This window comes from Podarcis melisellensis (genome assembly GCF_964234715.1).
Source record: "Podarcis melisellensis genome assembly, chromosome: 6".
Lineage (NCBI taxonomy): Eukaryota > Metazoa > Chordata > Lepidosauria > Squamata > Lacertidae > Podarcis > Podarcis melisellensis.
The window spans coordinates 40,399,073-40,471,161 of record NC_138538.1 but is presented as its reverse complement, the minus strand read 5'-3'; the positions used below and the strand labels follow the sequence as shown (position 1 = coordinate 40,471,161).

The 72,089-nt window shown below is 44.1% G+C and overlaps 2 protein-coding genes across 2 annotated transcripts in view; both read right to left on the bottom strand.

The window, feature by feature from the left end:
- Positions 1-9,062, bottom strand: part of NUAK2 (NUAK family kinase 2) — a 17,689-nt gene extending 8,627 nt beyond the window's left edge. Inside the window, exons 1-2 of the mRNA XM_081916345.1 lie at positions 8,756-9,062; positions 797-917 (exon numbers count right to left, since the gene is read on the bottom strand). Coding sequence (XP_081772471.1) covers positions 797-917; positions 8,756-8,965 — 331 coding nt within the window. The 5' untranslated portion in view covers positions 8,966-9,062. The remainder of the gene's footprint in view (positions 1-796; positions 918-8,755) is intronic.
- A 40,739-nt stretch (positions 9,063-49,801) lies between these two features.
- Positions 49,802-58,810, bottom strand: KLHDC8A (kelch domain containing 8A). The gene is made up of 5 exons (XM_081916446.1): positions 58,399-58,810; positions 56,856-57,020; positions 52,840-53,055; positions 51,787-51,888; positions 49,802-51,113 (listed from the first exon to the last, which is right to left on the bottom strand). The coding sequence occupies exons 1-5, from the start codon at positions 58,775-58,777 to the stop codon at positions 50,920-50,922; spliced, it is 1,056 nt and encodes a 351-aa protein (XP_081772572.1). The 5' UTR covers positions 58,778-58,810; the 3' UTR covers positions 49,802-50,919.
- Between the last annotated feature and the right edge of the window lie 13,279 nt (positions 58,811-72,089).

Sequence of the window (72,089 nt, the reverse complement as noted above, 5' to 3'; positions counted from 1 at the left end):
TGCTATATTTAGCAACACGGTGCCTTAAGAACTCTCACCGTTACCAGTATTTACAATACTGCACGTATCTGCCATATGCCAACAATAAATGTGCAATACCTGGAGCCAGGCTCCAGGTTAGAACACACACCTTACGTGGCATTTCACAGAGTTCTAATAACAATTTTGCAGGAATCCTTACTCTCAAAGCTGGAAATAATAGGAGCTGGCTGATATTGCTTTTAAAAAAAAAATAGAGACTGTGCCGCCACTACAAGTTGTTTTGTACACAAAAACAAGGAAGAAAGTACGAAAGGGTGTAGGAGGGGAACTTTTACCCTCTAGATCTGTGTGCTGCTGCTGCTACTACTGAGTCATCCATTTGTGCCTCCGGTAGAAGCCATAGAGAGTTTCAACCCTTGCAACATTGTGGAGTTGACGAAAAATGGCATTGACTTGTACATTAGAACGGGAAACAGAAGAAACAGCAACCAGTACTGCTGAGTGAAAAGAGCTTTGTGCCCCCCCCCCAATTAGTTTTGCAGACAGCCTCCTAAAAATTACAGAAACATTTTAGCACACTTTTGATACCTATAGTAAATGGAAATCATGCCCTATGCATATCATTTAACAACACCAGAATTGATTATATATGGGTCTCTCCATGTATATCTGGTGGGAGCTACAACTTCTTGAGTTCAGTCTGACCCCTTTCTGAAAAGTCAGACATCTGAAAAATAATGAAAAGGAGGCTGGCGCCAATATTATACGGATATACAGTGGTACCTGTACCTGAAGAGGGGCAGTGTGTTCTTACCTTCATGGACAGCAATGATGTGGGGGTGATTGAGAGACGACATTATTTCAATCTCTCTCCGGATATGGACAAGATCCTGCTCATCCTTTATTTTGTCTTTCCGGATAGATTTGATGGCAACCTGGAAAACAGGGAGTTTGAAAAATGGTTAGCCAATAAGTCATCTCCTTCCTTGCTGATGGAAATACAACATACCAGTGTGTTCGTGATTGGAAATAGACCAGCTACAAGCTCTGTGTCACAGGGGTAATATCTATTTAAAATGATCCATATTGGTGGACATGAGGCATCGACACAACAAAATGATGGGTTACAAATTCTCACTTGCTAATATAATAAAAATCCAGTAAATGTGCATGACAGCATCAGCTACTAAGAATCTGAAGCTTTAAAGTACCATATGGAGTTAAGAATTGGCTCAGTATTTGGAAGCTCACATAGTTATACTGACAACTGAAGAAATGCATGATGGGAAGCATGCAATCTGATTGGCTAACTAAAGAGACACTCTTGGGGAACACTGACTCTAGAAACACTTTGGTTCAAGGCTAGTGATTAAGACAATCCTATTCTATTTGAATCAAAGTTGCACTGAAGTTTATCATGTTCTTTTCAACATAGACCTGCTTTGTTCTTTTTAAAGGCATGGGCTATACACAGGCATCATATGTTTCAGGCTAAGAGCTTCTGCAGTTAGGATACATCACTGTATGGAATGTGACCAGTGAACATGACTTAATAGCAATAGCTTTACTTGATGCCCTTAAGAACAGTTCTCTGTTATATTAGACTGAGAATAAGTCGCTCAAATTTATAAAGAAAGAAAGAAATGGAAGAGAAGCCATGGGTTCCGGGTAATGTTCTCTTTTGTGGAAAAGAAGTACTAGTAAACACAGAACTCCGCCCACCCACCCCCACCCCCCAGCAATACAACCAGCAATCCAAAATGGTGGAAATTTGAACCGGCAGGAGGAAACCTTCCAAAGTTTGCTCAGATTTCTTTATTATGAAAATTCCTCCACAAGGAAATGAAGGGGAGGAGAGAGGGAAAGTGAGAGGACCAGAGAATAGATGCAGCTAATCCTCTTTCAAAGGGATTGTGAAGACAATGGACTCCTTGGGTTGAATTTACAAGGGAATCCAGCACAACCTCCTTTCTTCTATCAGACAAGAATGCGGAACAGCATTAATCCTGTAAAAGGATCCTGGAGGACACATAATACTAAGCCTCCCAGCAACAACAAGGAAAAGGAGGCCTGGCCTTGCATCCCAAAAGCAGTGAAGTGTTAGAGCTCTCTCCCATGCAACCACCATCAATGCACAATTCACTATTACCACTAACAGATAGAGGGCGGCACTGTGCATTTAAGTCAGGGGTCAGCAACCTTTTTTAAGCCGTGGGCCGTCCCTCAGACCATGTGGTGGGCCAGACTACATTTTGGAGGGGGGAAAAGGAACACATTCCTATGCCCCACAAATAACTCAGAGGTGCATTTTAAATAAAAGCACACATTCTACTCATGTAAAAAACACGCCGATTCCCGGACCAACGGTGGGGCAGATTGAGAAGGCGATTGGGCCGGATCTGGCCCATGGCCCTTAGGTTGCCTACCCCTGATTTAAGTAGTTCAATTAACCCCTGATTAAGTAGTTCAAAGGATGGGGTACCAAGCTATCCCGTTTGCTTCGGCAGCAAACAGGCCTTGGAGGCCTGAGTAAGGGCAACAGAATCAAGAGATGGTCCAGTTGCTAGTTAGAAAGTTAGCTTGGGATCCAAGAAATCAGATTCATAAGCACTTCCTATTCAAAAAAATCCCATGATTTTAGCAGTCATATACAATTCTAAACGAAAGTTAGCTTGGGATCCAAGAAATCAGATTCATAAGCACTTCCTATTCAAAAAAATCCCATGATTTTAGCAGTCATATACAATTCTAAACGGTTTGTTCTCAAGCTTCAAATTAGCTCCAAAGCGAGCCAAACAAGAATCCAAGATGGTGGCCTTTCCCACTGCACTTTTAGGAAAATAAAAGTAGCCCTCAATCACAGTGTAATAATCACAAAAACTATCCAAACAAGAATATTTTCAGAGAAATGTAAGTTGTGCATGCAAGTCCCAGAATTTGTTAACCCAATATTTACCCACCAATGCTGACTGCTCTCCATATATAGGGTCACTGGGCAATATTTCCACAGCAGTGTGTTGTTTAGCAATACCTATTTCATCACCACCTCTCCACTTATGAGTTTGTTGCAGCTTTTTGAAGTTAAGGAATTGTATCCCCAAAAGATAAACCAATTATGTGAGCTCAACCAGGCACATCATGAATCATTTCTTGCAAAAATGATCAGGGAAGTTCAAAGCAGGTTCTTCTGTGCAAGAGAGATGTATAGATCAATCAATGGCATAAAAGAAAAATGAATAATATAGGGAGAGGTGCCTGGAGGCAGGGGGTAGCCTACAGTTTTCTCGCAATAGGAATTACTTAATCCAGAGTTGTCACAGAGGTCAACATCCAACCTACACTTGGCATTACAGTTACAAGTAGGGAGCATCACGCCCACATCCAGTTAAGACTTATCTGCTAAATGCATTGACTGCCAACCAGCAAGGTTGAATGGGGGAACCAAATAAATGGGAGATGTAAATAATGTTGGAAGCAATACAGATGGTGTGTTTGAGCTCAAGTCACTTTCCCTAAGTGGCCTTGGTTCAGGGGGTTAATCTTTAACCCTTTCGGCCTCAGTGCCTTATCACCTGGCCTCCCTTCTGGAATGTGCACAACTGTTGGACAACGCAAAGCCCTTTTTTGGTAAACAGACAAAGATGCAGCCTACTGATTTTACAAGGGTACTCATCCATTCCACCCCCTCCCCTCAGGAACCCCCCACTATTGAGAATCCCCATTGCTCCATTATTCACTGACCCAGAGGCATGTGCCCAGAAAGCCTGGCATCTAGTCTGGTCTGAACTGCCCTAAGGATTTGGGCACAGCTACCCAAGAGCAGCCTGCCTTGCCTTCCCAGAAATTAAGAGTGCTGCCTGACAATTAAAGGACCACAGCTTGGAGGCCAGACTGAGCTCATTTGGGAAGAGAAGAGCCAGCCTTTTAATAGCCCCACTTTGGGACCAGTGTATGGCAAAAAGTGATATAAAAGTACTATAAATTAATAAAGGGCAACAGCCACACAAATCAAAGTGTGCTCAGATGTGTTAGCACATGCAGGTCTTTGTGCGCCTGCCTGGCTGCCCTTCAAGCACACAGACTCAAGTGTGAGAAGGTGCTACATTTTCCTCAGTGACCCCGCAGTGACTGGATTAGCAAATTAATTTTAGCTGGTTTCTGAAGTGATTAAAGCTGCAACTAACACACTCAATGTGTGATGTATGAATGTTGATAATCCGGTCCCAAATTAGTATCAACAATCATCCAGGCTTGTATTATTGATTTTCTGAAACTTTTCATCCTAGAGATCCCTGAAGGGACATATTAGAAGCTGAAATTGTGTGAAAGCTCCTAATTTTGCTAAAAAAGAGTAACCGGATCTGTGCTTTCTGTGGCTACCCATGGCCTTCAGCCTGGTCCTGTGTTAGAAATGTATCATTTCTGTAGAAACTCACACACATAACTGACAATAAAGTGTACAAATTGAAGGGATGCAAAAAATAGCAACTTTTTATCCATCTCACTGATTTTTCTTCTTCACCGAGGATGACATTTGATGGGGGGTCAGGAGCTGAGCAGGATTCTTATTAGATGGCAGCAATGAAGATCAGAGCATGATTCTAGGCCCATAAGAAATTCCCCTGCCCCTGTTCATAATGCACTCGGAAAGTAAGTGTCTATGACCCACAAGAGACTTTGAGAAAGTCTCCATTAGACTACTAGCCTCACACCCTTTCAGAGACCAGTTAGACTAGGCACATCTTTTGCGAGGCTTAACCACTGTATATAGTGCACTATGATTGTAGGCAGACCACGTATATCCCCAGTCAGTTCTGCTTGATTGTTATAATTTGGCTTTAAAGCCCATTTCAAATCCGGTTTTAATTATGGTTTTGGAGAGGAAGAGGTCTCCTGACAGGTAATGAAAGTCTGTCAGGTGGTTCCAAAACCAGTTCCAGATTCTGCTCACTGCCCTAGTCCCAGAAAGCAATGAATTATATCCTACTGGCAGAGAGTGAGGGTCAAAAGTGCCACAAGCTCTCTGTTTTTGCCGCCACAGACCAGTAGACTAACAGCTACCCCACAATATTCCCAAGATACTGGGGGTGTGGGGTGGGGAGAGAGAGAGAGAGAGAGACTTTCCATTTTTAGGCACACCACCCTCCCCCTTTGTCTGCACAGCACAGGACTAGGAGTCCATGTATCACATTTTGCTAGCAAAGTCTATAGAAACAGCAGGCTTCCTGTTTGATTTGGCGGAAAGCCAAAAGCTAAAAGCTACTCTCCAGCATTTAGGCAGACGCAGAATGGCAAACAGGTGTAGAAACCAATTCAGCTCATCACTTTCATCTGGTCTGCAGTTTCACATGAAGCTCCAGATAGAAAAGAAGGCTGCTCATAATCTCTGTGTAAGCAAATAAACCAGTAATTTCATAAGGCCTGATATGAGCTTTGTTTGCAAATAAATATATTAAGTACCCGGTGGGGTACTTACATAGAAAGGTGCCTGCATTAAAAGTTCATTGGTTTCTTCAGTCACAGTACATCTGACACAATATCAGTTCATTTAAAATGTGCACTCCTCTACAGCTGACTCAGGATTAACTTCCTTTGATCCACAACATCACAGAGCAAGATTTGCTTGGATGCATTTGAAGCCTAAGCAGGCCTAGATGTCAGCAAAAGCAGGTGATTCCCTGAGATATGGTGACTCTTGTGTCTTCTACACAGAGGCACCGGTTATCACATACATCTCAATTTTCATTCATGTGGAAATGGAATAAACAGAATGAAATTGGGGTTTTACATTGAAATTAGGAGAGGAGCTGCACCGTTTGATATTAGTAGCATCTGAAGAGCAATGCTGGTATTGCCCAAGAAGACAGTGCCAGACATACTTACAGAAAAATACAATCACAGAACTGTAGAGTTGCAAGGGATCCCAAAGGTCATCTAGTCCAATGCAATGGAAGAGTCGCAACTAAACAGTTCTTGGTTTTAATAGCACATCTTCCTTTGCAATGTCCCTGCACAGTTGCTCCATGGTTAACTCAGCCTTGGAAATGAAATCCCCACCACATTGGGCAAAAGATTCCTGTACTAGACTAGGACTAGATGACCCTTGTGGTTCAACACTACAATTCCATGATTGATCTGTAGTTTGTAATTTGCAAACCACCTTCAAAAGGAGTGGGGGTGGGATAGGCACAATTCATTAGATTAGGCTGGATATGATGCGAAACAAAAGAGGCATCGGGTTGCGCCAGACTACCTGCAATTTTTGTTTGCATGTTTGAGCAACTCAGCACTGCAGAAAAAGGCCAAGCCCACTACTGCAGTAATATTTATTCTTTCCTTCTACAATACCCAAAAGTCAACATGCAAATTCCCCTTTCACAAGGAAACAAAACTGCCACTTCAGTCAGCATGACTGGGAGCTGTTTATCCACCACCCACATCAACACTGCTCACTAATGGGCCAAGATGATCATGCCACCAGATTAATTTATTCCCAAAATCCAGGGCTTTGCCAAGGCCTGCATAGACACGCCTTCTCCTACAGGGGTTTTGTAGAGAGGATTTTGTCATTGTGCAGTAGGTTTCTAACAGGCTAGCTGCTTAGGTGCCCATGTTCAGAACCTGGAAGTGCTGCTATTAAGAACACAGTCCCTAACAGCCTTTGGGCTAATTTTAATTGTGTTCACACAGACACTGATGCACTTTCCCCAGAAATACTAATTTACGCCAGCACATTAAGGTCAAATTGGGAGAGAGAGACCCTCAGAGCTTTGGGTCCCTTCCTAGATTCTGCAGATTCCCTCCCTGCCTGCCTGCCTACAAACTCCAGCCAATGAAAGTCGACTTTCCCCATTTCAAATGAGGCCAGCCACAAAGGCAAACAGTGGCAGTGACAGGCAATTCATGTCAGATCAATAACAGCAGAGGAGAGAGGAGAACTAAATATAGCAGCAGAGGATTGGCTAGCTTTGTCCTCTACTTTTAAGGGGGGGGGAGTGTGTCATTGCCAAAAGGGGCCCCCAAACCACTTGCCCTCCCATTTTACAAGGGCATTTTGGCTACCACCAAAGCTCAGCCTTGCGAGGAAACTGCTGCTATAAATGCCTTGCCATTGTCACCGCAAAAGAAAGCTACTTAAGGCAGTCTTGCAGAAGAGGTGAAATTTTCACCACCCTGGCTCAGTAGGATGTAATTGCCCTTAATCCTACCACTCTGTTCCTCACCAGCCAGAATGATTCACACCAGGAAAGCGAAGTTTTGCAAGGCCACCATTAACTTGCACAGGCCTGTTCCACAGCTTGCCAATTTAGTTTATTAACTCAGATTAGGATTAATTCACTTTACCTTCACTGTTTGCATCACTAATTTGGAACCAGGAGGCCTTTGCCACAAGGGGGGGGGGAGAATCCCTGTCTCACACAGCCACCCAACCAACCTCTTTTGACTTTGCACACCTCCCCTTCCCTGCAACTTCAGATTTGTGAAGGCTGCCAACCCATGCGCCATTAGCTTAGAGTAAGTCCCATTAAAAAACAGTCAAATTTATTTTTGAGTAAATCTGCATAGACTCAGATTGCAGAGCTAGTTACAAGGCTCATCTGAATTGCAGATTTATTTTTTAAAAAAGATAACTGACATTCATTATGCAATCTATTTCTATGTTGGGGGTGGGTGGGTGAGAGAAAGAGAATGTGCACATTTTCCCCAAGGATCTCAAAGCTGCCCCGGGCACCAGCAAACCCTGCAGGCTGTGCAACCGCGATTCACGCGCCCCCTCGTCCCCCCCCCCGCTCTTGGAAAGCGCTTTCCTGCAGCACCAATCGCCCCTCAGCCTTTGCTGTCCGCAGCAGGCAACCCTGCGCTGTAGAGGATGAAGACTTCTGTGATCTCCCTGGGAGAATCTGCCAACCTTTATGGCATCAGATGCGCAAATACCATAGAGCCGCTGCCAGGCATCTCGCCATACAGAGAGGCAAAGGGGGTCCCAGTTGCCGGCTTAAAACCTGGAGGACAAGAACCCCGCGCTTGCTGCAGAGGCAGCCAGTGGGAGAAAGGGCTTTGAGGCAGGAGAATTTGGCCGAGGGAGTCCTGCCGCTGCCAGCCACCTCGCTGCTAAAGTGAAAAGGAACAGCAGTGCTGATGGTGGCACAAACAGCGGGAAGATTCAAGGGAGATCTTCCCGGGGAATCCTTCTAGGAAGAAAAAAACTGCGGCACCGCGGGGGGTGAGGGAGGATTCTATTCAGACAAGCAAAGGAACTTGTTCGGGGCAACCCTGTCCTGACACCTTGCAAAGGAGGAGACCTATCAACAGCGCGATCCTATACAGGACTAGGAGCAAGCAAGGCGTTCAAGGGGCCTGACTTCCGTGTAAGCGCCTTCGGGTTTGCAGCAGCTCCAACCACGGGTGCCAACCTGAATAAAATATTTGACGGGGGGCAGATAAGCCCCACCCCACATAATCGATCACCAGATGTGGCGCGCGCGCACCCTATTTGAATGTCAGTGCCAAATCAACTTTGGGGGTGCCTGGCCCCTTCAAATATTTTATGGGGGGCTGCTGGGACCTCCGCCCCAAGGAGTTGGCACAGGGTCAGAATCCTGCCTGGCACTCCTAGAACCAATAACTGGCCGATGATAGCCGAGAAGCTTTGGCGGAAATGTGCACGCAGTGCAATAGGCACCTTAGCCTGAAAGGTCCCGGCATACAGGCATAAAGCGGATCCGCACACTCACACATGCACACGCACACGCTTCCCCCTCTCTCTCCTTACCAGCTTGCCGGATCTCTCCCGCGCCTTCTTCACCTTGCCGTAGGTGCCTTTGCCCAGGGTCTCCAGGAACTCGTAGCGATGCCGGAGGTTGTGCTTGTGGTAGTGCCGCTTCACCGCCTGCTTCTTCGCCGGGGGCTTGGGCGACGGCAGGAGCCCGTCCCTTAGCGCGGCGGAGGCCGCCGGGGGATCGGAGGGCCAGGCGCGATCCATCGCCCCCTCCGGCGCAGGTGACAAACGAAAGCAGGCGGAGAGAGCGAGGGAGACGGAGAGAGAGCGATCGGCAGACTGCAAGCGCCGCTGGAGCCGGCCGGCCAGCGCCGAGCCAATAAATGCTACAAACCTGCCCGCTGCCGGCCCGCCCCCTTGCAGCCATTGGCTGCGGCGGCCCACGTGGCCAACCTATTTCGCAAGGTGTCCATGGCGGTGGGGGAGAGAAAGCGGGGGGGGGGAGCAGGGCGGGGGGACAAGAAGCCTTGTGTTGTCAGAGAAATCTCAAGGATGCTTCGCCAGGCGCATCTGCGTGGGAGCAGAGCTATATGGACCTCCGTTGGCGCTGACTTCCGAGGAAGGACGTGCATCCTGTGGTCGGGCTTTGTCTTCCAAGACAAAGAAAGCCAAGAAGACGCGATCGGTTCTATGGAGACAAGTTAAAATGACAGAAACTGAGCCACACGGCGGGGGTTGGGTCTCTGAAAAGCCAGCCTTAGCATAGCTGTTTGAAAGCGCGTTTCCAGCAGCAAGCGAGAGGCGGGAATCTTGAAAATAACTGCATCCTACAAAATCATTACTAGACTCTCAGCACTCCACAAACATCCTCGTTTTAGCACCTCGGGTCCACTTCAGGAAAAAGATGCGTTTTATTTGTTGCCTTTTTATCAAAAAGCATAGATGTTGCCTCTCCCATCATCCTCACACCAGCTCTGTGGGGTAGGACATATATACTTATTTCCCCATCAACAGTGAATGTCTTACATCGGTCCCTTGCAGACTTCTTTTCATCCCAATTTGCTTACACAAAAAAAGCGTTAAGGTCACTCCCAGACTGTCCCTGCTTTCAAGTGGGATTCAATCGCATACTTGCAAATTCACGTTGTGTAATTATAGGTGATTGGGAGTTCTTGAGAAACAAACGAGATCAATAGCAACTTTCTGTGATAAGGAAAGTGAAGGAGAATACACTGGGAAGTGCGATAACACTTCCTTTGATGCAACATCATCTAACCGCCCTGCAAACAAATCAGAATGAACGCTCAATAAACAGGTTGTTTGAAAGCCCCCTTCCTCACTAGGACACTATTCCCAATGAGCGCAGTAAATAGTTATTTCCAAGGAAACAATGTTTAAAACTTGTAGCCCTCAGGATGATTTGGGATTATATGTCCTATCATTCCTCACCATTAGCCATGCTGGTGGGGGCTGATGGGAACCGGAGTCCACAACAACATTTGGAGGGCCAAAGGCTCCCCCCACTTCTCTAAGACTTCCAGTGTATTTAGAACAATAACCAGAAGACATATGCTAAGGAAATGAAGCGAAAGCAAATGGTGAATATATTTGTTGCTACAAAAACCCTAAAGCAAAATTAATGGGAAACATCCTGTTTTATTCTGCAATCTATATATACAGCCAATCCTATGCATACCTACTCAGAAGTAAGTCCAGGCTTACTTGAAGATAAGTGTGCATAGGATGTGATTCAATAAAAACCTGCTGGGCTATACATATTATGCAAAATTAATACACAACCTCTATTTTGACTCAACTGTGGGGGGTTTTGATTTTGAAAAAATAGTATTTGCTGGTATGTAGAAAGGTTGCTGCAGGTCTTGTTGTAATTCTTTGTAGCACTCCCCTTGCTGTATTTTCTTATTTGTATTAGCAATCATCTATGCCTTAAAAACAAAACAAAACAAAACCCCCTCTGAATATACACTCAGAAGCTACTGGGCATGGGGTACATTTTTAGAAAATCTAAATAATAAATACTCTTACAGAGTTGTTTTTGCATCTGAAAAAAACAACCCTCATATAGGTTGAAATACCCCCCTCCACTTTTTATGGAACTTAATAATAGTTGGAATGACTGCCACATTGTGGTTTCAGATCTTAGAGAGGAAAGTTCCAACAGCAGTCAAAACAAAAGCTTCAGCCTGACTTTGGCATGTGAGGTCATCACATTGATTGAAGAAAAAGATAACTACAGAGTTACTCATACAGACCTGGATTTTCCCAGAACTTCAAAGCGCTTGGGCAGCAATGACACATACCAGGGAAACACACTAATACAATCAAGGCAGATCACAGCTGAATATAAGATTAATTCAATCAATTCAGTGTCTAGTGTGGTTTGAATAAGGTCACTTGTAGCATTACAGGAATAATAATAATAATAATAATAATAATAATAATAATAATAAATTCAGTATTGAGTTGGCATCATTGCAATTCTTACATGACAAATGTTTTGTAAATGCAGACAACAATATAATCATCATCGACAACTACTTGCATATAATATTCGGAGCCCACTAAGACTTGCAAATGTTTAGTTATCTAAAAATCCCTATGAGAAAGAGAGAAAAGCAGCTTCATTTTTATTTTTTAAAAATGTCGAGGCTCTCCAATATCTCGTTGGCAGATTACTCCTACATAACTCCATTATGTTGAAGCAATCCACCCAGCACCAAGAAATCAACAGAAATTTGAAGACACGTGGTGCATGTATTTTTTCTGCAACAGAAAAAAACTACATCTTCCATATTGTTTTATTTTCTGCCCTCTCTCAGGGCCTCCAAAGCTGAAAGAGAACCTTACCATAACCATATCTCATTTTATCCTCATGATAACCCTGTCAACTAGGTTAGACCGAGAAATATTAATTAATTAAATTTCCATACAGCCCTTCATCTGAAGATCACAGGGAAATTTATTTCTCTCCTGAGGCCAGCTATTGAGCTTTGCTTATAAGAACCTATGTTTGAACAAACCACGGTAATTTGTGTGTGTACTGTACTTGAGTCCATGAGGTTCCATGCTGGCAAGCAAAACTTGTGCCTCTGAAATTCAATCTCAGCACACATTGGATGCCTAATCTTCTCCACTATAGCCAGTCTTTGCTCATGGGAGGGAAGCAGAAAGGTAGCAGCTTGCTATCCTGAACATCTAAGAAGTAACAAGATGATCAAGCATATCTTAGGTTTAATGATGTGCATGCTTTGCAATGCTCATTTAAAAAAATCCCACTTGAATACCTTAAGAATACTTGAAGCAACATAAAAGCCCAAATCCAGTGAATCTGGAGATAAAGATCAGTGACCACAATTGTTGGAGTCTTTGTGCATTCCTTGTCAATGACTCTCCCATTAAGGCTGCTTCCAGATGACATGCTTATTCATTTGTTTACAGAAAGGTTAAGCCACAACAGCTATTTTTTAGCATTCATGTTGATACATTTGTGGGTAGGTCAGACAACAGTGTGTCAAGCAAGTGCTATTCAACACTTTCCAGTGAATTTTCTCGTCATTTTCCACATTGCAAAAAGTCTGATATTTTCGGGAAGCGAGTTTGCTGCACAAGACTGACAAATAAACTTTAATGGGGCAGCCTGATTTCTCTGGTATGTGCAGAGGTGGACTTTGGTAATATGGCGCCCTGAGTGAAAAACAAATTTGGTCGTCCCCCCCCCCCCGATATTTCTTATTCTCACAATAATTCTTTTTGATACAGTTGCTTTTTTGTGGATCATCTCTGTAGGTACCCATATAAATAGAGATATCACCACCACCACCATCATGTGCCCCCTTGGCTCTGCGCCCTAAATCTGGTGTTGGTATGTGATTGAATGCCACTTGAAAATAGTGGCAGTCTGGATGGAAGCATCTCTGGACTGAATGCTTAAAAACACACACAGAGAGAACTAACTCAAGGAGCCATTTGCTTGAAAAGGCATAATAATAGGGAACAAGGCTGCAGATTAGATGCTGAGTTCCACAGTGCAGAGCATAACCCAAATTGGCTGGGAAGAGTGGTTACATTGTTAATCATCCAAGTTGCAAATATTCACATACACACACCATACAGTCAGTGGCGTAGCGTGGGTTGTCAGCACCCGGGGCAAGGCAAGTAATTTGCACCCCCTAACCCGTGGATTTGCGCCCCCTAACCCTAACCCCCAGATGTTGCGCCCGGTGCGGCCGGCCCCCCTGCACCCCCCATGCTATGCCATTGGATACAGTAGCTATATTATCATAGAACTGTAGAGCTGGAAAGGACCATGAAGGTCATCTAATCCAATCCCCGGAAATGCAGAAATCTTTTGCCCAACATAGGGCTTGAACCCATGACCCTGATATTAAGAGTCTCATGCTCTACCGACTGCATTCTCTCTCTCTCTCTCTCTCTCTCTCTCTCTCTCTCTCTCTCTCTCTCTCTCTCTCTCTCTTTCTTTCTGCTGCTATTACCAAACAGGACAGTTTTGAGATAGTCATACAGTATATATACAGGAAGAGGTCAATAGCGTGTCTTATCCAAGATTCCATGGCAGAACCCAACTACTCCTTTTGTGCTTGCAATGCTGCCATTCACAGCTCAGTGCATGCCTTACTTGTTTACCCAAATGAGGGCATGCAGTTATCCAGCTACCTAATTGTGCCTAGCGACTCAGAAAGCTGAATGCCATGTCCCTATCCTTATCTGAACCCGCAAATACTAGAGCCTCATTCACGGAGAGGCCACGTTTCCAAAGGAGGCTGTAGAGTTACTAAACTGATGCAGAGCCAGGAAGCCAGGCCATTGCTGCTTCCACTTCAGTTTGCCAAGCAAAAATAATTTATTTGTAAATCAGATACAACTAATATTGAGGACAGGGGACATTTATTGGAAGAAGCTGGTGTTCGGATTTGCCCTCTGAGTACATGGCAGGAATATCCAAAATGATGGCTGCTTAATGTGCCAAATTTGTGGAGGAAGAATTTTTTGCTGCTGCTGCTGCTGCTGCTGCTGCGTATACAGACATCACAGGATGAACCAGTGACCATCAACCATGTAGCTGGGGTCACTCAAGGACTAATGAGTTCATGGAAGACTGAAGACTAATACACTCAGAGGAGACCATTTTATCAGGGATTACTGTGGGAATCCAGTATCACACTTAGATGTGTCCAATTGATGGCAGTCGATGGAACCTTATGGTGAAGGATGGGTAATAAATTGATGGATTGATGGATTGATAAATGTTTCTTCCTTTTCCAGGTACGTTTCTCACACACCTAAAACACTTGCTGACCTTTTAGGGCCCATGGGCAAATTTGCAAGCTGAAGAAGTTGTTGTGGCACCGCAGAGCACACTGTGGCCAAGCACACACTGCAACCAGTTCCATTAGCCTAATTTCACTCCTTGGGCACCACACTCTAGCCACATATACACCTATGAATGCCACATTGGTGGTCCCTGGCCTAAAGGAACACCTCTTGCTCCTGTATGCACTTACACCATGCCCTGGGGTCTTTAATGAAGGCCCATCTTCAAACCCCCTGAAACTTGACATTCAGCTTTTTTAGCAGTGCCCCCCCCCCCATCTGCAGAATGCTCCTCTCTAAAGACTTTCCTGGCACTTACTTTTCTGTCTTCTTGGTCCAAGGCTTTTTTGGTCCCCAAGCCTCTTAACATCTTTCAATATTATTTAACATGGCCAGTACTATTTTAATATCTGCAGAATTATGGCAATCTGGCTAGCTTTATCTTTTGCAGTGGGGCTGAGTTTTGTTTTTGTGCTAAATGGATTGATTGCTGGGATTTAATTTGTGCCTATCGATTTTTATGGTTGGCTTTTGTTGTTGTACTGCTGCTGGGTTGGTTTTATTGATTTGTGGCTTTCCAATCAAACTGTACGTTATGTTTCAGTTTTGTCTGTTTTACTATGGACGTCACTTGCTTTGCTTTAGGCAACTCATACACTAAATAAATAAATGCCTTCAATAAATTCAACTCAGAAGATGGAAGGGCTCCTAGGGGCTGACAGGTACTGCCTACCAAAGAGCTGAACCCATCGTAGGATGATCTCATTAGCCTTGTAAAGGTAAAGGGACCCCTGACCATTAGGTCCAGTCGTGACCGACTCTGGGGTTGAGGTGCTCATCTTGCTTTACAGGCCGAGGGAGCCGGCATACAGCTTCCGGGTCATGTGGCCAGCATGACTAAGCCGCTTCTGGTGAACCAGAGCAGTGCACGGAAACACCGTTTACCTTCCTGCCGGAGTGGTACCTATTTATCTACTTGCACTTTGATGTGCTTTCGAACTGCTAGGTTGGCAGGAGCAGGGACCAAGCAACAGGAGCTCACCCCATCGCGTGGATTTGAACCGTCGAGCTTCTGATCGGCAAGTCCTAGGCTCTGTGGTTTAACCAACAGTCCCACATTAGCCTTGTAGTTGGGGTCAAATGAGGAAGACTAATCAATTCATGGAACAACATACTATCAGTAGGGATTACTGCAGGTATGCATCTCTGCACTTTGATGTTTCCAATTAATGGCAACTTCCTGTGTTGCCAGTTGAGTCCTCTCACTCTGAGATCCCAACTGAGATCATAGCATGACTCCTAAGGGCTGATGATGGGGATTGTCTACTGAACAGTGGATTCCAGGTCTCCAGCATTAAGCACCAGATGCTGAGGACACACCACATGGGATAGCTGTTGCCATTATATTCCTTGTGTGTGAGCATCTTCCTTCTAGAGGCATCTTGTTGGCTGTGGATGGAAGCATAACCTTGGGGTCCACAGATCTTTGGTCTGATGCAGCAGGCAACCTCTTATCATTATCATGTTGCTCCTCAGAAACACTGGGCTCAGTCTGCACACACACACACAGGCACACACTGTTGAGTTATTGCTGTGTAATACTCAAGTTATGAAATTTTAACGTCTCACCTTTTGCTGAGTGTTTTTATGCTTCATGGCCAATGTACCATGATGGGCTCCTAAGCCTCCGACACAACTTTTTAATTATTCCCTTTGATGTGGTCACAAGACATTCCATGTCACATTCTATGGTTGCCGTTTGCATTTGATCTTTTGCAGGAAGCCGTTTGATAAGAAAGATCAAGCACGGAAATATAAAACAGAAGGGCATGAGATGGAATAAGAAACCAAAGGTTTAGGTTTTCCTCCCTCTGGGCAGCTGCTTTCCCCTCCACCCACCCACCCTGCCTTTGAGGGGGACGACTAATGTGCCTATAGACCACTCCATTATCAAGAACTATTTGCTTTCACCACCAAGGAAACAGAATCCTCAGGATCTACTTCAAATTCACAAAATGATGGGAAATGTCAGACAGTAACTAACACTTCATCTTGCTCTATGGTCCTTGATGCTTATCAAGAGCAATTGGGGGGCTTTATAATAGTGAGGGGGGTCACTGGCTGAGGGAATGCAAGGAATCAAGAAGAGTGCTCTCTGTTTTAACTCTTAATATGCCCTGATCATCTAATTTTGTGTCATTCCTTCTCCTTCCCTGTGTAATGGCCTCCCCACCCCCAACCTGCTTTATTTAGTCTTGCCTTCATATAATCTGCAGTGAGTTTTACACATACTAGCTACTAGTTCTGCATGAAAGGCACCTTGTTTATCTCAACTTGTTAATGAGTATCAGCTCTTAACACATTTCCTTGTGAAAGGTGTGTGGGGGGGAAACCTCTCATGATTCCAAAAATGAGTATCAGATTACAGGGCAATCCTAACCAGGTCTACTCAGAAGTAAGCATTTTCAGATTCAGTGGGAGCTTACTCCCAGGTAAGTGGGGTTAGTGTTGCAGCCTTAGTATGTAAAATGCCCTAGGTTTGTAAGCCACCTCTTTCCCTTTCCTTATTTGTTAGCTTGCTTTTATATGTGAATAAATAATCTTCTCAACTATTCAGAAGGCAATAGATGCTAAGTAGATATTAGCAGTAAACTGTGAGAAGGAGGATTGTTATTTCCTCAAGGCCATGTACTCATCAATAGAGACTAGGTTCCCAGTGACAGATCTACTATGAAACGAATGAACCTTAAGATTCAGGACCCTTAATCCCGGAGAGACCCCAGAGGAACTTTACATTGCTTACAAATTAAAAGCAATTAAAATTTAAAAAAATAAAAGCTTAAAAAATAGTCGACCCAATTTGAGTCACACAAGAAGCTTGAGAGTCAGTAGAACAGAAGATGTAAAAATGGAGTGTCACGGTACAGCACTTTTAAGCAAAAGCTGGAATGTAGTGGTTAATTTTTATTTTTTAATGGTATGATCTGTTAGGGAACAACTCCATGGAAGAAGATAACAGTGGTTACTCAGGCCAAATTGCTAGTTGCAAAGGAGCCCCCATAACAGCTCAAACTTAAGGGCCCCCCAAAATGTAGGTTTGCCACTGTAAGTCCCTAGTGGGGAACCACCAGAAGTGCCACATCAGAGGACCTCAGTGGTGGTGGTGGAATATAAGGAATCGGATGCCCCTTAAGGGACTTTGTGCCCATTAAAAAAAAATAATTAGGGCTTTGTGAATTGACACAAGTACCTTGAACCTGGCCTCACAGCAAAGCAGCCACAAGTGCAGAAGAAGGAGCTGCTAGCCAGTAGCCAGAAGAGATTGGTTGAAAGCCAGCTGAATAGAAAGCATTGGAGGGGTCATGTATGCATCATTCTTCTTCCTTTATTAAAACGGGGTTTCCTGTCTCAGAAGATGCAGCCAGGCAAACACAGGGGCAGATTCTATGATCATTTTATAAACACTTCACACTCATCAAACTTCCCCAAAACATTTGCAGCTCCCTGTCAACATGATGCAATCGTCTAGCTTAGCCTTGGGGGGAAAAACATCCCAAGAATGTTGTAGCCAAGCAGAGCATCTATTTGCCAGGCTTTATCTGGGTGATAAATAGAGGAAGAATGGAATAGTTTGCAAGGATAGAGGGGACAGCTAGGCAGGGGGTGGTGTCTCAGTTTCCGGTTGTGTAAGACATTCCAAGGTCCCTCAACATTTCTGAACGCAGGAAGCTAAAAGTAAACAGAGCTGCATTGTGTCTTCTCTGTCCTTAGAAGTATTTATTGTTGCCCATTGTTGGGAGACATAGCTAAATGGCCTTGACTCACCATGGGAATTACTGCCAGCTCCAATACATTGCTTTAGGTGTCATTCCTATATATTCATAGTTGTGCCTCCAGGTGATCTCAGCCCTACAGGGCAATAGTGGTATCTGAGGACAGATGCCAGCACACGCTGGCATAGGAGAAAAATACTGAAGGGGGAAATGACCACTCTTACCATGAATTTCAAGGAGGAAACTAGTATGCTTGACATTACATTAAATGCAGCCTCTGCACCCAGCCTAAAAGGTTGTTGTTTGTTTGTTTTGTGGTGTGATTAGTATCAGCTGAGAGGACTGATAATAAAATCAGAGCAGCCATGGGGGAGGAATTTAACCCCCTTTTCTCCCCTGCTGTGTTTCTGAAGCTATTATTTGCTTGGAGGGGGAGGGGGGATTCCCCATTGGTGCTAATGGGTTTTCTGCTGAAGCAAGTCCTAGCACCAGAAGAGGGGTTTTCCTCAGCACCACAGTAGGGGAGAAAAGAGTTGCATTCCTCCTCCAGGCCTACAGGGGTTGGCACCCTGCTTTTAATGCATTTCAGATGTAAACACCTACCACTGTAGTTTGGCCCAAGATAAGATGTCTAAATATATACAGAAATGTGGAAACGGATGAGGTCACTGTTAATTTTATCTCTTTCCTTTTAGAAAACAAACCAAGGATTCTTTTGCAACATGAAGTGTTGCAACTGGGATATAGCAAGGGGAAATGGTAAACTCAAAGCAGGAGGAACAGTCTGTGACACTTCTGTGTAAAGCTCAAATGCACACTAGATTAATACAGTGACCATGGGACAAAGAGGTTAGCAGTAAATGAACATTCATCTGACATTAAAAGATGGCAATGGTCAAAAAACAGTGGAAGAACATCCTGGTCTCATAGCTGCTGACCTGAATGGCACCAATCAAGGAAGATCTCTGTGTAAAATTGCTGAACTAGAATTTATCAGCATATTTGATTGTATGAATTGGCAGACCAATCCAAACTCCAGCTGAGCAGTGACAAGGCGCGATGGAGTTGCGGCCACATCTTTAGCCCTGTTGCTCATACTGGATGGGGGTGGAGGGGGGGTTTAGCACCTCCCCAGAAACTCTGTTTTGGGATGACAGTTCCCCTTTTCTGGGGAACTGCATTGCGGGAGGGGCTTTAGGACCTTGTGGTGACCCAGCAGTGGGCAGAAGGATGCTGCTCACATCACTAGGGCACCCAGCCATGTCGTGCCCCCTGGCCGACCAATTGGGTTGGCTGGGGGGTATGGCCACTGGCTGTTTAAACTGTGGTGACTGTGGGGCCCAGGGCCTCACCTCGCAACGCTGTGCTAGCAGAATGGCAGATTGGAGAAGCATTGAATTGCGTCATTAGGAGTCAATAGTGATAATTCCAAAATCCGTATCAGGGCAATCTTTTTATAAGGCCAACCAAAATGTTACAGATGTACACCTTCTATTCCAGCATCTATAACTTTGCTAAAAACTCTTTTATGCACCAGCTTTATTCAGGTAATCTTTCTATAATAGTTAGCTGGTGGTCTCTGATTTTAATTTTTACCTTGCAGGAAGGTAAACAGCATTTACATGCACTCTGGCTTCCATCACGGTGTTCTGTTGCACCAGAAGCGGTTTAGTCATGACCTGGAAAGCTGTCTCCAGATAAACACTGGCTCTCTCGGCCTGAAGCGAGATGAGCACCACACCCCATCATCGCCTTTGACTGGACTTAACCGTCTGGGGTCCTTTACCTTACCTTTTACCTTTACAGTACCTATCTTTTATGCATAAATAAATGTATAATGCCTGTGGTGCCTTACACACTCTCTTCCACAACATTTAAAAGCTGTGATCCATTCCACACCTATCTAGGAATAAGCCCCTCTGAACACAGCTGGACTTGCTTCGGCATAAAGATGCAAAGGGTTGGCTGTACATCTGCAGAGCATCATGGGCCTTGTTCCATCTGATAAAGTGTACTCCAGTCCACAAAAGTTGATGCCATAATACATTTGTTAGCCTTTAAAGTGCCCCAAGACTCTTTCATCTTTTTCATTTTGCGGGGAGATTAGCATCTGGGCACTTTCCTTGCTGGCTCACTAATCTTTCTGCTTCTGGATCAGCTTTTTCATAGCTCAGCAATGATAAAATATTGTATTTACATACATTTCCACTTAACAGCTCTGGTTAGGCTGAGAGATTGCAGGCCTCTATCCCACTTAACTGGGATAGGAAGCTTAACTGAACTCTGAGACTTCTGAGAAGGCATGTAGAGGACTGCCCTGCAAATTTATCTCTGCCTGCCTATGTGCAGTGGTGGTGATAGCAATAGCTATTGTTTGGAAGCCACTTCAGGATTCATTTGAATGAAAAGAGGCATAAAAATGCATTTGATCCCTCTATCTCTATGCATTGCTAGTTCTCACTGTCCTGGCCCACAGCAGCAGTGTCACAGGTGTCAGAAAGTCAGCCCTGCAGTATTGCTGCACCACACCAGCCTACCTTGGTTGTTGTTAGCTGAGAGGTTCCTCGGTCTTTACCTTTTGCCCATTCAGAGAGCAGAGCAGCCATGCTCAAAGAGAGAGGAAAAAACCAGACAGAGAGGGTAGCAGGCAGCAGCAGCTTGCCTTTACATTTATAACTTTGTTCAGATCTTGCCTGAAGACTGTTTGTGTGAGAGGGGACTTAGAGTGGACGGGAGCCGTGCATCAAGAAAGAAATCTCAGCGAGCAAGTCTATGTATTATTTTATTTTTTGTAACAGAGTGGAAGGCAACACAGAGCAGAGGGTGGAGCTGTGCTTGCCATCACCAATATGGCCTCGAAGAATGGTTTTGCTCTCACTGCCCCCACCCCGACAAAGTACTGTATTCAGGCATAACAACAATAATAACAGAGCTTTTATAAATACCTGAACCCGGGGAATGGAATAATCACATTACATTCAACCTGTCCATTAGTCACAGAATCTTTTGTCCATAACAAACGGATAAAAAGAATTCAGCAAGACTGATTAGAAATGGCTTCACCGACAGACGACTGTGGTGAAATTCTTCTGTAACAAGGGTTAGCAATCATGACATCTCCTAGACCTAGACCATAAATTACTCTCCTGATGCTTTCCCTAATGGTGCTAATGTGTTTGCCTCCCCTTTTTTTTATTTATCACTGAAACTGGCAGGATTAGATTATTTGCTATTGTCCCTGTTCTTCAAAGGAAGGGTGAATTTCACACCTTGTTTGATTTTTTTTTAAAAGCTGTAGGCAAGGAGTGTTACTATCTGGTATGAAAACTAATTAAAGTCAATTATGCCTCCGTCTGACATCTCACCCAAGCAACCAGCTTAGCAGAGTTGGGTCTCAGAAGAGATGAGGGCTTCCTTGAACAATATTTGACTGAAGATCTGTGTTTCTTTCTTTTAACGAATCTGGGAAATGTAAATGTTGTTGTCCGAGGTGATGATTCTGCCTGTAGAGATCAGTGGCGGCTGTTTCACACATTCCAGTTGTCACTTAGCATAATACTGAGTGCACTTACTTGGAAGCAAACTGAGATGATTAGGGACTCAGCTATACAGCTGAAAATAAAATGTTTTAAGTATATTTTAAGTGCAACAATAATAATAATGTGACACTCGATGAGGATGGGGAGCCTTATGGAAACTTCAATGTATTTTTAAAAACACTTTTTTAAAAAGCATTTTCATAATGTTTTTTTATATGTGTGTAGATTCCACCTAGGACTTATTTCTGGGTATGCATGCAAAGGATTGCAAAGTGAAGTAAGACTCTCTGTGCTCATTGGGACACCCTGTTAATAGTGTGCATAGGATTGCAGCCTTACAGACACAATCTAAAACCTGGCTTCTACCTGGCAGGGCTTAATGGAATGGCATCTGGGATAATAATGTGGGAGGCAGGCAAATCACTGCACCACCCTGGATCAAACCCAATGCCACCATGTGATTGCAATGGGGTCAGCTTCAGATCCAGTGGACCCACTGAGGCTGCATTATGGGTCTGCACTGAGCATCCTTCATCATTTTCTGTGCTGCCCCTTCTGGCTAGATTTTCAGGGCAGGTAAGCAGGCTGGACTGATTCAGAAAGCTCATCCCTCCTCCATTCTGTGTGCTAGATTCTTTTGACAGTTTGCCTCTGTGTAAGCTGTGCTTCCCTAGACCTACAGGACAGAGTCATTACCTTTGCTGGAGGGCAAACCTTGTCATTCTGCACACAGGAAATAGAAAGAGGAAGAAAGGATTCAACTTTCAACTGTGCCTTTCCTCATGCAATACATGCACACTGGTTCCTCATTTGCACATCTCTTGCGTCATTGTTCTGGGGGTTATCGCACTTCCCCAGTACTCAAAGCATGACATTGTGCAGCTGGGAAAATGCAGTTATTCACTCTAGACTGCGTAGGTGTCGTGGGCACCTACAGGAGGTTGTCTATGATGTTTTGCGTAATCAGCAACAGAATTTCCCCATCCCTTTCATGTTTGTGCCATTTTGGAAATGTACAATGTTTGATTAATAAAGGGCTGTGTGCTGTGTAGATCTCATACAGACTGATTTAGTTGAAAAGGGAGTAAACCAGTCATACTGGGGGATTATAGTTCGGTGACAGAGAACCTGCATTGCATGGGGCAAGTCTGAGTTCAATCCCTGGCATTGCCAGCCATAAAGATCTTGGGAGATGCTATGAGTGGGTCCTGCTTGAGACCAGAAGAATTATTGCCAGCTACTACAGACATCATTGGGCTAGATGGACCTCAAGCTTGAGGGGTGTCAGGGAAGTGATGTGTGACTGCGGCAATCTTTCTGGTTTCTGCCACATGGAAGCAGCACAGTGAGCGACTGCAGCATGTGATCTCGATCAAGACTCCCTCCTAAGGAGACACCTCTTTGTCTGGACGGAATGATGCATAAAGTTAGTCATGCTCAGGATGCCTTGACCACCCTGAAGCAAGATGAGTATTGAGTGCTCTCTGTATACATTATGGGTCTGCGAACTGTGCACTGATCTCCATTGTTTTTGTCTTTTTTTCTTTTAAGGTCTGGGTGGGGTAACCATGTCTGTTTCTTCTGGATTCCAGAACTGAGTTCTTCAGCCCGGGGGCGGGGGGAAGACAACCCTCTCTTCTCCAAAGCAGGAACCACTGCCTGATCTAAATCCCTGGCAAAATTCCTTTCTTTTGAGGCAACTAGGCTATAATAAAAATGGAATAGCTAATTCTGGTAGTTATATAAAATGAAACTTCAAAGGGACAGCACCTGTGTCCCATTAGGGATGGGTTACACTGGCAGACTGAGGTAGAAAAACAAACAAACACTCCATCTGGTACCATCTGCTCCCAGGCCCAGTGCGACTGGTGCAGTCAGAATAACAAACCAGCTCTTGAAAATGGAGTCTTTGGATGCAATTACCAATGACAAGTTGCTTCTTGACTTGGCTGTGCTGAGATTAATATTTGGAGCCTGTTTAGGCTCTAATTGTGTTTGCCTAATCAAATTTTACAGCTCCCCTGTCTCCTTCAAGTGATGAGCTAAAAGAAACCAGGTTTTGCATCAAACCCCAGGCACTGCAGCTGCAGTTCTTCAGAATGGAAACCCCAAACTGATTCCTTATTTTGTGAACTGTCCCTTGTTCCCCGCTCAGCACCCACCCCCATTTTTTTTTTTACCAGAGGAAAGGCCAGACACAAGCATGGTAAGCCTTTGAAGTGCTGCCTCATAGCTTTAACTCTGGTGCTTCACTAATGACACATCTTCATGGTGCTTATTTTGGGGAGGGCATATGCCTGGGCAGTACATCCAGACTGTACAACCCATTCCAAGGGATCGGTCTGTACAGGTTGACTAACTGCAGGGGTAACCAACACGTTGCCCTCTGCATGTTCTTGGACTACAGCACCCAGGGCTGGCCCAAGACATTTTGGCACCTGAGATGAACCACATAATCCACTCCCATGCCAGAGATGAATGGGTGAATGAAGATCTACACTAGCAACAAGGGAGAAACAAAGATCTGTTACTCCTGTGGATTCTGCCACCTGAAACAGTTGCCTCACCTTGCCTCATGGGTGGGCCAGCCCTGACATGGCAGACTTGAGAGTTTGGTGTGTTCACAGTGTGGTGGGAGAGAGAGAGAGTTACTTGTTCCCCTCCTGCAAACACTCCTTATGTTCCCTTGTGGACAACTCTGAAAATGAGGGTGGAGTGGCTTCCGTGTGGCCACATGCTAACTGAGAAAACTGAAGCCCAAAGGACTTGCACAAAGGGTTTATTTTATTTGAAATATAACCACCAGTCAGAGTAAGTGTGCAACACCAGTGGTGTAGCATGTGGGGGCCATGGAGGCGGTCGCCCCAGGCACAAAATTTCAACTCTCAGTGCTGCCTCAATACAGCTATGCACTTCCGTTGCTGGGCTCCAATGAAAACAGTTTCTCTATGGGAACCAAGAAGTGACCTCTCCAGACAAAGGAACAACTCTTTTCTTATCTCTGTGGCTGCAATCTCCTGGGTGATTCGATGAAGTGAACATGTGTGAGGGTCGACCAAGTTGTTGAGCTTTTTTGGGTGGGGATTGAAGTTGCTGAGCTTTTTTTAGGATTTTACCACAGGGCATATACTGCCAGATTAAATAGACTGGCGGGCCTGATTAGGCCTCTGAGCTGGACTTTGGACATGCCTCCCCTAGGCAGTTGAATGTGCATGTGTACTCTGTCCATTTACCTCTACCCACTCTGCGCTGGCCTGGGCACTGAGAATCCATCCTAAGTCACTGTGCAACACACCCTCGTTCATATACATCTTGGGCATAACATGCATGGTGATTCCTACATGCAAACAAATGTATGCTCTTTCACTCCTGAAGCACAACTGTAGTGGTGTACCACTGAACACACATGGCTCGGTCCTTTGCATGTTGACTCAGAAGTAAGTCATACTGAGCTAAATGGAACCTTACTTGAATAAGTGCACGCAGACGGATATTTGCTTTGTGTGGTAGGCTTGCCAGTTGCCTTTTGGATCTATGGGTCGAAATATAAACATTCACCGATCTGAAGTTCTACCCTAATACTGGACAATATATTCCTCTCATATAGGGACTGAGATGAAATCAGATAGCACCTTGCTGGCTGCCAAGGGGCTGATCTTGCCAAAATGGAAGGCCTGAGTTGGACCAGACATAGATCACTGGTCTTGTGACCTCTTGAACCTTGTAGCCAATGAAAAAAGTGATACAATATGAAGAGAAAGTCTGATAAGCCTGAAGGCATCTGATAGGGCTTCCTTGACATTCTTTGGTGATTGAATGTGTGTGCAATTTCTGATTACCTGAGGAAACTGATGGAGAATCTCAGAAAATCCCACCCTTTTCATCCCCCCTTCGTTCTTTCACTCCTCTCTTGTTTACCTACTTGTTAATTTAGTTAAGGGTGCCTTTGTGGAATTTGGGCATCCTGGGGTAGAGCTCTGGGAGACTGGAAAGACTCTCAAAGGGAGCCCCCAGCTTTATGAGAAAGGATTGGGTAAATTAGGAAAGGGAAAGACTGGATATATGATCAACCACATATTTTTATTTCAAAGAGGTATTTAATTTACTTATTTTATTTATTTGTTACATTTATATACACTTTTTTACTCCAAGGAGCTCAAGGTGGTGTACGTACGTGGTTCTCTCCCTCCCCATTTCATCCTCACAGCAACCCTGTGAGGTAGGCTAGGCTGAGAGATGATGAATGGTCCAAGCTCACCCAGTGATCTTCCTGGCTGAGTGGGGATTCGAACCCTGGTCTCCCAGGTCATAGTCCAACACTCTAACCTTTATGCCACACTGGCTCTTAATTAACAAATGAAAAAGATGCGTATTCTGTAAAAGTAAACACAGGTTTGAAAATGCAATCAGGCACAAAGTGCATTATATATTTCAGTGCAAATGTAATCCAGAAACACAGGTAACTTTATCTATGGAGCGTGGGATATAACTTCGTTCATGTACGTAGATATGGAATATTACGCAGGTAGCTGTCAGCGTGCAGAAATATACCTCCATACATACAGTTGTATGCATAGACAGACAAGATAATGTGGCATGATTGCAATGCACATATGAGGTGTACTGTGTCTCTGCAGAAGCACACGTAGACAGTGCAATCTATCTCTTTATCATGTCCTGGGACTTTGAGGCCAAGTTTTCAGAAGGAGCCGATCATATTTTTTTGGCAGACAGACGGCTTCATTGTAATGTTTCATCCTGACAAGCAGTTTCCCATCACCCTCAGCAAAAGGTAAAGAACTCTGCCACAATTGGTAATTACGATCAAAGACCCTACGAAACAGAGCTGGTTTGATCACCGGCTTAAATTGCCTGGTTTATGTTTTCTCTTGTCGCCTTGGGCAGTGAGATCCATCAAGTATCGCTCTCAAAGATGGAAAAGTTCTCAGATCCACTGTTGAAAAATATACTCCGCATGCTGCTTGTGGGCTTGCAATAGGACTCCAAGCTCATTTCCTTAGAGATCACAAGCAGGTGACAGGTCATGCGATGGCTGCAACAACCATTCATGTCATCTTCTCTGTTTCAGAAAAGGCCTCTGTAATGAGCCTCAAGGCACCCACTCCTTTTTGTGAATGTCATTTCCCTGTTTTGTGCCTTAATTTTCCCTTCTGAGAAATGGGCGTTATATGAGTAACCCTCCCTCCATAAAGAGCAGTAGGGACCATAATGGATGCCGTTGTGACACTACAGACCTCCGTGGGAAGGGCTAGATATAGTTCAGTCGCAGAGCATCTGTGCTGCATGTAGACAGTAGGTCCCAGTTTTCATCAGAGTTGTGGTTGGGGAGTGAAGGGTTAAATGCCTCTCCTCACATGCTGCAGTCCTAATGAACATCTTCTTACCCCAGTTATTTAAATGTGGTTTCTAATGAGCCATTTAACATCATGTCTAGTTTGGTCCCTTGCCTGTTCCCCTGGTTTTTCTGCCTCACTCTATCGCCAGACCCTACATCCTTTGTCCTCTTCCATGAGATTCCTAAGCAGCAGAAGCAAGGAAGATCTAGCAAAAATGCTGTCTTTTGCCAAGTAGAGCCACCTAGGTATTAATTCATGGTAAACCAACTAAAGAACTTCTACGGAATGATCTGTATATTAACAAATATACATGCTGTACACTTTGATAGTGTACCTTGGATGTTTCCTTCCTTCCTTGTGCTTGAGATAAAGGCCTGGAACTCAGTGCTTCATGAACAAAGTCAATTAACACTGCTATAATTAAATACTGCTGGGACTTCGGTTGCTTCCAGCCTGGGGCTTAATGTCACAAACAGGTCATTTATATACTGTAAAACTAGCAACAGAATGGTGAGGTTGTTTAAAAAAGAGTGGGGTTCCATGGGGAGGGTAAGTCTGGATGAGGAAAAATGTGGACCAACATTTTGAGGCTGATCATGGAGTTATAGAATTGTAGAGCTGGAAGGGTCACTGAGGGTCATCTAGAAATCTCAACTAAAGCATCCAAGACACATGGTCATCCAGCCTCTGTTTAAATGATGCCATGTGGAGACTATGAAAAGCTTGCATGTATGAGGGACATCAGTCCTCCAAGAGAAGCATCCTTAATCTGAGCCATGGGCCATCAAGTGGTTTTCCCACCTAGGGTTGGTCCCAGAATAAATGGCAGCACCTCTGAACATGTGCAGAGTAACTTTGCTTCCCTGTTGAGCAATCCCAGATCTGAAAGTAAGAGTTGGAGTTCCTAAATCAGACAGGCTTTAGCCACTTGCCTCTTTTAAAAAATTAACAATGGAACCCTGCCAAGTGTTTCTTGCAACTTGACCTTAAATATGTTTACTGTTAAGTTTGGCTGAATTTGCTGGGATGAACTTCTGTGTCAAGTGTGTGTGGCGCCACAGCAAGCTGCTGTGTAAACTTGGATCACGGCAGTCACTTTGACCAGGTGAGAGCCATAAACGACTACACTTATTCTTCTTTTTGCATATATGAGCATAGTGATGGTATTCTCGGTATTCATCTGTTTTTGAGGGTCGTAGACCACATGAATCCCACACTCTTGAATGTGAGACAAAGAAATGCTGGCAAAGGCCATTAAGATGCAGGAGAATTGTCTGAAAATTACACACAGACCTGAGGTTTCTGGTTTTCCTGTTCGTCTCAGAGCTCTGGTGCCCTCTGCTGTCCATATTATCTGTGATTCATAAAGGAAAGGTGCTAGAAGAACTTCAAGGATGCAAACCTTTATATAGATCAGGAAAGGTGGACTTTGGGCTCATCCATACTTCCTTTTGTCCCTCTGCTTTCCCCCAGGGAAAACCACTCTTTAGCACTCAGTCGGAACAAATGGCAATTTTGGTTCTCTTGGGATTGATGTTTGCTCCGATTTAGCACTAAAGAGCAAATTTTCACTGGTAAGAGAGTGAAGCAAGGGGAAGCCCAGCCATGGGAATTGTACAGACCCTGCTGATCTGCCAGTGGTCCCTTGTCTGCTGAGCAGATCAATGGTCAGTGAGGATAACAAGATTGCCATTTGTTTCAGTGGTCAAAGGCTCTTTGCCTTAATGGTAGGCAGAAATCAACCAGTGCAGTTTCTTTCCATCACTGCAAGTATCACCTGTTGAATTATGCCTGTCACGTAGCTGCTAAGGCACAGAGCCTCTGGGCATAACAAATGTGGCAACCTTGGATGCAAGTCGATTATAACTCTTTGCAGGTGTCTGCAATGTTTTCCTGGTTAGGTTCAGAAATGAACATGCATTAAGTGTTTTGATTGAATTTCATAATCTCTCTGTACGTGTCTCTTCCTGCCCACTTTAACCAAGTCAGGTGGGAGATCAGTGAAAACTAAAGCCACCCCACCTCTATGTATATAAAATGGATGCCCTGAAGTACTAACAGCAAATTTGTTCTCCTAATATTATTATTATTCATTGCAGTTGCTAGTTACCCAAAACCAGACGGTCTCTCAGTGACTCACAGCAATTTAAAAACATACATATTTTAAAAACAAAAACACAACACAACTTTATAACAGTACTACATGTTATCCAAATCACAAATCTTCAATTAAGGCATTGCAATCAGAACAGGATATACCATCATATGCCCCAGAGAAAAGGACGGTTTTAATTTGGTGTTGAAAAAATATTAGAAGCAATGGGGCAGTAGAATATCCTTTTTAATATGACCATTACAATAAAATAGAAGAACTCTTGTTTAGTATCTGGGAGGCAAGAAAGTATGCAGACAGCAAATCCCAGTGGATTTATTCAGTGCCACTAAAGAGAATGGTCTGGCTGGTCTTGTCCTTCACAAATTCTGCTTTGTTATCTCACCCCATCTAATCTTCCTCCCCAACTCAGTTGTGCTGTGGTGTTTCTTGGAGATTGCAGACACTTCTAAACTTCCAAGTAAGATCTTAGAATCCCTCGGTGGAAAAATACTAGACAGAATTTCAGAGGAAAGCAAATCCTCTTTGTGAAAATATTTGCAAATGTGTACCCTAACAGTTCCTCTGGCTGGGTTGCATGCTGGCTCTGTTTTTGTTAATGGTTTATTGAAAATATATAACAACTTATCTCTCCCTTTTGAATTTAACAAGCAAAAAAACAAGCACAACTCTAAGGGGCAGCAAGTACACCCAGTCAGTTTTCTTAAAGGATTAGTTCTTGGGTCTCCCATATCCACATGTAACAGTACCCTCTACTTCAAGAAACCACCAAAGTGACTTGTCTTCATTTTCAATCAGTGCCAACTGCAGGTTTTACAGGTAGCAAAGAAGACTAGATCCAAGGATATACCAGCTTTACAACTGTGTCAGGTAGCCAGAGAAGCAAGAGGAAACCTAAAAACATAGGAAGACCCTTCTAGATCACTGAGTTCAGTATCTTCCTCTTCTTGTATTAGCCAGCCAGATGCTTTGAGATGCCCACAAACAGAATCCAAACACAAGAGCATTTTTCCCTCTTGAATTTCCAACAACTGGTATTCAGGAGCATCCTGTCTTCAACACTGGAAGTCAGACATAGTCATCAGGGGTAGGAGTCAATGATTGTCTTGTCCTCTAAGAATTTGTCTAATCCTCTTTTAAATTTGTTTTATCCTCTTGCTTTTTGTAAACCACTTTGAGGGTTGTTGTTGTTTACAACTAAGCGGTGTATAAATTTTATGAAATAAAACAACCCTATTTTAAAGCTGTCTAAGTTTATGGCCATCACTGCCTCATGTGGCAGTGAGTTCCATAGTTTAACTATGTGCTGTGTGAAGAAGTTCTTTCGTTCATCCGTCCTGAATTTTCCAACATTCAGTTCCATTAGACGTGCCTGAGTTCCAGTGTTATGAGAGAGGGAGAAAAACGCTTCTTAACCTACTCTCTTCATACCATGCCTAATTGTACATACATCTATCATATTGCCTCTTACTTTTCTTTTCTCTAAACTAAAAACCCCTAAGTGCTGTAACTTTTCCTGATAGGGAGTTGCTCCATTCCCTGGCTCATTTGGGTTGCCCTTTTCTAAGCTTTTTCCAAATTCTACACTCTCCTTTTTAACCCAGCTGGGTGCCATGCAGAACTGAGGTCAAGCTGGTGCAGGGAGCAAAAAGAACTGATGCCACTCTGGGTATTTAGCATTCATCTGGAAGGTCTTTGAAGAGGGGGTGGAAACCACATGACATTTTCCCCCTTCCGTCATAATATATAGGCAGAAAAAGTATGTTATATCTCTCCTCTTTTCCAGATATGGAACTGAGGTTGTGCGGGTGTGATTTGTCAAAGGCCACCCACAGAGTTCAAGGGAACCTGAACCCCAAATCCAATGCTCTGTCTGCTAGACCACACAGCCTCTCAGCGCTGGCCCTCCATATAAATTGACCCTGTCAGATTTATAGAGGTAGGATCAAAGAGTATGTTTTTACTTTGAAGTTAGCAGGGACCAGGTACGCTGCTACTTAGCACAGGTCACAGAAAATCTCCTACGAAAGATACGACTGTTACACAACTCTCAAAAACAACATTGTGGAGTTACAGATAGGTAGCCGTGTTGGTCTGCCATAGTCAAAACAAAAAAAATTCCTTCCAGTAGCACCTTAAAGACCAACTAAGTTAGTTATTGGTATGAGCTTTCGTGTGCATGCACACTTCTTCAGATAACAGGTAACTTCTTCAGGTATCTGAAGAAGTGTGCATGCACACGAAAGCTCATACCAAGAACTAACTTAGTTGGTCTTTAAGGTGCTACTGGAAGGAATTTTTTTTGTTTTAACATTGTGGAGGTAATTCCAGGGTCACTCATGTCAGTGACATCATGGCACTGAAGTTGATGTGGCCGTACCAGTATCATTGGTTGGTGATATACCCCAAGAGAATGCTTCCTGCTGGGATGAGGTCTTTGCATAAGACCACTCCTAAGCATTTTCAGCTCCCATCTTCTCTGCTAATTGCTCCCTGCAGAATGATACTTCTTTTCCGTTGCTGTCAGAACTTTTTGTTCTGCTACAAAATTACAGTCGGAGTATTCATCCTACAAGGAAAAAAAGCATTTCCCAGCGCTGCTCTACTATGCTGGACAGTGTTGCTGGTCATGCAATTGTTAAAAGGTGTCAGAACCCTGCAAGTGGTGGGGAGGGGAAAGGTGAAAACCTCAGGATGGAAGAATAGCCAGGAGGAATATCCATTGGCTTCAGGAAGGTTACTCTTATCAGTTCCCCATCTGCAAACATGGCAGCATTAAGGACCTACTGAACAGGACCTACTGCAAAGATGGATGCTTAAGCTCTCCAGCACTTTGTACACAAGTAGACCTATTCAACACTTAATGCTACTTTGTTTGTAAATTAGTATTAATGCCAGAGAGAGATCTGCCATCAATTTGGAGGGGGAAATTCTCGAGAAGCTCTACTAGTGTGAATGTTTTTTCCGTATTCCCAATTATGGATGGTGTTTTTAAAAAGTGGGGATATGAGCACTTTAAAAAATGCAGTTAACTTAATCAAGAGTTAATATTTAAGACTAATAATATGTTAGGGCGTGGGTGGCACTGTGGGTTAAACCACTGTGCCGCTTGGACTTGCTGATTGAAAGGTCAACGGTTCAAATCCCTGCAACAGGGTGAGCTCCCGTTGTTCGGTCCCTGCTCCTGCCAACCTAGCAGTTCGAAAGCACATCAAAGTGCAAGTAGATAAATAGGTACCGCTGTGGCAGGAAGGTAAACGGCATTTCTGTGCGCTGCTCTGGTTTCGCCAGAAGCAGCTTAGTCATGCTGGCCACATGACCCGGAAAAACTGTCTGCAGAAGTGGACAAATGCCAGCTCCCTTGGCCTGTAAAGCGAGATGAGTGCCGCAACCCCAGAGTCGTTCCTGACTGGACTTAATTGTCAGGGGTCCCTTTACCTTTAATAATATGTTATTGATGGTTGGCTTAAACTATATGAAGCACACTGCCCATGGCTGAACTTACAGATTTGTAAAATTTAGGTAAGGAAGAAAGTGGAGGAAGCATATTAGATCTTTGAATTAGAATTAGACAATACTGTAGTACAAAATAGAAAGTACCTGCACTTCTAAGTAAGGTGTGTGTACATATTAGCTATATTAGTTATAAATGCAAAATGCTGTGCTGGAAATATTGGTATTCCACCCCCTCACTCCCATGAGCCTATCTTAAGGGAGTGGCACTTCAAATGCCCCATGAACCATGGAGGAATCTCACCCAATGTGAGCCCCAGTTGCCAACAAGACAGACAAGGGTGCAATAACTGTAGGGGCTTCATTGGGGCTTTGGACAGCCTCACCTTCCCTAGGTAACAAAGTCCCATATCCACCCAAGATATCAGAATGATAGCAAGTCTTCCTTCATGACTTCAATATTTGCCTTTCTCCATGTTAGGGTCCTTTTCAGACATGGGCATAGCCAGGATTTTTTTTGCGGGGGGCAGACATTATGTTTTGGGGGGCAGAACCAAGTTAGCTGCAACGCAATTGGTCAGTTAGTTAGGTATTTCTATTTATTTACTTCTACTGGTGGGGGCAGCTGCCCTTTCTGCACCCCCCTGGCTAGCCCATGTTTCCAGAGACAACTGCTGTGGACACCCAGAGTACTACAGCATAAACAACAACTCTGCATTCCACAAAGAGCATACTGAGACTGCGGCCTTATTTATTTTTGTAGTGGATAGCTTTGTATGGGGGTGGGGGAGGAACTGCTGTGAGATAAACAGCAGCATTCTTTAGCAAGCTGGGGGGGGCAGGATAAATAGTTTGCTCACCTCCTCTCCTAATGCATTGTTCTTTATAAAAAACATATCACTGCAGTTCCTTACAAACCTTGATTTGTGCCCCCCACCTCCCCGTCCCCACCTCTTTAAAGACAACTTTTGATCGCGTTGCCAATTTGCTGCCAGTGGCTAACCCTTCATATAAGTTTATTGAGGGAAACATTTTGACACATTCCTTAATCCAGCAACATTCCTGTGGTTTGCAGCCTCTGATCTTTCCTCTCTTTTGTCTCATTTTTCAGTCTTTCCTTTCATTCTCTAATTTCCAGGCAACCCCCCCCCCCGCCTCTGGTGCCCACCCACCTTGCTTGCTGAACTCATGTCTACAAGTTGCCTAAGAGTCTGGCCTTTGGCCATGTCATCCTGAACCTTCCTTGCTCCTTTTCTGGGTGCTCCCCAAGGATTCCTGCTGTTGCATTTAACAGCCGTAGGACTAGCAGAAATTCAGCCAATGATGCTTTGCTTTTGTCAGCATCCACAAAGATGAGGTAGCAGAAGGAACTCAGCTGCTGGGTTTTTGCTGGACATACCGCTGTTATAAGGCACTGGGATCCTGCTGGGTGGGAGAAAGGGGATGATTTCATTGGATGTCTCTGGTTATTCCTTTATTTTCTATTTGGTTGATTTCCCTCCTCTTCAGGGCAGTGTTCGTACTCACCCCTCTTTTATCCCCAGAAGACTTCTGTACGGTAGGTTAGTTTGAGATATTATTTATTTATTGAAACAGTTCATGTACCACTTTAACTACAGGAGTCTCTAAGCAGCTTACAGACGTACAATACCAAAAATTTAAAACCAGTTAAAACTATAATTAAAATGCTGCTGGAACAAGAAAGCATTCAGCAGGCACTGAAAGTTCATGGGGAGGGGAGATGTCTGACCTCAAGTGGAAATTGAACCCACTGTATAAATGCACAGCTCTTGGTAGATAAGAGTCCTGCACCCACAAACAGCAGTTCCCCCAGAAGACCTCAGTGAGTGAGTGGGCAGTGATATAAGGGATTAAGCAGTCCTTGAGGTAAAGACAGGTCCAGACTCTGAGGGTGGCATTCAACTGTGCTTTGCTTAGTTGTATATCCATTGAAATTAATGCCCCTAAATTAGTTGTTTTTTGATTTCAATGGGTATACTCTGAAAAAACTTAGTTGAATAGTACCCCAAGGTCACACACAATGAGCTTCATATCTGAGCAGGGATTTTAATCTGGGTGCCGCCACCCCGCCGGTCCAGCACTCTAACCACTACACCACACTTTATGTTGCCTATCTTGGGAGGAACACACCTTCTGATCACACTGTAACAGTGTCAGATGCAAATTCATGCTGCTAGGGCTGGTACCTTTTTCCTTTTTAAAAGGCAAACAGAACAGTTACTCCAGCTGCCCAACAGTAAATGAGCAGGCAAACCAGTTTCTGACATAGCTAGAGTGAGGAAAAAAGCCTCTCCTACTGATTTCTAGCAGTTGTACACTTAAAAAGCCATATACAGTGGTACCTTGGGTTACATATGCTTCAGGTTACATATGCTTCAGGTTACAGACTCCGCTAGCCCAGAAATAGTACCTCAGGTTAAGAACTTTGCTTCAGGATGAGAACAGAAATCGTGCTCTGGCGGTGCGGCAGCAGCGGGAGGCCCCATTAGCTAAAGTGGTGCTTCAGGTTAAGAACAGTTTCAGGTTAAGAACAGACCTCCGGAACGAATTGAGTACTTAACCCAAGGTACCACTGTACAGTGGTACCTCGAGTTACAAATGCCTAGGTTACAAACGCTTCAGTTACAAACTCCACTAACCTGGAAGAGTTACCTTGAATTGAGAACTTTGCCCCAGGATGAGAACGGAAATCCTGTGCCGGCGATGCAGCGGCAGCAAGAGGCCCCATTAGTGAAAGCACGCCTCTAGTTAAGAACAGTTTCCAGTTAAGAACAGACCTCCAGGACGAATTAAGTTCGTAACTAGAAGTACCACTGTACATTAAAAAGAGTTGATCCATTTTAAAGATCTGCTGTTTTATTCAGGCAAACCTACTTGTGACCATTCCCTGAGATTTATCCATGTATAATGTACTTGATCTATTTTGCTATTATACTCATATATTGATGCTCATATTTTTCATAAGCTGAAATGCATTCCCTGCTCTTCTGTAAAATAAATCTTTCTGAACAGATTTTTGTCTCTTGAGCCCTCTCGGGTCACCACCTTTCTGCCCGCTGTGTAAATTAAGAACTTAGTTTTCATGTTCTGCTTCGTTTTGTTTTAATCATTTTAATGAAAGCCATCTTTATGACTCGACTCCATGGCTCTATCAATACATAATTTCCATATAATAAATATTCTAATAATGCAGTACTGTAAATGGAACACTTGTGCCAAAGCACCAGCACACATACATCTCTTAGATAGAAACTAGATTCATCTTGGCAGATGCATTGCCATTCATGCTGGGGTTTGGACAAAGGAACCCGGCAGCACAAAGAAAGCCAGACACAGCCCACACACATTGAAGATTAGTGTGGGCTTTTTATCTAGAGCTACAGGGCTACAGGGCTGCTGGATTTTATATTTTTTTAAAATGAGGAATTAACTGTTGTGTCTTTTTTTTTCCATCGCAGCAACCCTAGGTGTAACCCGAAACCAACATAGCACCTAATCTATCAAGTCTGCTCCTTCTTCCCACACTCCTTCTTAAGACTGATGCCAGTACGGACTTTATTACTTTAACACCCACAACTTTTTCCTCCTACCGACCCCTGCCTTTCCCCATTCTCTTAACCTGATGAAGAGCTTTGGAGAAGTGAAAAGCTTCCTCACTATTTGGTGGCAATTTATGGGTGTAAGAAAGGCACTGACCAACTGTGGATTCTTGATTCCTCCCCTCCTCTTATGTATAGCAGAGGGAACTTCTTCTCTTCAAAGAGGTGCAATTTGCACCTTTCCAGCACAGTGGCAACTGACACCAGTTCTCCCTAGTTTTCAACACATCTGATGGCTTCACCACATTCCTGCCTCCTCTGAGTGAACACACTACCATGATCTGTGCTGAAGCACACAGAAGAGTAAAAGACTAGCACTAGGCTAGGAGAAAACGGAGGGCAGAAGGAGAAAGGGGTGGTGTCCTTCAAACCCAGGACAGAATTGCAGCTGCAAAGCTCTCCACAAGACAGCAGGAATAGTAGCAAATGGAAGGTTGCAAAGTGACCTCATGCCCTGCTGCCAGACTTGCCACCTTTATGTTCTGGCAGCTGCATCCTTAACACAGACGTAAATCACAGCCATCCGTTTAACAGATGAATTTTTTTTCTTGGCTTGAAAATGCCATAGCAAGAAAAATATTCAGTTCTGCCTCTCTGCATGGAAGAGTCTTACTCCAGTTCTGCCCAACACAAATCCACTGTCTGTTCACACTACCATAGATTAACTGATGCTGGTCTGTGCTTGATTCATTTCTGTGAATGTTCACATTAGATAGGCAGTGGGTTTTTTGTGGGGTTTTTTTTTACCTTCCCCATTGTCAATGTCATTTGTGCATGCTCACTGGCCAAAGCGTTGGCTTACGCAGAGGTGTTCATGCCCTCCCAGGAAACGTATGCCACCTTGAGGAAATTTAATAAATTAATACATTAATAAACATCCTAAAGAAGAGTTCTGGGAAGCACTTTGTGACTTGTTTAAGTGTCCACTGTACATCTGCAAGGGAGGAGGGATGGAAAGAAAATGAGAACAGTTAGAGGCCACACACCTTTCGCTGCAGCGCAAAACCAAGTGGGTCAGCAGGCAACCAAAGCAAACAAGACACGGTCCAGTATACTTCGACTGCAACTCTAACCCCACTTACACTGGAGTAAAAGGTAAGGTAAAGGATCCCTGGATGGTTAAGTCCAGTCAAAGGTGACTATGGGGTGCAGCGCTCATCTCGCTGTTCAGGCTGAGGGAGCTGGCATTACTGGTGCATGGAGGACCGTGATGAGTGCCAGAGCACATGGAAATGCCATTTACCTTCCTGCTGCAGTGGTACCTCTTTATCTACTTACAATGGCATGCTTTCAAACTGCTAGTTTGGCAGAAGCTGGGACGAAGCAACAGGAGCTCAGCCCTTCATGCAGATTCAAACTTACTAAACTCAGTGGGATTTCCTTCTGAGAAGACAAGGTTAGAGTCGCACTGTTAGATGCTAAGGAGCTGTACTGCTGCATTGCAAAAATGTCCAAGAGAGAAGGGTGGAGGGAAGAAAACCAGAAGGTGTTGGCTCTACCTATCCTTAGCTGCCCTGGTGCCCCATCAGGACCAGTAGTGACCAGCTGCCACAAGCAGCTTCATCTGTTTGACATTTGCCTGCAAAGCTTCTCTCACTACTTCATCCTTCTGAGTGAAGTTATGTAGCTATGCAACAGCAAAAGAGCTTTGCCCTGTATTGAACCCGACAACCACCGTAGCAGCAAGTGAAGAGCTGAGTCACAGGTGCTTGATGAACTGTTGCTGCAATTTAAGTTGCTGTCAGCTCTCTCAGCAATGTATTAATTACATCTCCCACACATTGATTAATGAACAGTTCGTCTTGAGTCAGCCTTGGATAGGAAAAGTGTGGAAATGCCTGGAATATTTCTTGGGCATAAACACAGAATGATCAGAAAGTAGATACACTTGGTTTCCCTAATAAATGTGATGAGGGACTATTACCCTATCCAAGGAAGAAGATTCTGTAGAAGATCTGAATGAGAGAAAAACTGTATGTGTGAGCAGACTTTTCTCCCTGTGCTTCCTCAGACTCAATGCATACCTGCAGCACTGGAAATCGGGCATTTTTGCACAATGCACACAAGCATCCTGTGATGGCATTGCATATGTCCTTCTACCCAAGAGGTGCAATTGGATTTCTCTGTCCTCTAGTTAGCATTCATCAAGCATCAGGATTGCTCTGCCAGAGGCATTTGCAGCTATTTATAACTTGCGGAGCTCAGGCTTTGCCCTGCACATCTCAGTAAATAACATGGTGTGAACCTCTTTCGGATCAATCTACCTCTCTCCTTGCAAGACTAATGTTAATAAAAAAGCCACAGAGCCAGCCAAGCTCTTGAAGGGAAAGAGATAAATCTCTTGGGAGTCAGTCTCATTAGAAGGCTGGGAAGGCTGTTCCTTGATGGACAGACCAGGAGTACTTTGGTACCCTGCTCTTTCTGGATAGGCCTAGGTGCTGCTCATGCTGCTAATACCCCTGGAGGTGCACTCCACCTTAACAAAGTTCTGATCCTTGTAGCGCTTTACCACAAATCCTATCTGCAAATGCTGACAATTAATTGCACAATATAGACTAACAAAATGGAGAGGGAAATCCCCATAGAAAACTTGCAAATTAAACTGTAAATAAAACCAAACCAAATCACTACAAACGAAACCATCTCTCCTTCCCCAGACAGGTTTTCTTTCTTTTTCTATTTTAAAATTTACTGTGCTTTTTTATTTAAGTGGATGGATGTCCATTTAATTTAATATAATAAACACAGTGGATGTAAGTAAGGGAGAGAGAATGAGTGTGAGAGAAGGGCAAAAAAAGGGGGGAGGGAGTCTGATTCAGCATTCAATTTGTCTTTCAATCTGTCATTTGCATTTCAAAAAGAGAGGGAGGCTGGCTTTTCCCCTAGCTTGGGGGGAATGCGCTGTGACTCTGGGATGTTGGTTTTTGGAACTTCTTGAATACTTCTCTAATTTTTCAACAAGAGGAGAATCCAGCCTGCGTTCTTCTGCCTTGGCATTCCATCAGGAGACCTGGGTTTTCCTCTCCTGAATGCGGAGTGTGCAGCCCTGATGATGCTGACAGACCCTGCACTGATGCAAGTAAAGGGAGAATGGCACCCCGGAGCTTCATGCCAGCAGACGGGTCCCATTGTCAGGACTGTAGCTTGGTGCTAATGAGAAGAGTCACTGGCGCCGAGGTTGCGTCCTCCTAGGGACAAGGTCCTTTCAGGACAAAGGGAAGCATTTCATTATGTGCAGATAAATAGAAATGGATGAGAAGGGATGCTTTGCTCTTCTGGGGTGTGGGAAGGAAGATGACAAAATAACAGTTTTGCTAAGCAGAACCATTATTTTTTAAAAAACTAATAATGTCTTATCAGCCAAGGCAACACAGTATTAACACAGCAACCTATTGCATCATATATGAAATAAAAATGGGCACGACAGAAGCAGGATTTCCAATGTTGTTTTAAAAAAATGGAAATCTGATATCTAGCCTATTTTTCTCTAGAAAAAGGTGCCGGAACTCACCACGAACACCTCCTTTGTTCTCTTATAAGGGCAATGGTGCCCACCTGAGAGATGCCAGAACTGAGTTCCAGTGAATTTCAGCTGAAAAAAAAATTCTCTGGCAGGGCCACACAGGAAGTAGGTATGAGAACAATGTCTACTGCCACCATTTTGCTTTGTCAGTTGACTAGCATGGTTGGCTTTTATACATGGATTGCAGTGAGGTGCCATCTTATTTCTCACCCCAGGCAGCAAAGTGTCTTGAGCTGGCTGGCCCTGCCTTAGTGTGTGGGCTCCATAGTTCCTCCAAACATGTACATTAGGTAAAAATGCTGCTGCTAACTTTACTAAAAACAAACAAAAAACCTCTGGCTTTACTCAAAGAATCATCTGGCATTACTCAACTCCCTACCCTCCACCCTCTTATCACGAGTCTGTGATAAGTTGACCACTTTTTGAACCTCCCTCATCTGTCTGTTCTGCCATGCACACATCAAGTTGATTTCAGGTTCAGCCTAGAGTCCCTCTTAAACCACATTCATAACATACATTTAAAGCACTATGGTACCACTTTGAACAGTCATGGTTTCCCCCAAAGAATTCTCGAAGCTGTTGGGTGCTCTTAAGGGTGCTAAGAGTTGTTAGGAGACCATTCACCTCACAGAGCTACGATTCCCAGAGTTCCCTGTGAAGAGCAAACACTTTTAAAACCACTCTGGAAATTGTAGCTCTGTGAGGAGAATAGGGGTCTCCTAATAATTTTTCAGCACCCTTAATAAAGTACAGTTCCCAAGATTCTTCGGGGGGAAAGCCATGATTATTTAAATTGGTATAATGGTGTTTTAAATGTACAATGTGAATGTAGCCATATTATCACAGATGTGTGAACTGGCCTTGTTATGAATACAGTGAATTTTTGCCTCACATCCACTTTCATAAGAACTGAAGAAGAATTCTGCTGAATCTGAATAAAGGCCTGTTCTGTCAAACATGCTGCTTCACGTGTGGCCAACAAGAGGTCCCTGGAAAACTCATAATTGACAACTGACGGCAATAGTTCTCTCTCAGTGTTCTTCCTTATTATTCAGTTGCATACAGTCTGGAATGCTTAACAGCTAACAATCTCTCCAGACTCTTGGATTGTGATTCAGGGAGAACACTGTCTCATCTGCATCTTTTCAAAACTCCTTCCTGAGAAAATGGATAATGAATGTTTCTTCCACCCCCTACTCCTTGGTGCCATCCAGGGTTATTCAATGTTTGTTCATTCGTGTTAACAAATCCACTGAAACTAACATGCATTTAATTCACCCAGTGACAAAATTTCCTGGGAAATGAGTCCACCGTGTTCCCAACTGGTAAGCTGTTGTTGACCTGGGAGAGGCAATCCACAGATCTTCCCAGGATATGTTTAGAGAAGGCATCTAATTAGTTTCACATACGACTTAGCAAATTAGAAGCGCAAGCACCCAGCACCAGCCCTAATCCACTGTCCTTTTGCAAACACTGCTGCCATTTCCTTCTTGCTACCTCACAGACCTTTTCAGCTTGAATAATTAGTTGACATTTCCCTCCCCTTCCCTTTGATTCTGCTTGTGACCAGCACAGCTTAGAAACTCATCATTCCTCTTGTGATAAGCAAAAACTGTGCCTGCTCAGAACATACAGCTCAGTCCTATGGAAATTTTCTCAGGAGGGAAATCCCACTGAGTTCTCAGATGGAAAGTCCCACTGAGGACTAGGTGCCAAGTAACTATGTTTAGGATTGCAACCTTTGAGAATACGTAATTGTCTTGGGCAAGGATGGAGAACCTGATGCCTTCCAGAAGTTGTTGGATATAACTCCAATAATTCCCAACCATTTGCCATGTAGGCTGGGCTGATGGAGTCAAACAACTGGAGGACCAACAAACCCCCAGCAACTGGAGGCCCACAGATTTCCTGTCTCTGGTCCACAGACAAACCAAAGCTCCTCTGAAACTGATGCTCATTCAAGGGGTGCTATAAGGTGTGGTGTTGGCAATATCCTTTCATTCTGAACACTCATGTTTCTTGGCACTTTAGAAAAGCTTAAGGCACATTAATGTGATAGAATTTAAATTTCCTTTGGTTTCATTCAGAGAATTAACCAGATAGGATGTATCATTCAAGTCCAAAGTGGGCTGTAAGGCGATCAGGAACTGCATCTCTGGATGAATCGCAAGAGACCAACCACGGTTTCTGACTCCCAATTGTCTAAAGAACACAGCCACTAAAAAGCTTTCCCCCTAAATTAGGTTGCAGATGAATAGTGGGTTTTTGCTTGATCGGACTTGGTCTTAGTATGGATCACAAATTCCTGGGCTGAGCATGTGCTCAGAGGCATCCTGCTCTTCCAACTTTAGTACATGTTCACCTGCTTGAGCCATTATTTTGCACCTGGCTCAGGTTGATGGATCTTGGGGTTCTAGAAAAAAAATGAAACAGGCCTGAAATCTGCCCACTCCTTTGAAGGACCTCAAGGATCAACTCTAGATGTCCTGTCCTATACTTTTGAGACGCCTAAACCTAAAGGACTGGAGCATCCTTTTTTTATCCTGCTGCTACGAAGACATCGTTTCTGGTGCTTAAGGAGATGGCTCTCTGAAATCTCCAGTAGATTAAATGTCTGAGAGCATGTCACACCAGGTGTGAAAACAGAGGCCATGTCTGCTGTCAGTTGATTTAAACCAAAGCAGAACAGGTGGGGAATTAATAATGAATAATGATGTTGCCAGTTGCAGAGCAAACCTCTTTTGCCCTTTATCCATCTGAGGTGTTGGGTTAAGATCAGACAGATATACCAGCTGCAGCAGCACACTGTGGGGATTTATTTTATTTTATTTTTTGGTGGCAAAAACAAACAGACCGTGATACTTTCCCTCTTTCTCTGAATTGTGGTTCAGGAGATGGAAACTAGCAAAGCTAACTTCTGCTTCCACTGGCTGTTTCAGTGTCTCAGTTGGTTTGTTGGACTGACTGAGCTGGAAAACCCAATTAAAGCAGCTCTCATCAAGCTAACTGATGCTCATGGGGATTTGGTATGTCAGAAAACTTATTTATAAAAGGGAAATCAGGTCCTGTTTTCTCAGCCCACTGTCTACTTACTCCTGTCACTTCACCTTCTGGATTCCCAATTAGAGCATGTGCTCCACAGAAGCAGTTAGAAATTAATGCTGCCACAGTCTGCCTCTTTAGGCAGTCATGAGCTCCAAGAGGACTAGCAACTTAGTGCTGGTTTGTTGTGTATATAATTATGTGAAAACCATCCTTCTTGCAGCACAAGTCCACAAGTACTGGATATTGAAAAACAACACAGCATTGATTGGGTAGGGATTATTATTATTATTATTATTATTATTATTATTATTATTATTTTATTTTATTTGTTTATTCCCCGCCCATCTGGCTGGGTTTCCCCAGCTACTATGGGCTGCTTCCAACAGAATATTAAAAACACAATAAAACATCAAACATTAAAAACTTCTCTAAACAGGGCTGCCTTCAGATGTCTTCTAAAAGTCAGGTAGTTGTTTATTCACTTGACATCTGATGGGAGGGATTCCACAGGAATCCACAGGTTCCACAGGGCGGGCACCACTGCTGAGAAGGCCCTCTGCCTGGTTCCCTGTAACTTTGCTTCTCAAAGTAAGGTAACTGCCAGAAGGCTCTCAGAGCTGGAACTCAGTGTCTGGGCTGAATGGTGGGGGTGGAGACGCTCCTTCAGGTGTACTGGGCCAAGGCTGTTTAGGGCTTTAAAGGTCAGCACCAACACTTTGAATTGTGCTCAGAAACATACTGGGAGCCAACGTAGGTCTTTCAAGACCAGTGTTATATGGTCTCAGCGGCTGCTCCCAGTTACCAGTCTAGCTGCTGCATTCTGGATTAATTGTAGTTTCTGGGTAGCCTTTAAACGTAGTCCCACATGGAGCGCATTACAGTAGTCCAAGCGGGATATAGACAGTGTAGTGGAGGGAGTATGTAGAGAAGTCCAGCTCCGGAGGGGCTTCCCCCCCCCCCCCCGAGCTGGTGTGATATCATCAACTGGAACATTGTGGAAGTTGATGGAATCTTCTTGCTCTGGTAACTGAATGAGGCGATAACAAGGCTTTCAAGTTTGTGACAGTTTAGCATGGTGGGAGTCAGAGGCTGAGGAAGATCATCAAGCAGAGGCTGGATAATTCTTTCCTGTACTTCAGTGGGATTCCTATATCACATTTAAATGGCAATATTTCTTTGCAAGTTGTTGTGCATTTCTACATAAAAGCCTAAAGTTGGCTGGAGATCTTTTTTTAAAAAAATAATATTTATTAAGGTTTTAAAGGTTACAAAAAGAAAAAGTAAAAACACCATATTAAACAAATACAAAACAAAACATCACAATAAGGGGGGAAAAAGAAAGAAAAAGAAAAAGAAGAAAACAGAAAAAAAATCCATTAAAAAAACAAAACACGGCAAATCTTCCCATAACTTATCTTTCATTTGCTTATTTCCTTGATCTCCTCACACCTCCCTTTTTTGTATTCTAGTTCGGTTAACTATTTCAGCAAATCCTTTCCACCTTTTCCAATTTTTGTCCTGTAATTTATCTTAATATAATGTAACTTTACTTTCCCTCCTTTCACCAATTAACAGTCTGTTTTTTCCTAATCCTTTATGGCATTTCTGCTAAAACCACATGAGTTCATTCCCACATCCTTCTAACATTCATTAATTTTACAATGTTTCTGTAAATAGTCTTTAAATTTCTTCGAATCTTCCTCCACCGACTCTTCTCCCTGGTCTCGGATTCTGCCAGTCATTTCCGCCAGTTCCATATAGTCCATCACCTTCATCTGACATTCTTCCTGGGTGGGTAGATCTTGTCTTCCAGTACTTTGCAATAAGTATTCTTGCTGCTGTTGTAGCATACATAAAGAAAATTCTATCCTTCTTTGGCACCAATTGGCCGACCATGCCCAGGAGAAAGGCCTCTGGTTTCTTCAGAAAGGTATATTTAAATACCCTTTTCATTTCATTATAGATCATCTCCCAGAAAGTCTTAATCCTTGGGCACGTCCACCAAAGGTGAAAGAATGTACCTTCAGTCTCTTTGCATTTCCAACATTTATTATCGGGCAAATGATAAATTTTTGCAAGTTTGACTGGTGTCATGTACCACCTGTAGATCATTTTCATAATATTCTCTCTTAAGGCATTACATGCCGTGAACTTCATACCTGTGGTCCATAACTGCTCCCAGTCAGCCATCATAATGTTATGCCCAACATCTTGTGCCCATTTAATCATAGCGGATTTCACCGTTTCATCCTGAGTGTTCCATTTCAACAGCAAGTTATACATTCTTGACAAGTTCTTAATTTTGGGATCTAGCAGTTCTGTTTCCAATTTTGATTTTTCCACCTGGAAGCCAATTTTTTTTTGTCCAAATTATATGCCTCCATTATCTGCTAGCAATGAAGCCAATCTCGAACTCTATTTTTTAGTTTTTCAAAACTCTGCAGTTTTAATCTGTCTCCCTCTTGTTCCAAAATTTCCCAATATTTCAGCCAAGTTGGCTGAAGATCTTTTGTTGTGGTTCAATGTCTTTTACAAAGCAAACATGTGCAGCCAGAAGTAAGCACCACTGAGTTCAACCGAGTGCATTCATGTATAGGATTGCAATAGCTCGTGAGGGGAAGCAGAGGCAGCAGCATAATCTGCAGGTGTGTGTGCCCCAGAGCACCCCACCTTCACTGCTGCCCTGCTCCTTCCCAGTGACCACAATCCTGCCACTGCTGGTTGGACATCACCGGCTCTGCCTCCACCCCATGAGTCGCTGCTACTGGTGCCAGTATGGTATAGCGGTTAGAGTGCTGGACTAGGACCTGGGAGACCAGGGTTCAAGCCCCCGCTTGGCCATGAAGCTCACTGAGTTACCTTGGGCCAATCCCTGCCTCCTCAGCCTAACCTACCTGACAGGGTTGTTGTAGAGATTAAATGCTGCTGACAGCCTAGAGAACTCAGTTGATTAGAGCCTAGTGCTGACAATGTCAAGTTTGCAGGTTTGATCCTCCTATGGGGTAGCTGCATATTCCTGACTTAGCCTCAGGGTCCCTTCCAACTCTACAGTTCTATGATTCTCATAATGATGGTTATTTTGCTAATAAATAACAATGAAACGGATCCACCATGTATCACAGGAAAACTACATGGGGAAGCAATTCTAGCTTAGTCAAAAGCATCAAATCTCCAGGTGAAGACTGGATTCTTCAGTCTGGAACTGGATTGAGTCCTACTGTCCATTTCTGATTAAGGGATGCAGGAGGGACTCATAGTTATCCATCGTTGCTTAAACTGCAAATATCCTTTCAGTTGTTGTTTGCGAGAAACTCCACAAGATGTCCTCAGAGCTTTACAAGAATGCCACCTCAGAGACACATTAGTTTCTTACAGCCCTGGATATTTTTAGCTACCAGTCTGAATTTGGGGTGGGGGTGGGGGACAATGAAAAATCTCCATTTGGGTTCTGGTTAGTTTATGTATTTGTTTCTTTAGCAATTGTGAAGTTCAGGCTATAAAGCTGCAATAGAAATGAGGAGGCACTGAAACAGGGCTGGAGGGCCTGATGTTGCTGGACTACAACTCCCATCATCCCTGACTGTTGGCCAAGTTGCCTGGGGCTGATGAGAGTTGGAGCTCAGCAACATCTTGGGGAGCAGGGCAAATGTCCCTATTTTCCAGGGACAGTCCTGGATTTGCAGAAACCATCCCTGTTTCTGATTTAATCCTGAATATCCCGCTTCCCCTTAGGATGTCCCTATTTCCATTAGATAAATGTTGGAGCGTATGGAGTTATGCGACCCCCAAGCCAAGGAGTTAAGTAACTATACAACCTTTCGAAGACATCTGAAGGCAGCCTTATATAGGGAAGTTTTTTTAATGCTTAATGTTTTGTTGTGTTTTTATATACAATGGTACCTCGGGTGAAGTACTTAATTCGTTCCGGAGGTCCGTTCTTAACCTGAAACTGTTCTTAACCTGAAGCAGCACTTTAGCTAATGGGGCCTCCTGCTGCTGCCATGCCGCCGAGCCCGATTTCTGTTCTTATCCTGAAGCAAAGTTCTGGCTTAGTGGAGTGTGTAACCTGAAGTGTATGTAACCTGAAGCGTATGTAACCCGAGGTACCACTGTATGTTGGAAGCTGCCCAGAGTGGCTGGGGCAACCCAGTAAGATGTGTGGGGGTACAAATAATAAAATTATTATTATGGAATAGGATTTCATTAGAGAAATGTTGGAGGATATGCAAATGTTCCCCATCCCTCTACTAAACTAGTAGCTTGCAATATAGAAATTCTAATTCCTCAAACTTACAGCAATATTTAGAGTCTTGCAAGCCTTGAGTCAGTTCCTCCAGACTTGGCAAGGTTTCTCTTTCCAGCCCAACTATGCAAGTTGTCGTCCCATGATAGGCTTTTCGATCTCCTTCTGGAGGCCAAACCCGCCACCTGCAAATTTCCTCTGCTATTGCCTAGAATTACTGCTCCATCTTGCTTCCATAATTTTAATTTACCTTTGGAGGATGGGGAGTATTGCATAGTCTGTTTGTTTGTTTGTTTACTACATTTCTGTACAGCCCAATAGGCAACGCTCCAGTGCCACTCACCTATAGCCAAAAGGTACATTATGGAACAGGAGACAATCTCAGAGTAGTCTTTGTGTGGAGCTGAGTAACTATACAAAGCACAGCTAATGAGTAGCTGAAGGGCTGAAACAATGCCTTATTTGCACCGCTCACTCAATACCTGTTCCTGCCTCAGGCACAGAACAACGTCCCCCTCCCCGCAGCCATGGCTGGATTGTCTGTTGAATCTTACTTCAAGACAGAACAGTATCCTTTATCACACTTGCGGGTAACAGGAAACAGACTAGTTTAGGAGTTGGTCCTAGAAAACCCTGGTGGCGCTTCACTGCTCTCTGAAGCAAATGGGGCTATGTGGGGCATCATCAGTTTATCCACAGCTAAAATCTGCTAAGGGCTTAGTTGGTACCTTCAGCAGACTGCAGAAATATAGCAGGATCATAGTGCAACCAACATGTGTATGTGCGGTATAAAAAAACACAATATTCTCACACTGAGTTGTGTCCAACATACTCAGGGTAGATCCATTTAAATTAATGGGCCTAAGTTAGTTGTTTCAATTCATTTCAGTGGGTATACCCTGTGTAGGATTAACATTGGATACAAACCGCTAATATTCACACACCCCTCCAACATTTTGGTAGGGAAATTTTCTTCTGTACAAAGCATCCTTTAATCTTCTTTCTCCAAGATAAGTATATCTGATATTTCCTCCCATCTCTCCCTCTGTTTGGGGTGCTATTGAATCGCGGCAGGAAAGCAGAGGGATGGCTTGCTTGCTGGGGAGTTCTGTGCCACGGGAATAGGTTTTTCAGAGGTATTCGCTGCCAGCATTTGCATCATCTGCCAGTTCAGGATGGGCAGAGGATTAGCATAGATGGTTCTATCAGCGCACCAGAGGAAAGCCGGCCTTTGTATGCCACATCAGAAGCTCTCACTACAGCTCCTGCCATATTAGAAACACGGATTAAAAGCAACAGCATTCTAAAGGCGGCAAGAGGCTTAGACCATTTACACTCCAGATCGGTTCTCGCTAAGCCACCGCGCAGCTTCCTCCGCCCCTTTCACCTCCGCAACTTGTTCTGAACAACATGGGCTGAGACTGCAGTGTGATAAATCCTATTTTCCTTCTAGGCCAAGTGACTTTATTATTACATGTACAACATGATTAGAAGACTGAATGCTGCCACTTGGGAAAGCATGAAGGTTTTTCCCCTGTGCCAATGCTATGGTTACACAACACATTTTTTGTTAACTTACTTCTCGGCTATGTGTACTCCCTGGGGTACATATGCATCTGGTCCCCATTATCATACATGGCACAATTCAAACACAGTTAAGCACTTGTAAGTCCCATTTATTTCAATGCAAGATTTAAGCATGTGGTTATTTTTACATTTGAAACTAGTGGGACTTCCAAGTATGTAATTTTGGCAGGAGTAAGCACACTAGACCAGTGTTATCACCTGCAGGATGGGATGTAGCATCTGCATTATAGAGAATAGGGGTTGTAACTATTTGAAGCTACTCTTATTCCGCTACGCTCTTCTGCAGTCAGCTGGCAAATGGCTTAATAAAACAGCAGCAGCAGCAGTTGATTGACAGGTGGGTGACCCCACTAATCTGTAAATTGATTCACAGCAGGTGGGAGAGGTAAGAATCTGGCCTACCAGCCAGATCCAGTTCCCAAGATTTCCTGGATCCAAAGATGTGGCTCTCCTGCGCAGATTTTCAAAGCATAGGGAATGTGAGGATTTAGGAAGGGGAAAAGGGCCCACAATCCACATTAAGCTGAAGCCCCCCCCCTACACCCACAACCCCTCCTCCTCTCCATAGTACTGGCAAAGAGAAACAGGTTGGGGCAACCGTTTCCCAAAGTGTTCACCCCTAGGTAGCTGTTATGTACTGAAGTTCTCATCCTGGGCCAGCAGGGGGATACTGTAGATAGTTCAGGTCCACATATGCAAATAAGGGATTGTAAGTGACGTTCAGTGATTGGATAGTTACAGAAAATGGTTACTGTTGCGTTCTAGTGGAGCTCTATATAAGCAGCCTGGCTGAGCCCTTCAGTTCAGTTCTGTTCTGGCCTGTTAATAAACAGCTGTTTGAAGAATCGCTGTGCCGTCTGATATGTTCACCCACAACTTAACAGTAGCAGTAGAAGCCTCTTGCCTGAGAGGAGGAAAGGGGTTCCGAAAGCAGCAAGCCAGAAGTTCACCCAATCACTTACTAAAGTGAAATGAAGAGTTGGCATGGAAAGAGAAGCTGCCAGAAGAGAATCAGGAACAAAACCAAGGAACAAAGTGTCTACACAACATTGTAGGATGCAGCAGCATTGGCACACATTGCATTGCCGTCTCAGACTTTCCATGAGTCAAAAAATCCAGGACAACACCGGGATGAGAAGGATATCATGTGGACACCCCTAAATTAATGGGGAGAGAAACTGGTGCAAATCCACATTTTGCGCCTGGGTGGACAAGCCTGACATTGCATCAAGCAAATGTCACCCTAGATGTTCTAGTCCATTTCCTCGTCTCTTTCCTTATCAGAAAAAGTCCAGTGTTTTAGGAAGAAGTGGGCTTGTTGCACAAGAGCAACCAGTCAGCTGTAATTTGTCTGGATGCGACTGAAACCCACCTGAAAATAGTGACAGTCTGGAAATGCCCTTTCCAGGGCATTTAAAAAGATAGCTCAAAGCAAGTTCACAGCCCTCTTTTGGATTTGTCATGACTCTAGCCGTATATAAAAGGTGCTGAGAGGTTACCATAAGAATAGTTTATTTGTGCTATTTACTAATACCTAAGCAGAACTGCTACAACTGATCCATCATACATAATTCAGATGACACTGGCAAGTTCAACCTCTGTGCCAAAGTAATAAAGAAAACAATATATGAAATACAATAAAAACAGCAGGTACTCAAAGCTTTGCTGTTGCCGTGGGCGCTGTGTGAAAGCTGTTATGAGCAGACCCCATAACATTCCTGCTCTCCAAACATGGGCTACAATAAGCTCACTCCAGGTTTTACAGCTGGCCCCTTGGGTGTAATGGACAGGATATGAACAACTTGAAAAGTGTGTGTGTCTCTCTGTGCACACACACACACTTCATGAGTGTGTGCATTGCAGGTATTGCAATCTTGGTCCATGGTGCAGAGCCATCCCTGTCCATAAATTGGTTTCTTAACTCTGGCCTTCTAGCCTTCAGCCTCTGGCAGAGGCAATATGGAACTTTTAATTGCAGGAACTGTCAATCAAGGCAACAAATTGGGTTGGTTCACCATGCCTCTAGCTGCATGATGAGGAAGCACCCTGGAAATTCATTCAGGATGCTTTAAACCCTGAACACTTTGAAACCAAACACCACAGCCAGAACTTTTTGGGTCCATTTCAAAGAGCACCAGGAAGCTCTCTCTCTCTCCCTGCCTCTGGGATTCAGCACTCCCTTTGTTTACCTGTGAAAAACCCAATGGTCGGTTCAACAACTGTATCTAAAACATGCTTCTAGTTCCTAGGTAATGCTTCCTAATTCTTGCCTGGAATATCCCACATCATTCTATGCATCTTTTCTGTTTTGAAGCAAAGCTAGAATGTTCCTTGGCTGCTCAGAGTCGACAGGGAAAAGCGGCCATAGATTCATCAGGTGGTGGAGCTCGACAGAGCTTGCAAAACTGACATTGCCACAGGGCCTCTGCTAGCCACCAGAGCCATGAAATTGTGTAGCTGCCTGAAGAAACTACCTTCTCCAAAACACACAGTGAAAGGAGTTACAGGAAAGCCGCATAGTAGTGAGTGAGAGGGATGGTGTAGGCCCACCGCTCAAAACTGGAGGCTAATCATTTTCTTAGGTGCTTGGTGCGGCATCTGGAGACAGGCCGGCTAGGAGTCAGAAACACACAGAGCTTCCACTGCATCACTCAGGCCCTGATTCACTCCACCTACAGCCAGAAGGCAGTTTTTTACCACAATGTTAGAGCAGGCACATCGTGGGGTGGGCATAGGTGGAAGGCTCTCCCATTTGTTTTTTCCAGGATGAAAGGCCTCAGCTGATTCCAGTACAGTTGGTTGGTTTCCTAATAAGCGAGAAAACATGAAGACCATCAAGAGAACATGTGAGCACACACGGATACTTGCTTGCACATGTCTACACAGCTAATTTAAACTAAGGGTTTGTTTATAAAGAATAAACCACCAACCTTTGCTGCCTCTAGTGTGTATGTGTATATGTATGCATTTGTGTGCATATGTGTTTGTGTATACACACACACATATGAATGATATTGATTTTGTTCATTTGCTCTACATGTTTATGAGGATGATAATTCAAGTTTGGTTTGGCTTGATCTTAGAGTTCCAATGATCTTCGGCTCTCTCACTTTGGTTCTTCCTCATTTGTCCCCTTCTCTACTTCTACCCATCAATTCCCATCAGTCTCACCCAGTGTGGTCTGATCAGAGTGATGAGAGTTCTAGTCCAAAATATTGGGGGGGGGGGACACTGCACTGTCTAGCCCCAGTCTAATTCTTCATAAAACTGATGGAGTATGTGGGATTATGTCTACAAAATGCTCACACCACATTAGCATGCATGATCATTTTCTGTCTTTTTGTGCATAGAAAGTGACCTGAGAAGGGCCTCAAATATAGTAGTAGCATTCCTTGTAGCAGCAATAATTTTATGGTAATATCGTTCCACAAGCTATAGAATAATGACTTCACACTGAAACAGGACAGGAGTCACCCTCACCTAGGCCTCCAGCTACGACAATTCTTCCTTTCAAGTAGCCGGATATGAAATCTGCCCGTCGTTTCTTCAGAAAGAATGAGCGCTCAATCTTCATCCAGCCCCCTGAAAATTAACAAGACCACCTGCTAAATAATCATGATTTTCCATTAGTGTTCTGAAGCATTTGGATTCGTTCAGAGAGAAATCAAGGGTGTGTTCTATAATCCTAAAATCGGGGAACTAAGAGAGGGTTTGGGGTATATGTGTCTGGCTACAAGAATACTGTTGGGACGCAGGTGGCGCTGTGGGTTAAACCACAGAGCCTAGGATTTGCTGATCAGAAGGTTGGCGGTTCGAATCCCCGCGATGGGGTGAGCTTGCTTGGTCCCTGCTCCTGCCAACCTAGCCGTTCAAAAGCACGTCAAAGTGCAAGGAGATAACTAGGTACCGCTCCGGTGGGAAGGTAAACGGCGTTTCCGTGCACTGCTCTGGTTCGCCAGAAGCGGCTTAAGTCATGCTGGCCACATGACTCAGAAGCTGTATGCCGGCTCCCTCAGGCAATAAAGCAGGATAAGCGCCACAACCCCAGAGTCAGTCACGACTGGACCTTTACCTTTACAAGAATACTGGGCACAAACTGTTGAAGTAATTAGGGTGCCAGAGCCAATGTACAACATACTAAGGCAAATGCCAGGGCTCTAAGGCCTCAGCAAGGCCTACCACTGCTGAAGTGGGTTTGGTCAAGCCCTTCCCTTTTATCATTTGATTGGGAGCAGACAAGAGCACAGAGACTTGTGTAACTGAACGCACACTATAAGCACCTCGATTTCTCAAGAATGCAAGGCTGTGCTGAACCACTGCTGAACCACTGCAGAGGTAGGTTGCTGGAGGGGGCTCCCACTGAAGGCATCTCACTAGTGGGGCCACCTGATGACCCTTTGCCCAGGGCTCTCTAAAATCTGAAGCCAGCCCTAAGTAGCAGAATCTGAAATTTTTGAATTTGATTTCCTGCCCTGCATCTTGCCCTTAAGGCATGCATGCTGAAAAGCAGATGGTGACCCAGGAAGAACTCACCCTGTTCGATGTCAAACACATCCACGTTCTTCATAAACTTGGGCTGACGGTATAGCCTGCCCTGCCGCAAACCCCCCAGGCTGAAGATGTTGTTCTCTGCGCACACGAAGCTGGAGAACGCTCGTTTGCTGGGGATGTTGGGGAATTTGGTCCACGACCTGGTCTCGATGTCAAAGACTTCAAAGGCATTCACGGCATATTTGGATTGCCTTCCTCCTAGGATGGAGAAGGGAGTATAGTGAAGACTGTGCAGCAGCAACTGGAGCCATGGGGGTCTACTATTCTCTGGCCAAGCAGGTCTCTGGAGCACACAGCCAACCCTAATCCAAAAGTATACTGAAGCGATGGCAATGAGCCATGGAGTCTCTGCCCCCTGCAATTTACCCAAATGTAAAACACTAGACAGTGGCTGGCTCAAGGTCACATGGAGTTTCATGGCTGATTTAACCCTGGTCTCTCAGGTCCCAGTGCACTTAAGAACTCTACACTTTATTCCACATTCTGGGGGGGGGGGGGGAGATGTAGCAGGGATATCCAGGGAGATAGGGGAATAATATTTTCTCACAGATTTGGAGGTTTATGGGGTCCCTTGTTAACAGTCCTGTATGAAACCTTTAAGACAGCAATCCTGTACATACTTATCATGGAGTAAACTCCCATGGAATTCAGTGGGGCTTACTTAATAACGTACAGTTTCAATGGCATGAACCCTCCCCACTAGTAACAGTCATGGCAGGGGCCCCTTCTGAACAATACTTAAATGTGGAGTATTAACAAATCTGCAGTGTTGAAGGGCCCGCTGTGTCTTTGCAAAAAAAGGAAGATAGGAAGAGAACCAGAATAGGATGGAGGCCATACAACCTATCTCCCAGCAGAGAAGCAACTGTGACAGTAGGGACCCCTGTGAACCACATTTGCTCTTTGTAAAAATTTAAAGGTAGCTTTGCAAAGGAGGTGGGTGGGGAGAAAACAATGACAACTTGCCCACGCCCCTGTGACCACTCAGTTGCCCTTGCCCTGTGACCTCCAAGCAGTCTCTCCACAGGGCACCAGCTGCTCACTATTCCTAGCTGTGAGGGCTCAGTAAATAAGGGGCAAAGTTCATTTGCGTAAGGGGCTTATGTAGGAAGCATGACCGTTGGGTTCATAGAATCATAGAATTACAGAGTTAGAAGGGATCCCTTCTAGTCCAATCCCCTGCAGTGCAGGAATCTCAGCTAGATCATACATGACAGTAGGAAGGAGACTCTACCACTTCTCATGGACGTCTGTTCCACTGTCAAGCAGCTCTTTCTGTCAGTCAGTTCTCCCTAATGTTAAGTTGGAATCTCTTGCAACTTCAATCCATTGGTTTGGGTCCGAGCCTCCAGAGCAGGAGAAAATGAGCTTGCTCCATCCTCCATGTGATATTTGAAGATGGCTATCATCTCCTCTAGTCTCCTCTTTTCCAGGCTAAACATACCCAGCTCCTTCAACCGTTCCTCATAAGGCTTGGTTTCCAGACCCTTGATCATCTTGGTCTCTCTCCTCTGCACACGTTCCAAGCTTGCCGATATTTGTCTTAAAGTGTGGTGCCCAAAACTGGACACAATACTCCAAGTATGGTTTGACTAAGGCAGAATAGAGTGGGACTATTTCTTCCCTTGATTGGTACACTATTCTTCTCTTGATACAGCCTAGAATAGCATTAGAGTGGTTTTTTGTTTTTGCTGATAGACAAACACTGTCCATCTTTGTTAGTTCAGTACATTTCATCCCCCTCTCCAGTTCAGCTGGAAATGATTCCTTATGGTAAAGTAAACAAAAATAACATGGTTCCCTGCACAAGTTTCAAAATGCAATTTGATCACCAAAGCACTCTTTACATCATGCATGGTTGCCACAGAGTACTGGTTCATTCAGAGAGTAGCATACAGAAAGTCTTCTCCTCATCTTCTAAGTACAGTAGAGGCAATGGTCAGAAAGAAGGGAAAGAAGGTGATGGGTTGTAAAGAAGACCCATTTGGAAATTTAGGTATGCACAATTAAAGTGAATTAAAGCACTCTGTCATCCTAGTGCAACAAACATAAAAATGGATTTTTACAGGAAGCAAAAGTGATGGGGGAAAGCACTGAAAAGTGTTGGGTGAACTAAAGGCTAATGGGAAGACATATAAACACATCCCAGAAAAATCAGGATGAATGCAAGATGAGTGTGCATTGTCATATAATCATCCTACCAACAGAACAGAACAAATGCTCAATGAACACCAGGCATGGCCTAACCAACACATACACTATGTTCTACCTTCACTCTTAGAGGCATTTTGCATCTGAATATCAGTTTCTGAGAATCTCAGGTGGGCAGAGTGCTGCTGTGCTCATGTCTGGCATGCAGACGTCCTACAGGCATTTGATTGGCCATTGTGAGAACAAGATGCTGGACGAGATGAGCCCTTGGCCTGATCCAGCAGGCTCTTCGTATGCTCTTATGCTTTGTGCAAGCAAATCAGGATGAAGCCCCCCAAAAAGAGTCATGGGGAGGAACCCAATGGCACAAAAGCAGGGCCAGTAAAATGGTGCCCTACCCTGAGCCCTTGGAATAAGGCTGAAAATAGAACCTAACGACAATACAAAGCTATTTATACAGCCAGAGCAGTGGCGTAGCGTGGGTTGTCAGCACCCGGGGCAAGGCAAGTAATTTGCACCCCCTAACCCGTGGATTTGCGCCCCCTAACCCTAACCCCCAGATGTTGCGCCCAGTGCGGCCGGCCCCCCCTGCACCCCCCATGCTACACCACTGAGCCAGAGGGTAAACAGAAAGGTCTTTTGGAAACAGTTATGCAAAAACAAAAAGGCGTCTTGTGGCACCTGAAGAACTAGCAGATTTATTGTAGCATAAACATCCATGCTGATGTTGCCATAAATCTGTTAGCCTTTACAAGTCTCTTTTGCTTCTGTTGTTCTGCCATGATCAGCTGGGGTAAACTATGAAAGGCTAAAAACAAAAGCCAGTGGAAGTCTGGCACCCAAGCCCTTGGTGGTTTTTTTTTTTACCTCTGGATCCCTCCTAGAAGGAATATTTACAGTTTCTCAAAGTACATGTGCATTTGGGACAGTGTCATGCCAAGTTTAGTGGAAATATTTTAGCTCAAAGCAATAAAGTTCCATTTCTCCACCTGCTTGTTTCTTTTAAAACTTTTTAAAGGCCATTAATTTGATTATTTTTAATTAATTTGATTAAAAACAAACAACCTTGATATAGCTTAATACTATGGGTACTAGACCAAGTCAGGCTGTCTCTACTTCTGTTTAGCTTTGCTTTACACTTACAGAGCTGGGAACCAAAACACACAGGGTTTGAGCAATTTGCACAAGAGTCAGAAAATGAAATGGGAGCATAAGCAGTCCATTTGTGTGCCAGAGGGTGTGAATATACCTTTTGGATTTACCACCGAGTGCGGTAGTCCCCTCAGGCAGCAGATTGGAACCCCTTTAAACAGTGAACAGTTTGTGAGTATGTAAGCACACCACAGTCTGGTCAGGGCAAAGGCCAACATCCTATTTTCTTTTATTTATTGAATTTATCTCCTGGCCATCCTTCTGAAGAAGACAGGGAGCAGCAAACTGCTCCACAATTTAAAAACAAAAGAGGAAAAGCAGTTAAAACATTCTAAAAATAATCTTGTGGCGGTGAATTCTACAATTTAACTATGCTCTGGGTGAACAAATACCTCCTTCTGTGAGTGTCAATCATGTCTTGCTTGCCCTTTAATTAAAAAAATATTGTAAAGGCAGAGCTCCGTTCATGCAACATCATTTTATCTCTCCTGTGCAATAAATGCAGCCCATGGTAAAAAAAATGGACCTGGAGGCCCAGCTACAGAGCTGGCATTGCTAATCCCAAAGAATGCCTAGCACTTTTAGAGAGGTTATGGAAGAGAGCAGCTTCGAGAACGTCTGCAGGAGGGAGCATTAGGCAACTCTCCACTCAAAGGAATAATGGTCGGACGAATAGGCTGGAGGCTCATTCTTACCCAGCACATAGATCTTTGTGCCCCGTAGGAAGGAAGTTGCGGCATACCTGGGTGTGGGCATGGTTGCCAGCGACACCCAGATGTCCTTGAGCATGTCATAATGCTGCATGTAATTGTGAGGGCGAAGGTCTCCTCCCATTCCGCCAGCTGCATAGATTCTGTAGTCTGAAAAGGACAGCAAGAGAGAGCGAAAGCAAAAGGATAAATCCAAACAAGAATCTCAATTCTTCTTTATCACAGTAGTTCCTAAATAGGTTAAACAACTAAAAAAAGTTGAAGCGCATTACTAGCAGAAATAGAAAGCAGAACTATCTCATTCCTACCCAAACTTTCATTTTTTGCCTTGGATTCCATATATTTCTACCCAAAGGATGGAAATATCACCCCAAAAGAGGAACTGCATCATCCCCAAACAAGGTAAAAGACCTTCATAAAATTAGGATATGCTAATTCAAGTATCTTCAACCTTTTCAGACCTAGGAGTAACTTTTAGCCCAAACATGCATTCGGTCCAATTTCTTAATCTTTTACCATGTATTTGCATGGTGGTAATAATCCTGTTGAGAACCACCTTGGATCAGGCTGCAACCCACCAGCTTAAGACCAGTGTGCTAACTGATAAGAATGGATGCAAATATATATGCAGTTGCTATAATTAAAACAGAAATAAATCTCTTTCCAGTGGGGAAGACAGTGGCCAGGTGATCTGTGTGCTTCTTGAACATGCATTCCGGGTGCTACCTATTGATGAGCAGCATCTTCTAGTTCATTATTTTTAAACTGGACAACCTTTCAAATAGAAGACTCTTTCAGATAAGAGTTTGGTCGTCTGGCAGCCTTCTGTAAAGCAAGGCACACGGCCACTTGAGATGGAAACCTTCCCTTCCCAACAGCAGTTCATCACATTGCAGCGCAAGACAATCTGGCAATGCTTAGAGTTGCTAAAGCAATTTGTCACAGGAAGCAAACAGATATGGGTGTGTTTGGTGGAGGGGAATATGTGGAGTCTGAAGCTCTACTATATAGAGGCAAACTTTCATACAGATTTCATACAGTGACCTGATGCTTTCACATCACTTGTGCCCTCAATGATTTGTCCTTCAAGAACTGCAAAAGCAGTTCTGCAAAGCAAAAAAACCCACCAGGCTGTCCTACATTTGGCAGGAACACAGAACGTGCTGGCTGTATTGACATCTTTTTTACAAGCAAAGAGGAGGTCACAGAAACAGATGGCGCGCTCCAATTACAAGGCAGCCTTCACAGCCCGTTCTAGACTGGGCTGCTGAAAATCACCTGATTTTACCCAAAGCAATTCAAAGATGGCCATTCCAACAACCAGTGCGCAAGGGTCAAAGCCAGGACACATTCACAGCGCAGCAGAAATTGGCTAAGTGCTCCCTACTGGGCAGATCTGTTTCCATGTAAGAAGAAATTTACTCCACCCTGCCCATCAAATTAATTAGGAGAAATGCACTGGGGAGCTTCCCTAAAAGCCAATCCTACTTTTGCCACCAGTGCCTTTTAGAAAAAGAATCCTCCTTGCCTTTTGCCGTCACAGAGATCCCCATCGAGGCTTCCCGCAAGGAGTTCCTTTTCTTCCATTTGCCCTCGTCTATGTTGTACATCTCCACAATCTTCAAGGGTGTCTGGTTGGCTCCAACACCCCCAATCACCATTATCCTCTTGCCCAGTGTTGCTACAGCTACCCCAGCCCTGGCTGTAGGCATTGGGGGGAGAGAATTCCATTGGTTGGCTTCAGGGGAGTACACCTCAAAAGAGTCCATTGGGACACCATTGTCATCACAGCCCCCAATGGCATAGACCTGACCACCAGCCTCCACCAGGGAGCAATAGACTCTCCGGCTGGGCAGAGGTGCCAGAGTTTTCCACTGGAAGTCTTTGATGCTAGGCACATCCATCATGGGAGCAAGACGGCATCTGTTAGGCAGCTCGCTTGTACTGCAAAATGAAAGGATGCAAATCAGAGCAAATGTCATTCAGGCATAACAAAGCACATCAGAAATAGAGATTCAAAATAGTTAGAGGACGCCTCTGGGTAGTCAGTGTTTTGATTCAAGCACCTACTGGAAATTTAGGACTGCATAGTTTGGGCTTACTCACATTTCCTCTGGTCCTGATGCTTACCTCCAGGGAAAAGCGCCCAAAGCACTCTGATTTAGAGGTAAACAGTGGGTTTAAAGCTAAAGAGTGGGTGAAAGCACCCAAAAAACTCTGCTTGGGAGCACTGAAAGAACCCCCAGACAAGTGAGGGGGAAAGAGGTGAGATTGTTCCACCTGGCAAGCCAAAACAGTTGTGTTACAGATAGCCTTAGTGCAACTTTGAATTCCTCCCTCCACATTTAGGTAAGTGATGCGGAAACACTCTGCAAAGTGTGGGATAAATTAAAGGTCAACAGGAAGACATATAAACTCTGCCCAAGCAAATCAGGATGAATGTTCACTGTCACCAAATCTCCCTGCAAGCAAACAAATCAGGACAAATGCTCAATGAAAAAGGCTTCCTATTGTGTAAGCTCTTCAGGGAAAATGCTCCATAAACATTCATCTGGAATAGCCCAGAAACCGACATCTTAACAAGCAATAGATCACTGTTCCCGCAGCCATCAACAACAATATCCTATCACAGGCACACAAAGCAGTGCTCATACCTTTCACTATCTGTTAATCTTCCATTTCTGCATCTGTTGGATCCTGATCCTAAATAAATAAAGGAAAGAAATAACGGTAATAAGGTTGGATTCAGTCTCTTGTTTCTGCTTCTTAACAGGGACAATCAGATACGTCAGAGCCTCTCCTGCTCCCAAGGCTTTTGTCCCTTGAACTTTTTCCCTCTCAAGGGCCTCTCTTCCCAAATCCTTCTGTCTCCCTCTGGGTCTTCCTGGACCAGCTGCAGGAGACGCACCTCAATCCCATCCTCCATAACTTGACTCTGCCTCATGCAGCAGCAGTGTGCTGAGCTGTAAGCCTGCTACAGAACAGCCCATTAGTTAGAACACAGAGTCACAAGCACCTATCGCAAGCCAAGCGATTATTTTTTGCTTTCTTTCTCTGAACAGCTGACAAGTATGTAAAAGAGGTGAATAAATTTAGATAGATGGATACCTGAGTATACATATGGAGAGTGGCAGCTGCATTCTTCTCACCTGAACCTGAGCACACACACATACACAGAAACCCAAAGCAAGGTTTCATTATAGAACCAAGATTTATTTTTTAAAATTGAGCTTTCTTTAAAGAACTAGATAACTCTGCTTTTATATGTTCCTCTGGCCTCTTGCATGTACTACAGGTCTAATTTAACCGTCACACTCATAGGCCGAAATAAAGGTCTTGCTCCTGTAACATTGCAGGCAGTGGCACCGCAAAATTTAAAAGCTCCTTGCTGTGCAATGGTTCCCAGTGTCTGATAGTCATTTACATCTTCAGAACCTCCCTTGCCTCTTAGGGCTTCGCTAGGTAATCCCACCCCTCATGGGATGGCACCACCAGTGCTTTTTTTCTTTAAAAAATGTTTAGGGGTACCCTCATTTTGATTCAAGAAAATCACAATTTTATAGTCCATATTGGGGAAAATAAATACAGTAAATGGACAAAAGTACAAAGATTCACAAAATGTTTCGGGGTATGTATACCCCTGCGTACCCCTGAAAAAAAGCACTTGGTACCACCCACTTTGGAAACCACTAAGTTGGAATGTGAATGTTAGAAGGGAGATGATGGCCCCTAAGCACTGTTTTCATGGGACTCCCAAGAGCCTGTCTTGTTTACACGACGAGGATCACTCAACGTTGTTTCAGAGATTGTTGATGCTGTGCTCTTATCCCAAATCAATGACCTTGTTCACATAGGCAGAAGATGTCCACATATTTTGGAACACTGACACGCCATTGTATGGTTGCAGTGGATTTTGAATTCCACCCAGCCTCTGCTTGCTGAGTTGACATGACCTTTTCCAATAGGAAGTATTCCCAATAGAAACTCCAGGTGTTTTAAGAGAGAGGGCTTTAATTCACATGATTCTGCAAAGCAGGATCCAAGCCATTTCTTTGCTTTGAGTGATCTTCCTTCAGACCCTTGAGCTCAAGGGAGCTTTGTCAGTTCCACTTGTTCCATCAACAACAGTAGGCAAAAGACATTGACAAGACTAAAAAAAGGCTGTTAAATTCAAGGGAGATGAATGTTGCACAACCCAACCTGGAGGAAACCAAACAGGAACATTGCTTTGCACGTAACACACTTTGGTTTGTTTCATAAGAGCATAAGCAGAGCCTGCTGGATCAGGCCAATGGGCCCATCGAGTCCAGCATCCTCTCCTCCCATTGGCCAACCAGACGCCTGTGGGGGAAAAGCAAGCAGGACCCAGAAACCAGAATCATTCCTGCCTCCAGCTGACCATTTCCCCCTGCTAGGAAAAGGCAGGAGTGAGGGAAGTGTGAAGCGGACACTCCTGCAAGTGAATTGGTATATATTTGCCTTCCCAATGCTATTGGGATCTTGTTTATATTTTATTCATTTTTTAAAAATACATATCACACCTTTCCTCTCATGAGAAAACACAAAGCAAATTGCAAAAGCAAAAACATTATAATATCATGTATCATTTGTGTATTAAAAATATTAAAACATGAAGGGGAAAAATCTTTTCCCCAAATAACCAACTCAAACTGAACCATAATGACAATACCCCCCCCCCATCAGGGACGAGAGTTTATTTCCTTTGAAGCAAGACAGATACTGGCATTACCTCATCTGTTATTATTCAGAAACAAATAAATACAATCGCAGCTCCTAGCTGCGCTGTGTCCTTGGGTCCCTGGGCACATTTTCAGCTCTCAGCAAGTGACAAGCTTTCGAAAAATACCATAATGGCAAGGGCACAAATGTACAACCTCAAATGCAGAGCAGTTGGAGATCAGATTTTTTTTCCAAGGCCTGTTTCCAAGTTATAGTGAAGCCAGATGATTATCATGTGGTAAGTTCCTAGGGTATGCATATAACTATTTGAGAAGCTGGTAAACAACCTACCAAGCTAACACACTTATGTGCCCATTTTCATTGTGCAGTAGAAGGTTAACAATCTGCCCAAGGGGCTATATGCACTGTAAGCGCAATCCTATAAATTCCTACTTAGAAGTTAGCCCCAGTGACTTCAGTGGAACTTGTTCCCAAGTCAGTAAGTATAGGGTTATAACCTATACATTAATGGGTGAATATAAACAATCATTTACTATGAGGTGTTTTCATCATTCAATTGTTGCCTGTCTACCTCTGAAAACAGGGAGGTTATGGGCAGGTTGAAAAAGGGTGGGTAATTATCATATGCCCCCTACTTCCCCTTTCGCGAAGCAGATATGGGGAAGCTGTGGCCCTCTGTGGAGTAACCTGTGGTACTCCAACTCCCATCAGCCCCAACCTGCATAACTAGTGGTCAAGGACGATGGGAGTTATAGTCTAGTATCATCTGGAAGGCTACTGCTTCCCCAACCCTGGCTTAAAAATCTCCATTTATTAAGTGGTGACTCCTGGTAGATACTCAAACATTATCTTCACCATCCAGCTGTTAAGCACTATCATTGTATACTTGGAATTCTTTCTTTCTGAGAAAAGCATAGTTTTCTCATGGGATTCGCGGGCGTCTTATTTCATAAAGAGCTTTTAAGCCTAATGCTATGGCCTAGATTCAATTACAGTGATAGATCTGTCCCCAAAGCCAGCGTTACAACAAAACATTTTCCCCAAGTAGCTGCTTGCTCTTCAGTTTTTTGCATCTTTTAAGCAACTTTTCCTTGGCTTTGAAGGCACCAGATTTACATGATAAAGTCAGGGGCTGAATTTCATGCTACATTTTTTTTTTTTAAAGACCCTGTTTCCAAACCTTTGCAAGCAGCGCTAAGCAAACGGCCTGTCAGTGCAAGGATTCCCACTTGTACAATGGGATTCCTCCCTCCCTCCCCCGTGCCTCATGCCCTCCCCAGTTCTGCTCCAGAGGGTTGGGGGAACCTCCAAAACAGATTTGGGGGTGGGGGTTGTAGGAACAAAGGACTTGGTGGTTGAGGAGCTCTCCCGGCTTCAGCAAAAGGAACCCGAAGCCTGCGGAGTGCAGTGCGAATTCCCGCTGTGCTCTGCAGGCTTCGGGTTCCTTTTGCTTAAGCAGCGAGGGAGAGCTGCGCAGCACCCCTTCAGCCAAGCAGGAGGAGAAATGGAAGGAGCTCCGTTTCTCCTGCTGCTTCGCTGAAGGGGCGCTGCGCAGAGAGGGGGAGAAATTTTTTTCTTGTTCTCCCCCTCTAAAACAAGGTGTGTCCTCAAGATCTACCCACCTTGGAAGAATGGCAGATGAAGGTGATAGACTACATGGGACTGGCAGAAATGACTGACAGAATCCGAGACCAGGGAAGAGAGACAGCGGAAGAAGATTGGAAGAAATTTAAGGACTATCTTAGAAAACATTGCAAAATTAATGAATGCTAGAAAGACGTTGGTTTAGAAATTATGTGGTTTCAACGGTAATGGTTTAAGTAAATAGAAAAGAAAGGTTAAAAACTAGATGATAGATAAGGGTGAGGATTTGCTGAATTAATAACTAGAAATTGGAATACAGAAAGGGGAGGTATGAGGAAGTCGGGGAAATAAGGTATTAGAAAATAAGGGAATGAAATTATACTTGGTTTTTTTTTGTTTGTGTCTGTTTGTATTGTTGTTATGTTTTGTTTTTAATATAAATTTTGAAACTTTAATAAATATCTATTAAAAAAAATAAAACAAGGTGTGTCCTATGGTCCGGTGCATCCTATAGAGCGAAAAATACGGTACCTCAACCTTTCTCGCTTGCCTATTTTCACCTGCAAATGCTCTTCTTCCTACCTAGGCTTTTTGTTTATTTTTTACTGTCCCTCTCCCTTCAGTCAAACCAGAGAAAGCACAGCTGCAGAGGAAAATGGCCTGGCAGGGCATATGAAGTGAGAACCTGCAGGCAGGGGGAGGGTTAAGCTCCGCCTCTTGTATGCTGACCTCCCCTGCAAAATGCTTCACCCGACCCTGTGTTCATATTCAGTGGCATGAGCTGGCAGGTATAGTGTGTAATAATTATACCCCAAGGACACAGTCTTCAGGACACTTAACCAGGGGGTAATTCCTCATCACCTGCAATAGCACAGTGAGGCCAATTTCCTAGCTGAAATGGTTCTGCATCTTTCCGAAACTGGGACTCTGGTGCTGACAGTGTTTCTCAGTTGCGTGAATCAAGCAGCCGATGTGGTTTAATGTGAGTTTGTGCCTGACATTTTCTGACCTTGCAACAGAATGAACAGTTCCCCTGCCATGGCAACCACTACGTGAAGAAAAAGTCAGGCAACCTTTTCTCAAAGCCTGGGAAATACTGTGTGACGTAAACAAAAGGTTCAGGTGAAGGAAGAAATTAGCACAGGAAGCTGCCTTATACTGAATCAGATTAATTGGGCCCATCTAGCTCCGTGCTGTCTGCACTGATTGGCAGTGGCTCTCCAGCATTTCAGTCAGGGTCGCTCCTAGTTCTATCTCGAGATGCCAGGATTTGAACCTGGGACCTTCTGCATGCCACGCTGAGGCTCTTCTACTGAGCTTCAGACCAGCCGCATTAAGATACTTAGCAATTTCTTGGGCTTCAGAGAAATAGGAGAAAGTCCCAACACAGTTGTCCATCTCCCTTCTTTCTTCCATGGCTTTTGATGAGGTCCTGGCTTTACCTTACAGTGGTACCCAGGGGCACCGACTTATAAAAAATATTGGGGGGCGGGGCCCATACCGACTTATAAAAAATATTGGGGGGGGCAAGACCTCCAAACCACTGCTGCTGGGGGAACGAAAGGGGCGAGCCCCGGGCTGCCCCGACCTTAAGTGAACCTGTGAGGGCCCGCCCTTTGCGGCAGCCAATTGGCTGCTGCCGTGGGCGGTGAATATTAATGAGCTAGGGGGAATCCCCGCTTCTCGCGGGGCTGACGCCAGGGTCGAGAGCCCGCAACCCCACCCCCTCTCTAGATCGGGAGTGGCTTTGTTTTAACTCATTACTGAATGTATTTTAAAAGGTAACTATCGTCAAACAAGGAAAATAAAAAATACCAACATAATTTTGTGATTTTACAAAGCATAATATAACTAATAATTTTATTAAATTATTGGGGGGGCAGAGCCCCCCCAAACAAATTTTTGAGGGGGCTCGGGCCCCCTCAGGCCCCATGGAGTCGGCGCCTATGGTGGTACCTCAGGTTAAGAACTTAATTCGTTCCGGAGGTCCATTCTTAACCTGAACCTGTTCTTAACCTGAGGTACCACTTTAGCTAATGGGGCCTCCCGCTGCTGCTGCGCCATTTCTGTTCTCATCCTGAAGCAAAGTTCTTAATCCAAGGTACTATTTCTGGGTTAGCGGAGTCTGTAACTTGAAGCGTCTGTAACCTGAGATACCACTGTATTATTTTATTTATATCTCATATTTCCTCCAAGGAACTGAAGATGGATAACAAGTTTCTCTCCTCCCCCCCCCCCCCGCATTTTATCCTCACAATATGTCTTGTGTGGTAGGTTAGGATGAGAGACTGTGACTGGCCCAAAGTCACCCATTGAGCTTTAGGGCTGAGAGGGGGTTTGAACTTTGGTCACCCATATCCTAGTCCAGCACTCTGACCGCTACACCAAACTGGATTTGCCTTGCAACTTGAGCTTCCTGCCTGATTACTACTGGCACTAGGTAAGCATGTGAATTATACGTAGGGCCCGATTTGAAGGAGGGTCCATCTGTGGGTCTGGTGGTGGGAAACATGAGGGCTACAATGAGGACAGGGCAGCTTGAAGCCTCCATTTTAATTTCCCATAATGCCTCCGACAAAGTGTTACTTCAGGGCATTGTGGGAGATCAAAATCCAAGGCTATTTACCAGATGCAACAATTCAGTGCAAGGGGTGCAGTACAATGCCGATGTTAGCACAGTTATTGGCTCTGCCAGGATGCTAAAGTTAAACCTGGGATATATGTCTAGACAGGGTTGGGAAGTCCGTGTCCCTCCAGATGTCACTGAACTCCAACTCCCATCAGCCCCATGCCCTCATCTAGCATGGCCAATGGACAAGGGATGATGAGAATCGTGGTTCAACACTTAGATGACCATTGGTTCTTCATCCCTGCTCAAGGAGAAAACTGAATAATACTGAGTGCAAAATTGCAGGCAGAATTTGAAGAAAGGATCTTGTAGATAATTCCACAGACTATGTCTGCCTACACTCAGTCCTGCTTTAAATTCTCTTGTTGCAATTCTATACCTTAACTCTTGATTCTCTTTCCATATTTTTTCCCCTCTTCGCGGTTATCATTTCCACGCTATTCTTAGCCTTAATTGAACTGGAAATTTTGGAGGAATGTGTTACACAAATCCAATTAAGGCAGATGAACCACTTTACCCAGGAAGAGTAGTTGATCTCCAGCTGTGTCTCATTAGCTGCCTTCTCAGTGCAGGACCTAAAAAGTACGGTATTATATGATCAGCTAAGCTATGATAAGGCAAGGCAGTGGTGATTGACCTATGATAGTAAGGAAGTGAATGATTTTGGTGGAACAACACAGGAAATTTAAATATTAATATACGCAGGGTTAACAGTCTGATGCAGAAACCACTAAATCTGCAGGACAAACTTCATGTTGACTGAAGAATTGACTGGAGTTTGCCAGTCAAAACAGACTGCTCTGTAGACCATGTTGTCTTCAAACCCATTTAAGGAAGTCAGTTAGGGATGAATGGATCAATATTTCCATACTATCTCACTTTCTCAACTGCTTGTTCAAAAGTTCATTTGTAATTTTAAAAAAATCTGCATGAAATTTTGTGCACACATAGTTTCGAATGTATTTCCTCTCCAAAAGTACACATTTTAAAATGTATTTTAATATATTGTTGAGCTGACAGTCGCATTGTGAAACTTGGAGAACTGCAAAATCCAAATTATGGCTGCGTTCTGATCCACACATGCAGATCAGGTCAGCTGTTATCGGAACACACACATATCAAATTCCTCAAGCACCACTGGCCATTTTTAACATCAGGGTAAAAGCTGATGTTTTTTTTTTTTAGGGGACACAGGTGGCGCTGTGGGTTAAAGCCTCAGCGCCTAGGACTTGCTGATCGAAAGGTCGGCGGTTCGAATCCCTGCTGCGGGGTGCGCTCCCGCTGCTCAGTCCCAGCGCCTGCCAACCTAGCAGTTCGAAAGCACCTCCGGGTGCAAGTAGATAAATAGGGACCGCTTACAGCGGGAAGGTAAACGGCGTTTCCGTGTGCAGCTCTGGCTCGCCAGAGCAGCGATGTCACACTGGCCATGTGACCCGGAAGTGTCTCCGGACAGCGCTGGCCCCTGGCCTCTTAAGTGAGATGGGCGCACAACCCCAGAGTCTGTCAAGACTGGCCCGTACGGGCAGGGGTACCTTTACCTTTAAAAGCTGTTAAGTGGAGGAAAGGGGGATGTTTCACCCCTTTCCTGTTTTCCATTTTTCTGCTCAAAAGTGTCCTCCCGCTGTCCCATGAGTTCCTGATATTTGTTTATCTTTCTTAAAAAAGCATCTGAAATCCTACCAACAGGAGGGATAGCCTCATCCTGAAGATGTTTTAAAAATGTCCAACAGCACTTTTTAAAATACATTTGCATGTAATGTGACATGTGCCCTCAATTGCCTTTCAAAGTCCAAATAAAATAAAATGTCTGGGGGAAAAGGCTGCTGGTTGGCGACTGTTGCTGTTTTTCATTGGTACTTAACAATGCAGTTCACGGCAAGAGAATAATTGTTTATGTTTTTTTTGCACTGTGAGCTTCCCTAGAGTTTGCTTAAAATAACATGCCTAGTGGGACAAAACATGGATATGCATCCTGCCAGAATGGGTTCATCTACAGCAGCTTTCTCTAGGCTGGTATCCTCCACATGTTTTAGACTACAACTCCCATCATTCCACACAGCATGACTGGTCAGGAATGATGGAAGTTGTAGTCCCACATATCTAAAGGGCAATGGGTTGGGACAGTCTGATCTGTAGCCTTGGCTTAAAGGTTTGCTGCACCCCCAGTCTGTTGTGAAGCATATCCACAAGTAGAATATCTACTTTTAATTTTTCTGTAAAGCTTGATGAAACTGAGGCCCAGAGTTTACATAATTTCAGGCAAGGTGAGGACATGACTGAGAATTTTCGATGTTGTTTTAATTCCAGTTTGTTTTGTTCCCATGACTAACCAGAAAGTACCACTGCAGGCAGAAATGATGACTTCTGTCAGACAGCTACTTGTTGCCATCAAATTTGTTGCTCCAAATGATCTTAATTCTAAATTAGTTTTTTGGGACTACTCCACCAGCATACTCCACCAGCTTCCCCCACCCACTTTGCGTTTACTGGATTTTCAAAATGATGATGGCAGGTATATAGCAGCAAAGAGTCCTATGATTACAGTATTTAAATACTACACATTGATTATGCTCTAACTTTTCATGGGCTGCAGTCAGCTTCATCAGATGCATTAAGCATTTTCCTATTTTAAGCTCACACACACACACAACTAAACGTAAAACAATGAGTTCAGAGGGGAATAATAAAAAAATACAATGTGACAATTATGTTGAATAAGTTCAGTGACCATTCACAAAACAGTGTTGATGATAACACAGATAGCAGCTAATTAACTGTTCTTAATAGGTTGTAATTCAGCAGTTTCATACCAGAGCCCCCCCCCTCTTGAAGTTGTTTTGTTTCAGAATGTCCACTTTAAGGTCCCGAGAGGCTGAAATGCCCCTCCCCACAGACCCTGTTTCTGACTCTTGACCTTTCTTATGTCAGATCTGTAGCTACATCTCATGGTTAGCAGGGAAAGAGAGCTTAACCATGAGCCCTAGTTTGGACAACATGCTAAACCAAACTTTGGCTTCGTTCAATGTGGCAGCAAAAACAACCAGGGAGGAGCAAAGTAACTGTGATCTTCTTTCTATCTGTATGGTCTCACTAAGCCAGTGGCGTAGCGTGGGTTGTCAGCACCCGGGGCAAGGCAAGTAATTTGCGCCCCCTAACCCATGGATTTGTGCCCCCTAACCCGTGGATTTGCGCCCCCTAACCCGTGGATTTGCGCCCCCTAACCCTAACCCCCAGATGTTGCCCCCTGCACTCCCACGCTACGCCACTGCACTAAGCTCAAACCTTTCTCCCTGTGAACTACTTGAAAATTGCTGAGGGTCTGGGTGGACCACTTAATTATTTCCCTGCCTATTGTTAGCAGTTGTAATGGACTGTGCCAGCTGCTATATGATTTTCAATTTTATTTTTCTAGACATGCTAAGGACCACCTGAATGAAGCCTGTAAACCATAATTTGGCTCAGTGTGTTGTGCAGAGTAGGCCAATATATCCCACCCTGCTGTAAATTATTTGATGAGCAAACATATAAGAAAGAGCCACAGCTCAGTTGTAGGATACATGGTTTGTGTGCAAAACGTCTCAAGTTCTATCTCAACCATCTCCTGTCAAATCATATGAGAAAGCAGAGCTGGGAAAGAGCTCTGCCAGAAGCCTTTGAGGGCTTCTGCCAGTCAAAATAGTCAATACTGGTCTAGATGGATAAAGGGAGTTGACTCAACACAGCAATTTCATATTCTCTCCCTGCAGCCGCCCACTTCACAAGACTGAAAGGAGCCAAATACCAGGTTTTGATGTCAAACAATGAATCCCACTAAGGTCTTTTACCCTAGCTAGGAAGCACCTCTTCCTACATCTCTTCCTCTTCTGCTCTTTTGCATGACCTTTCAGAACAGTATGGGATTTGATGGATTATTAACTTCCTGCCAGGGTGTGTTTGAGAATCTAGGAAACACAATTCCTGCAGAAGAGAAATCATTTTGTTCTGGAATACCAAACCTTCTCCTCATTTCATTAGTATTTTGTGTCTTTCTTTCACACTCTTGATACCACAGATGCCTTTTGAAAGGTGAAAGGATTGTACTTTATACAGAATTAACCATTTACTCAATTCACTTTTGGCATAATCTGGGCATAATGTTCATATAGCACCTGTCAGGATATCACATCCTATTTTCTGATATTTAGAAGCCACCCAGCAGAGGATCAGCACTACTGCATGTTTTTCTGTTCACATAGAGGCACAATCTCATTTCCTTATAAATTGTTTCCTGAGCAATAATATGCAGATGTGTGTGTTTTAAATTATTGTATCTGACTTCACATATCCAGAAATATGTCGTGCAGTTTCTTGGACCACTGCGGGAAGCAATAAATAACAGCACATTTGACAGTTTGACCTTAAGCTACGACACCATCAGAGGAATAACTCGACAAACTGACCCACATACTTCTTGTCAGTAATGATGATGATTAATCTCAGATTGCATCCTAAAAGCTGCGCTCAGGAGAAGGAAGCTACTCTCTATGCAAAACATACAGCCATGCACGCAGAAAGCAATGACCTCTAAAGACGCGTGGGATTTTTTGTTTGGCTGCCAAAGAATGTTTTAAGATAGTTTTATATTTACAGTTTTAAAAAGACAGCTGTCTGTTCTGACAAAACCAGGCTCTTTCTTGGAGGGGGAGGGGAAATCAAGTTTAACACAAGAATTCTTACGTAGCGTAAGTCTGATTTTTTATTTCTCTCTCTTTCCCTTTCCCTCACCCCCTCCAATCTATTTAAATGTAATTACTCACATACATCTGTGATCTCCGTTCCCTGGAGGCTGCAGTCCATGGTTAAGGAGGAAGGAAACCCAAAAGAGATGACGGCTGTATGTTTGCAAAGGAGGAGCCGGGCAAACGGATCGCCCAGCTGCATCAATCCAACTCTCATAATATTCACTTTCCTCTACAGGAGCTGAAATACAATCACGTGCAGAGGAATCCCCGTCTGCTGGAGTGACCTGTATTTTCTCAGTTGCCTAGAGTCAGCTAGAGGAGTGTGTGTGTGTGTGTGTCTCCGCACTGGATTATAAAAGCCAGAATAAGCCTTTTATGGCTCCCATGCTTGCACAGGAAGTTTTCCAACAGCCTCTCGCGTGGCGAATTGCAGGGAAGGAGCGGGGCTCAGTTGAAAATGCAAGGCAGGGATGGGTGAAAATGGCAGAAATTCTGATGAAGGCAAAGGAGGTATTTTCACATGCCAAGAAGTGCCTACAGGCAGCCTCAGCATAAACTCAGATATTCCAAGTGATAACAATGGTGTTAATAATATCTGCTTACATCAGTTACTTTTGTCCCAACAAATCCATTCATAAAATCAAATGGTTTTCTACTCCTGCCTTTGCCCTGATTGCCTGGGAATAATTATGCCAACTCTGTGCTCAAATGATGCAAACTACCCACCTGCACTTCACTGTGACTGATGCACTGAAGACGTAAATCACAATATTATTATTTTAGCAGCCGCAGCCGCAAAGGCATTAGGGTCGTGGCACAAGCACCCCTAGCAAACGTCAGTCCTTCCCTTTCCATAACAAGCAAATCACTGCTATACAGTTGTGATCTCTACTTCTTCAATTTAATCTCACAGACCTTTGGCTCATAAAAGCACCATAAGAGCACCACTGGTTCATCCGGGTCAGGATCCTGTCCCTGCCATGGCCTACCTGATGCATCTGGGATAAGCAGAAAACAATCACCATAGCACTCTCATATGCATACTGCCTCTGGCATGGGAGGTGATATGCTGCCATTGCGATTAGCAGCCATTGATACTTATCTCCTGTTATTTTGTCCAATCCCCTTTGAAAGCTATCCAGGTTGACTCCAAACATATCTGACTAGTGATGATAATGCAGACTCAACAATAAGCCACCAACATGCTCCTCTTGTATTACTTTGCCAGAGCCACCCGAGCTCTTTGACAGGCTCCCTCTCCTTCCCAAAGTTCTCCTCCATCATGGTAGGCACACACAGGTAGTCAGTAGGGCTCAGAAGCTGTGTTGCATGATGGCAATCTTTCCCTGAGGCTATGGGTGGCCTAAGATACATTCCCCATCTTCCTCCTTGGTTCACAGCTCCTGGCCACTTGCAAGTCTTGCAAGGAAGTGACCGATACACAATGCAGCACTGAACTTGCCTGCAGTGCTGTCAACCACCTCTTGGCGTCCTCATCCAAGGGTTGGGGCTCCTATGCCCCAAGATGAAGCAAGGCATGGATGGAAAGATCAGAAGAGCCAATGGGTGGCATTTGGTACTGTG

Excerpts from the sequence above, each read along its gene's own strand:
- KLHDC8A (XM_081916446.1), bottom strand. The coding sequence starts at position 58,777 with ATGATGGATGTGCCTAGCATCAAAGACTTCCAGTGGAAAACTCTGGCA. Across the intron at positions 57,021-58,398 it reads GATCTCTGTGACGGCAAAAG|ACTACAGAATCTATGCAGCT; the intron begins GCAAGGAGGATT and ends TGTCCTTTTCAG. Across the intron at positions 51,114-51,786 it reads TGTCGTAGCTGGAGGCCTAG|GAAACCAACCAACTGTACTG; the intron begins GTGAGGGTGACT and ends CTCGCTTATTAG.